The sequence below is a fragment of the Zingiber officinale genome, chromosome 2A (assembly GCF_018446385.1).
Source record: "Zingiber officinale cultivar Zhangliang chromosome 2A, Zo_v1.1, whole genome shotgun sequence".
NCBI lineage: Eukaryota > Viridiplantae > Streptophyta > Magnoliopsida > Zingiberales > Zingiberaceae > Zingiber > Zingiber officinale.
The window spans coordinates 148,575,284-148,647,372 of record NC_055988.1 but is presented as its reverse complement, the minus strand read 5'-3'; the positions used below and the strand labels follow the sequence as shown (position 1 = coordinate 148,647,372).

The following is a 72,089-nucleotide window of genomic DNA, read 5'->3' as shown; positions in this document are numbered from 1 at the left end:
GAATGAAGATGAACCTTGTGTCTACAAGAAGGTTGTAGGGGACATAGTTGTCTTCCTCATATTGTATGTGGATGACATACTACTCATTGGGAAGGAAATCCCTTTGCTTCAGTCTGTCAAGACCTGGCTAGGGAGTTGCTTCTCAATGAAGGACTTAGGTGAAGCATCTCGCATTCTAGGCATACAGATCTTTAGAGATAGATCTAAGAGATTGCTTGGCCTAAGTCAGAGTATATATATTGACAAGGTACTCCTTCGGTTTGCCATGCAGAACTCCAAGAAGGGATTTCTGCCGATGTCACATGGCGTGAGTCTTTCGAAGACTCAAAGTCCCTCTTCTAGAGAGGAGAGAAACTGCATGGATCAGATCCCTTATGCCTCAGCCATAGGATCTATCATGTACGTCATGCTATGTACTCGTCCTGATGTCTCGTATGCTTTGAGCATGACGAGTAGATACCAGTCAGATCCGGAAGTCATGGATAGCGGTCAAAATATTCTTAAGTACTTAAGAAGGACTAAAGAATATTTCTTGATATATGGAGGCAATGGTGAGCTAGTGAAGGGTTACAGATGATGCGGCTTCGACCGTCGAGATGATTATCGATCGCGATCGGTGGTTCATGTTTTGCATTAATGGTGGTCTTTGTGGTGGAAGAGTTCGAGCAGACACGATCGTTGATTCTGACGGAGGCCGAGTACATTCTTGTATCGAGGCGAAGGAGGCAGTTTGGATCCGCAAGTTCATCACTGAACTTGGGGTGGTTCCTAGTATCGCTGACCCTATTGAGCTCTATTGTGACAACAATGGAGCTATAGCATAGGTTAAGGAACCTCGCTCACACCAGCGGACCAAACACATACTACGGCGCTTCCATCTCATTCGAGAGATTATTGAGAGAGGAGATACGAAGATTTGCAGAGTACCTACAGAGGCTAACATCGCAGATCCCTTGACCAAGGCTTTGGCACAGAGGAAGCATGATGGTCACACTAGGTCATTTGGGCTTAGAGCCTACACTGATTGACACTAGTGCTAGTGGAAGATTGTTAGTTAGAGCCCTAGAGCCAATCATTTGATGATTGTATTATGAACTTGTTGTATCATATTCTTATATAAATAAAGGCATTTGTTTTGGTTATTATACTTACTTGTATTGGTGTCAAATAAACTAAGTATAATAGCGTCCTTGAGTAGAATGTTCTCACCTATATCAATCGGTTAGTTGAACCGATAGTGAGATGATATAGAGAACACTACTCTTAATAATTCCTAGTCGAGTATTAACATTCAAGGACAATGTTAATGCAATAAGACTAGCATGTAGGTCAACTCGATGACTTGATCTCACAAGTCATGGATATAGAGATATCAAGTTGACACATGGGTATGCATTGGAGAATGTATACTGAATGACCCGTCATGAGAAAGTATCATGGATCGTTATATGAGTGTCATACACTTTCTCATGTGACTATTAGTATGACTACTAGTCCTTGGACCTGAAGTCACCATGGATCCCTACATAAGGAGTTATGTACTTTAGTTTCGTCAAAATCACTCATAACTGGGTGGACTATAAAGGCGATTACTGGGTATGTAACGAATTATGCAGAGGTATGTGAGTGATGTAGATGGGATCTATCCCTCCTATATGACGGGAGCGACATCGATATTCTTGATAGAGTGAGACCACGAAGTGCATGGTCATGCCCAAATGAGTCAATATGAGATATTGAACTCATTTGATTTAGTGAGTTTACTTGGAGATCAAGATTTAGATTGGTCAGAGGATGACACGGTCTATGCCTCACATTGATCAATCTAGATGTCTAGGATAGAAGGACACTTGTCATATATTGTGAAGAGTCACAATTAGTAGTCACAAGGTGATGTTGGATCTCAACATTCTTGTAACTTGGGTAGTAATGATATGTTGCTAGATACTGCTCATTACTTATGCTCCTAAATGGGTTTAGGGGCATTGCCAACGTTACAAGAACCTATAGGGTCACACACTAAGGACAATTAGATAGAGATTAGGTTCATATGATGAACCAAGAGGATTAGATTCATGTGATGAATCAAATTGGATTAAGAGTAATCCTAATTGGGCTAATTGAGTTGGACTCAAGTTGATTCATGTGTTCAATGAGTCTAATTTAGATTATGACTCATTGAATCAATTTAATTAAATGAATTAGATTCATTATATTAAATTGGCTTGAATTAGATGGTTGGATTAGATCAACCATGAGAGAGATTAAGTCAAGTTTGACTTTGTTGGTGCAATATCCCTCAGGTCAAGGTTGACCTGGGTAACCAAGCTGAGTCTTGGTTTGGGTTTAGATGTTTGACAATAAGATATTGATTGAAGAAGAGTCAAGTAGGTCAAGGTTGACTGGATACTTGACTGGGAAGTCCTAACTAGGATGTTAGGCAAAATGAAAGTCCCGTGAGTGAAGCCAGAAGAAAAGTCCCGTGAGTGAAGCCGGGAGTGAATGAAGTCAGGTGGTGGAAGTCCTAGTGAGTGAAGCTAGGCGGATGGAAATCACTGGTGAGTGAAGCCGGTGAAAGTCCTAGTGGTGAAGCTAGGCGATGAAAACCCAGTGAGTGAAGCTGGGTGAAAGTCCCGTGAGTGAAGCCGGGCAAAATCCAGATGGATCGAGGATGATCGGACATCCGTGAGAGAAGTCAAGTAGGTTAAAGGATCGGATACTTGGCATGAAAGAAAAGTCCAAGTAGGTCGAAGGGATGATGGATACTTGGCATGAAAGAAAAGTCCAAGTAGGTCAAAGGTTGACCGGATCTTGGCACGAGAAAAGTCTAAGTGGGTCGAAGGATTGACCGGACACTTGGTAAGGGAGTCCTAGCGGTCAAGGGAGTGACTAGATGCTAGGCATGACATACCAACAGTCGAGGTTGACCGGATGTTGGTTTGGGAGGTTTAGGACTTGGTTTTGGACAAAACCAAGTCTTTGGATCGATCGATGGATCGATCCGGGCTCGATCGATCGGTGGATCGATCCGCACTCCCAATGACGCTTCGGATCGATCCGTGGATCGATCCAGAGGTCACAATCGATCGATGGATCGATTGGGGGCCCTCGATAGGCCGGATCGATCCGTGGATCGATCGAGCCGTGGCTGGCTCGATCCACGGATCGATCCGTGGATCGATCCAAGCCTCCCGATCGATTGGGAACATTCGAATCGATCGGGATCCGACCGTTAGCGTCGTTTATAGCCGCAGGCGTTCGATGGCTGCGGTAAGAACTTCACCGATTCATCCAGATTACCTCCTGCATCTCTAAAGATCAGGTCGCCAGTTCTTGAAGGATCTTGGAAGCTTTCCAAGTCAAGAGGCGGATCAACGGCAAGAAGAGAAGCTAGGGTTAGGGTTTTCTGTACTCATTGTAAGCTTTGCGCTTGTATTTTGTTTCCCTTTCCTTTCTTCTTGTACTGAGAGTCTTGTAGGGCTTCTCCGCCCTCGGTAGTTACCGAAAAGGAGTGTTTTCATAGTGGAGGGTGCGTGTGTGGTGTGGATCCTTGGACTAGTCACCTCTTGTGAGGTGGATACCAAGTAAACCAACCGTGTTAGCGTTGTTGCATTTGTTTCAGTATTTTCCACTGCATATTCTTGAAGAAACAAGCAACGCCAAGCAACGCCGAGCACCGAGAGAACGCGACGAGCTATTCACCCCTCTAGCTACTTTTGGTCCTAACAAGTGGTATCAGAGCGAGGCCGCTCTTCACCGGAATCATCGCCGGAAGGGTCAAGCATAACAAGAAAAGCTAGAGGGTGAAGAAGTTGGAGCAAATTCTTCAAGTTCAAGATTTTATCAAGCTCAACTTCAAGATGCAATTCCAAGATGGACTTGGATTTGACACAAGGGTGGCTCCACCATACACATCGGCAAGCTTCGATTCTTGGAGATCAAGAATTGAAAATTTCTTGATGATGGAGATAGAGCAATGGTTTGCTCTAATGGAAGGTTTCAAGGCTCCAAGAAATTCAAAGGGCAAAGTTCTAAAGAAAAGCAAATGGAGCCCGGAGCAAGTCCAAAGGTGCGAGGCAAATGACAATGTGACCAAGCTTTTGGTCAATTTATTGCCAAGCACCATTCTTTGCAAAATTGGAGAATTTGAAGATGCAAAGGAACTTTGGAGCAAATTGGCTAAGCTTCATGAAGAGATCCCCTCCACTGTACAAGATAATGAAGAATCCAGAGAGGGTGACTCTTTGGAGCAAGACCAAGAGGAGGACTCCGAGGTTGAGAGATACTCAACCTCCGAAGAAGAGGAAATCCAAGAAGCTTCATCCTCAAGGGAATGCAACGAAGGGAACAAGGAGGGAGCATACTCCTTGTTTCACATTCAAGATGATGAAGCCTCCACCTCTAGGATTGAGGGGGAGCAATCCTTGGTGACACCGGATCAAGAAGAAGAAGAAGCTTCTACATCCGGGTCAAGAGAAGAAGAGGAGGAAGAAGCTTCTACCTCCACAAGTCAAGAAAAATCAAATGGAGGAGAATCAAGGTCCGATCAAGAGGAAGCTTCTACCTCCGGATCCAAAGAAAAAGATGCCACCCCTGCAAGCAAAGGTATAAATATTTCAATTAATAATAAAAATCATATAATATGTTTTGAGTGTAGGGAACATGGGCACTAAAAGAGCAAGTGTCCCAACTTGGCCAAGAAGAAGGGCCAAATGGCACAAAAGGGCAAGGAGAAGCTCAAGGAGACCACCCCCGGGACAAAGAAGAGCAAGGAGCACATTGTGTGCTTCTTGTGTCAACAAAAAGGGCATTATCAAGTCAATTCCCCAAGGGGAAGAAGATGGTCAAGGCTCAAGGAGGCACTAGTCAAGGGGGAGCCTCCAAGGTAAAGAAGAAGGTAACATTCATTGAGCCTATTCCCTTGCAAAATGGTAAAAAGCATGCTAGGTCAAATTTTTATCATCTTAATGCGATTTATCATAAGAATAGGAAGCATGAGGGCTTTAAGGAAAAGCATGTGGCCCTACATGCCAAAACTACTATCCCAAAGGCTAGGAATGTAGGTAAAAACCTAGGCGATAACTCTAAGGATGTAAGATACAAGCCTAGAAACAAAAATGCTCATGGATCAAATGAAAAACCAAAAACTAAGGACTTAGTGATAGAAAATCAAGTCTTGAGATCAAGGCTTGATAAAATGGAAAAGATCCTAAAAAGGATGGAAAATATCCTATTAGGGCAAAATGAGCATAACCTAGGTTTAGGGAAACAAAGCCATCCAATGGCCATAAAGGTTTGGGATACAAACCAAAAGCCAAGAAGGATGTGCCTAGTTATCATAGGGTTCCATATAGTTATGGAACGAACCCTAAGTCTAGAGGTCAAGTCAAGGATACAAGGGAAGATATCCCTAGAAGTATCTTTACAACCAAAGTGACTAAGACTTCTAAGAAGTCTAAGAAAGTCACGAACAAGGTTACAAGGGAGGCTATCCCTAGAGTTGACCTAGAAAATGTGACCAAGGCCTCTAAGAAGCCCAACAAGGTCACTAGGAAGGTATCTAGGAAGTTATCCCTAGTGAGTACCTAGAGCATCCAAGGAGCACCAATAGGTGTTGGGTTCCTAGGAGCATCTTCTCTACCCCATAGATGGGTTAGAGAGTGTCAACTCCGATTAGAAGGGTAGTTAACCCAACTTTGAGGAAATTGACACTCAAGGAGCATTTTCAAGGTTTTAGTTAACTTTTGAAAATGAAATGGACCTATTGATTACTCCTTGAAAGAGTAAAATGTGCCTAATGGTGGAAGAATTGATTTTAATCTTAAATGACACATATTGGGAAATTCATAAGAACTATCAAGTTGGGATTTTGGTATGTTCTTAGGCAATTTAAGGCAATCCGGGCCTTAATTTAAAAGTGCTACTCTTGAGGAAAAATGGAATATGCCAACATTTGAGGACATGTTTATTTTCAATTGGCATACATTAAATCAAGGAAATTAGAAATGCCAAATTTAGGCTTTGGCATTCTCTTGTAGCACTTTAGGGCAATCTAGGGTTTAAGTTTTAGGATTAGCTAAGATTAATGATACTTAGATAGGCAATCTAGGTATATTTTATTTATGCTAAACCATGCCATGATTGTTTGCTCATAATATGCCATGACATCATATTTTATCTTATTTGGATTTTGCATTCATGACTTATCATGAAAAATACAAAAATACCATGTCATGCCATACATACATCATGTAGTTATAGAAATCTTTCTTTTGAAAGCTATTTTATTTTGATGTATGCCATAACATAATCATGCATTAAGTTTAATTCCTTGTAATTAAGGACGAATGACATTTAACGACACTTATTGACAAGTGACATCCTAGGTGGATGTCTAACATTTCTAAAATGCCTAGATAGATATGCATGATCCCTAGAATAGGGCAAAACCAAATTTTACATCTCACAAAGACCTCTAAGGTGACTTGTATGTGTTTTAGTGCATATTATATACAAGTGAGATGTTAGGATGATGAACAAAGCTCAAGATGTTGATTTAGTGCATTCCTTTGAGTTTTAAATTCATCAAAACACATAGTTATGTGTTTTCCCATCATTGGGAAAGCTAATGTACAAGTCATGTGCATTATGCCCAAGGAACATGATGGGATATTGGTTTTGAAAATGTTTTAAAATATTTTGAAAACCTTGGTGAAGGCTATCTTTTGATAGTAATCACCATTGAATAGTTAGACACAAACTTGAAGAAAAACACTAAAGTTTTTGCAAGTTTTCAAGTTTGTGTCAATCTTTGAAAATATGATGTATTTTCATAGAAAACTATTTTCCATGATTAAGTATGCCTAAATAATGTCTACACGAAATTTCATAATTTTGGATTTTGTAGAATTTTAGGGGTTTCGAATTGACTGAAATGGAATTTCAGCAACTATCGAGCTCGATCGATCCATGGATCGATTGAGTGCCGAATCGATCCATGGATCGATTCAACGGCAATTGCACAGCAGGCTGTTGGATCGATCAGCCGATCGATCCAGGGAGTCTGAATCGATCCGTGGATCGATTCAGAAAGGTTCAATCGATTGGAACCCAACTCCAATCGATCCAAGTTGCTGATTTTGGCTGGGAAGGCCTGATTTCAGCATCCTTGAACCTCTTTGAGTCTAGGTAACCATTCCAAACCCCTTAAATACATTTGTATACATACAAAGGGTGTTTTCATGTTGAAAACAAGGATGGATTGGTTAACGAAGACTAAGTAGAAGTTTAGGTTGAGGTTGTTTCAAAATTTTGAATATTTGAACCTCAAAACTTCTAAATTTGGGTTTCCTAAAGGTTTAGGGATTCCAAGTCATTGTTGGTGCAATGACAGAAGTTACCACCATGTCTTTAGGGGGAGGGACTCTTTAAAGACATGAAAATTATTTTTCATGAACCTTGGAAGGTGGTTAACCTTCTGTTGTGAACTTGCTCAAGGTTGAGCATTTAAACTTGAAATGGGGAGAAATGGGGAGTGGATATCCTCATTATTTCAAGTGGACACTCATGTGGTAGATAATGCTCAAGGTTGGGTAGTTGTCTACATTGAGGGAGAAGTTAAGGATAAATGAAGGGTATGGGACCTTCATTATCGTGTTGATCACAACGAGTGATGTTGTGAACAACGATGAGCAACTCTTCGGGGGAGAGTCTTAACAAATGGATTTGTTGAAGTGTGCCCTAATGGAGCATAGGTTGATGTGTGTCCAACGATGGGTTGATGTGTGCCAATAGGGGAGAATGTATGGTTAAGTTTAGTCCTTCATTACCTATGGGAAGGTCATGGGGGAGAATGAAAGGACTCATGAAAGGGAGTAAGTTAGGCTTTCATTACCTAGAGGAGTTTGCCCTCTTGGGGAGAATGAAGAGCTTAATTTATGCTTTCATTACCTAGTGGCATGAAGAAGGAGGCTATGAGATTAGCCTAACTTACATATGGGATTGTAAGTGTTGTTGTGGTATTGTCAAACATCAAAAGGGGAGATTGTTGGTGCAGTATCCCTCAGGTCAAGGTGGGTAACCAAGCCGAGTCTTGGTTTGGGTTTAGATGTTTGACAATAAGATATTGAAATTGAAGAAGAGTCAAGTAGGTCAAGGTTGACTAGATACTTGATCGGAAGTCCTAACCGGGATGTTAGGCAAAATGAAAGTCCTGGTGAGTGAAGCCAGGTAAGAAAGTCCCTGGTGAGTGAAGCCGGGCAGGAAGTCCGGTGAGTGAAGCCAGGCAGGAAGTCCTAGTGAGTGAAGCTAGGCGGATGGAAATCCTGGTGAGTGAGGCGGTGAAAGTCCTAGTGAGTGAAGCTGGCGGATGAAAACCCTAGTGAGTGAAGCTAGGTGAAAGTCCCGTGAGTGAAGCCGGGCAGGAAAATCCAGATGGATCGAGGATGATCGGACATCCGTGTCGAGAAGTCCAAGTAGGTCAAAGGATTGATGGATACTTGGCATGAAAGAAAAGTCCAAGTAGGTCAAAGGATTCGACGCATGCAGAGAAAAGTCCAAGTGGGTCAAAGGGATTGGCCGGACACTTGGTAAGGGAGTCCTAGCAGGTCAAGGGAGTGACTAGATAGTAGGCATGACATACCAACAGTCAAGGTTGACCGGATGTTGGTTTGGGAGGTTTAGGACTTGGTTTTGGACAAAACCAAGTCTTTGGATCGATCGATGGATCGATCAGGGCTCCAATCGATCGATGGATCGATCCAGCGAAGCTCGGATCGATCCGTGGATCGATCAGGTCCCAATCGATCGGTGGATCGATTGGGGCGATCGCGCGATAAGCGCCGGATCGATCCGTGGATCGATCCAGCGCTTTCGAGCACAGAGGCGCTCTGGATCGATTCGTGGATCGATCCAAAGCCTCCCGATCGATTGGGAACATTCGATCGATCGGGATCCGGCCGTTGGCGTCGTTTATAGCCGCAGTCGATGGCTGCGGTAAGAACTTCACCGATTCACTCCAGATACTCTCCTCCACAGCGCTCTCAAAGATCAGGTCGCCAGTTCTTGAAGGATCTTGGAAGCTTTCCAAGTCAAGAGGCGGATCAAAGGCAAGAAGAGAAGCTAGGGTTAGGGTTTTCTGTACTCATTGTAAGTTTTGCGCTTGTATTTTGTTTCCCTTTCCTTTCTTCTTGTACTGAGAGTCTTGTAGGGCTTCTCCGCCCTCGGTAGTTACCGAAAAGGAGTGTTTTCATAGTGGAGGGTGCGTGCGTGGTGTGGATCCTTGGACTAGTCACCTCTTGTGAGGTGGATACCAAGTAAACCAACCGTGTTAGCGTTGTTGCATTTGTTTCTGTATTTTCCGCTGCATATTCTTGAAGAAACAAGCAACGCCAAGCAACGCCGAGCACCGAGAGAACGCGACGAGCTATTCACCCCCCCTCTAGCTACTTTTGGTCCTAACAGACTTAACTTGAGAGGAAGAGGAAGAGTCAAGTTTGACTTAACTATTTGCCACCTCATTTGTGAGTTGACATTAAGTGGCCAATAATGGTGTTACACATCATCATGTTTAGCACATGTGTGTGCCACCTCATGGAGGTTACAAATCTCTTTAATGGCCATATTAAATGAGAATGGGGGTTTCAATTCCCATTGTGGCCGGCCACTTATGGTGTTGAATGAGATTGAATTTCATTCAAGGGCATTTTCATTCCATCTTCTTCCTTGCTCTCTCTTCTTGCTCTCCCTCTCCTCCTCTTGCCGTGACTAATCAAGGGTGCTAGCATAGCTTTGTTTAGTTTTTCTCCACCCATTTATTCGTGTGGATACTTCTAGAGGATCGTACGCTTGACGATCTCGAGATCCGGCACTTCCTTGGACGAGCGGGATTCGTAAAGGGCACGCATCAAGGGTAAAAGGTTTTCTCCTTGTAAATCTAGTTTAGAACTAAATCTAAGAAACTCGTACTCGTAAATTTTTGTTTTATTTTACTTCGCACGGATCCGGTGGCTGGGGGTTTCGGGGTTTCCGCGACACGAAAAAATGGTTTTCGCGGCCCGAAAAACCCAACACACGCCTCTTCCGTGCAAGCCTTTGGCCAAAGCAGCCAAGGCACCTTCAACAGCCCTGAAGGCGCCTCAAACAGTATTCATCAGAGCATTTCCTTGTGTATCTCCCTTCCTACAAGGCATATTAGTCCACAAATAAAATATATCTCATAAAACAAAGTTAGTACAATAAAATATGAATAATAAATTATTTGACAACCTCCAGACTGTCCTGTTCTAACTTTCAGATTTTCTAAAACCCCTAGGTCGAACCAACGTCTACTGTTCCCTCAATAGGAAACGCATCCTCACCTATTTCTCTCAGGAGAAAATACCTTTTTGCCAGATCGGTTCTCCAAACCGTCTAGACTTTTGCTCAATGTCTAAGATTTCAGGTCTTCATGTTGAACGTCCGCTTCATGACCTGTCCAGACTTCCACCTGGTCCGCGACCACCAGGATTTTCACCTAGAGTCCCCAACTCTAGGATTTCACCTAAAGTGCTCAACTCACCAAGACTTCATTGTCTAATCGCAACTAGGACTTTCCATAACCTAGGGTTATCACCCCTTAGGACCTAGGGTTACCTCCCCCTAGGACCTAGGGTTACCTCTCCTTAGGATTTTCTACCTGCCTAGAATCCACTAGGACTTTTTGCCTAAGAACACTTAAAACTTTCCTGCAATCTCAATCACACTTGTTAGACAACAGGTAATCTTAACATTGAACCCTTTGTCATAATCAAAACACAAGTTCGATCGTCTGGTGCTCCCTACACCAACAAGGACACATTCCTTTAAAGGGAACAGTAGATGTTGATCTGATCTAGAGTTTTAAGAAATCTAAAAGTCAAGACTGGACAATCTCAAAACTATAAAACTATTTTATGTCTGCTTTCATATTATGTTTGTGTGCTAACTCTGTGTTACAAAGATATACATAGATCTTCGAATTCTGCACGTGTGGCCACCGACAAAGCCTAATTCCGAGCCTTGAATCAAAAGTTATGGCCTTCGAAAGATTGTTATGTCAAACCAGTGGATTAGAAGAGCCTAGGAGGCTTGGAGGTGTTAGTGCAGTTACCACTAATGGTCAAACCTAAGTTTTGATGAATGACAAATAAATTAAAGTTAGGTGTAGTATGATCTAACCTTTTTACCAAGTGTGTATGACTTGATGGGTCTGGAAAACCTGACACTAGACAGAAATCTAACTAGGTTTATTGGATCTGATAGTTGGTGGGAAATTCAGATAGGTTAAGGAGTGACCCGATATCTGCAAGAAGTTTGACTGAGTCCGCGTGACCTGACAGCTGACCAAAGTCTAGTTGGGTCTGCGGACCTAATAACTGGCGGGAAAACCTAGTGGATTAAAAGATAGTCAAGCGATTCTGCATAGTAAGTAAGATAAATCACTGGAGGAGAGTGATCTATGTTGGAATGTATATTGAAAGCCTAAGCTTTGTAAACATTTATTATGAATAAAGAATCACATTTGGTCTAATTGTCTACATTTGTTTGTAGTTGTTCATTTAATTTATATTGTAGATAACATAGTATGTGGTGTCACATACAGAAGATGATGTTATCAGTACCTTATAAATTATAAACAGTAGCTCACGACCAAAATGGAAAAGGAACAAACCATTAGAAGGTCGTAGTGTAATTAGGTATTAGTTTATCTTGACTATATAATTACACTAGTACACTCAGAGTGTATTGAGTAGGACCATTTGAGGTCGTTTCTTTTATACTGACTTTATAAAGGAACAAAGACCTCAGTTATTATGGAAGTGTGTGCTCTTAATCCTAATATAATAACAAGCACATATATTTGATATTTATTTCTTTAATTTATCAATGGGTGAGATTTAGTTCGTTGAATCAATAAACCCGATAAGTTGGGAAATGGTATCACTTATAATGTGTGTTGTTGATTATAGAAGGAAACTGTGTCCTAGAAATACTAGGTTGATAATGTCCTCAAGAGGAGCTCATAAAGATTGTCATGTTAAACCCTGCAGGTGGACTTAGTCCGACATGACAATAAGGTTGAGTGGTACTAATCTTGGACTTAGATATTAATTAAATGAGTTGTCGTAACTCACTTAATTAGTGGACATTCGATATCTTAAACACGGGGAGACTAACACACTCATAATAAGAAGGAGCCCAAAATGTAATTTGGGATTGGTGCGTAGTTCAATGATAGTTCTCTAGTGGAATGAATTATCATTGATAAAATTAAGTTGTGTGTTAAGGGCGAACAGGATGCTTAATTTTATCGGAGACCAAAACCAATTCCTCCTCTCGGTCCCTATCGTAGCCTCTTATTTATAGAGTTCTATACCCACCTATACCCACCTTCTATACCCAATAGGGGCCGGCCAAGCTAGCTTGGGAACCAAGCTAGGGCCGGCCTAGGTATATTATTGGGTGGCCGGCCCTAGCTTGAACCCAAGCTAGTAGGGCCGGCCAAAATAAATTAAAAAAGAAATTTAATTTTAATTTTTATTATAATGTGGAAGATATAATTTAAAGAGAATTAGAATTAAAATATCTCTCTTGTAAAAGATTTACAAAAGATTAAAGAAAGAGATTAGATCTCTTTCCTTATTTGTAGATTGGAGAGATGTTTTATTTTCTCTTTAAAATTATTCACATGTTAATAAAATTAAAATTATAGATATTTCCTTTTATTAACCATGAAGAGATTTTAAAGAGAAATTTTATTTTTTAAAATTTCCGGAAACAAATTAGGAAGTTTTAATTGTTGATTAAAACTTGTCCAATTTCTCCAATGATGTGGCCAGCCATTGAAGATTGATTTGGAAAATTTATTTTATTTTTCTAAATTAAATCATGTCAAGGAAATTGAGGAAATTTTATTGTAATTAAATTTCCTAATTTGCCTAGGCCAAGGAATATAAAAGAAGGGGTGAGGGTGTCTTCATGAGACACAACCTCTATTGTTTTCTCTCCCTTTTTCCTTGGTGTTGTGGCCGGCCATTACCCTCTTCCTCTCTTCCTCTTGTGGTGGCCGAATACTTCATCTCTCTTGGAGTTCTTGTGGTGGCCGGATACTACTTGGAGAAGAAGAAGAAGAAGGAGAGAAAGTTAGCATCTCTTGGAGCTTGGTTAGTATTTTGATTTTCTTCTTTGGTAAAGTTCTTCCTTTGTGGCCGAACCTTGCTTGGAGGAGAAGAAGGTGGTTGGTGGTTTCTCATCTTGGTAGATCGTTGCCCACACAACGTCCGAGATTAGAAGAGGAATACGGTAGAAGATCAAGAGGTTTTTCTACAAGGTATAATTAGTAATTTTTATTTCCGCATCATGCTAGTTATTTGTGGAAATAATACCAAATACAAGAGGCTTATGATCTAGTATTTCGAATATGTTTTTCGATGTTGTGTTCTTTTGTTTTCTTTCTTTTCCTTGTGATTTGATTGTTCTCTTTGGTTAACCTAAAGTTATTTTAGGAAATTAAATATTAGCTTTCTATTAAAGGTTTTGTCTAGTCGGTGGTGGTTGCTCCCATATCCAAGAAGGCCATGTGCCTCGCCACGTCAGTACTGGGAACCTTTTATGGAAATTAGTATTTAATGAAATTAATAACTTAAGGAGACTTGGGTCGAACGTGTTAAGTTCCGCAGGAGATCCAAGTTAAAACCTAAAAGAACAAATAGATTAAGTTTTGGATCAAATGTGTTAAGTTCCGCAGGCGATCCAAAATTTAATTTAAAAGAACACATGGTAGCTAGGAAAAAGGTTCAGACCTTTGTACAAAATTTTTGTACAGTGGAACCTCTAGGTTTTCCGAGTAGCAACCAACAATTGGTATCAGAGCTAGGGTTTTGCCTCTGTGTATTTGGTATTTAGTTTAATTATGCACATGTCATACATAATTTAGGCAGGATAATAGTAGGATGTGCTAACTTTATGGATGCAGGATCCAACTATTATGGCTTTTAGTTAATTATGTGTGTGATTGGACCCTTGGACATGTCAAGGGCAATTTATATGTGTGTGCATGATTGTATTAAAATACAGCAGGAGTCGTATTTAGTTTTATTAGGATTTTATTTTGATCTAGATACATGTACATTCCTTTTATGGAATATAGGATCAAAATGTAAAATTCTATTTATGTCATGGATCGAATCTTGCAAAGCGTGGAACCTTCTAAGGACCAGAGGCGCAGCGGAACTAGGAGCAAGATGGATGCGACAGTGGCCAAATTTGGCGGCAGCTTGGGATGACAACACACGGAGGACAATTAGAGATAAAATCCATAATAGTTGAAAATTAAATTTTCTATTTATTGCTTTTATATTGTGTGCATGTTAGTTTACAAGTTTAAGTAGGCTAGCATAGTTAAAATTCTTCATTTATAAATAACTAAGTGGGAGAGGATTTTAAATAAATCCCATGGTCTCCATTCTTGGTTTGTAAGTGATGCAAACAAGCTTGCGTTGGCTCGAGTGCCTTCCTCCATAACGGATGAGCTTGTTTGCGGATCACTAGAATGACTTCCATTTTGGATGACTATAGGAAGTTAATTAAGGCGTGTGATCTTCCCCGCGGAAGGGGCATAATCTTATTAATGGACTTAGTGTCAAGTAATGGTATACACTTAGACACATCTAATAGTATCCTCCCTAACGGAGTCACTGCTATTATTTGTATGACCAAATGATACCAACTATTAATTTTATTTGTCAAAAAGTTAGGTTGACAAGATAATGAAATTAATGGGTTAAAACCCTCCTTTTACAAATGTTGAATTTGTATACGTCCACACTAACGTGGCATACAAAATTCACGGTGTTATGAGGTGTTGGTTAATTTAAAATAGTATTGTTTGAGGAATCAATATTATTCTAAATTTAGAGTTCTGACCAAAAGTTATTTGTGATTCTTAGGATGTCTTTCAACCCACTGCCCATCATACTTCAACAGAATAGACTTACTGGACCAAACTACATAGATTGGAAAAGAAACCTGGACATTGTTCTTACTGCTGAAAGCTATAAATATGTACTGACTGAGCAGTGCCCTGATGCACCTACTGGTGAATCTACCCAAGAGGAGATTGAATATCATAGAAAATGGGTAAAAGCAGATGAGATGGCGCGGTGTTACATTTTGGCTTCAATGTCAAATGTATTGCAACATCAGCATCAAGATTTACCAACGATTTATGATATAATCTCAATGAACTCTTTGGTCATCAGAGTAGGGCTTCAAGGCAAGAAGCCATGAGAAAGATAATGACAGCCACCATGCAAGAGGGTACTCCGTAAGGGATCATATCCTAAAGATGATGGCTTATCCGAGCGAGATACAGATCCTTGGAGGAGAAATTGATGGGAAACCCGGATCGATATGATCCTCCAAACGCTACCTAGAAGTTTTGAGCACCGAACTATAATATGAATAAGAGGGTTTATTCATTAGCGGAACTCGATGTAACTTCAAGCGAAGGATTATTTCACACAATGCTCAAATTCACTATCTTGAAAATGGTTCTACTTCTAAACCGAAAGGAAAGAAGAAGAAGAAACAAGTGGTTCAAGAAAGAAAGTGAATAAATCTCAGTGTACGGGATTTAAAGTTGGAATGAAGAAGCAAGGCAAGTGCTTCATCCGTAGCGGTGACATTGGAAGGCTGATCGTCTCGTAGGAACCAAAACAAAGGTATATCTCATACTCTAGTTGTTGAAACATGTTTAGCGATGTTATCTACCAGCACCTGGTGTGTAGATACGGGAGCCATGATCATGTCTGCAATTCCTTGCAGGAGTTCTGAAGGAGAAATTACCGTCTCATGGGCAATGCTACTAAGGTGGCGGTTGTTGCAATGGGAGGCGTCTACTTATCTTTTAGTAGAAATAGAATTTGGTTTTAAGAAATTGTCTTTATGTACCCGTTGTAGAAAGAATTTAATTTCAGTTTCTAAACTGTTTTTAGATGGATATTCAGTTTCTTTCAGTAACGATGTAGTTATTAAAAGAAATAAAGTGATTATCTGTTCTGGTGCATTAGTTGGCAATTTGTATATTTTAAATCCAATTTCTTCCACAAAGCAAAACATGGAAATTTATAACTCATCTTCTAATTCTAATAAGAGAAAAGAACCTTCAGAAATGAACCAAGCATATCTTTGGCATCTAAGACTTGGTCATATTAATTTAAGTAGGATTCAGAGGCTTATAGCCGATGGACTTTTGAGTTCATTAGAGTTGGAAAATTTTCCAACTTGTGAATCTTGCTTGGAAGGTAAAATGACCAAGAGGCCGTTCAAGGCCAAGGGGTATAGAGCCAAAGAAGTGTTAGAGTTGGTTCACTCTGATTTGTGTGGTCCTATGTCTGTCCAGGCAAGAGGAGGTTTTGAATATTTTGTCTCTTTCATAGACGATTATTCAAGATATGGATACATTTACCTAATGCGCAAGTCCGAGTGCTTTGATAAGTTCAAAGAATACAAGGTCGATGTGGAGAAACGACTAGGTAAAGTATCAAGACACTACGACGATCGTGGTGGCGAATACCTCTTAGAGAGTTTAGGAATTACTTATCGAGGGATTCAATCCCAATTGTTCGCACTGGAACACCCCAAGAATGGTGTGGCAGAAGGAATAGGACTCTTATGGAAATGGTTAGATCGATGATGAGTTATTCAGAATTACCAAATTCGTTTTGGGGATATGCTCTGGAAACAGCAGTATACGTTCTGAACTTAGTACCTTCTAAATCAGTTTCTTCTACTCCCATAGAATTGTGGAATGGGCGAAAACCCAGTCTAAGACATATTCGGATTTGGGGTAGTCCAGCACATGTGCTGAAACCAGATGCTGATAAGTTAGAATCTCGTACAGAAGTTCGCGTGTTTGTAGGATATCCCAAAGGAACGAAAGGTGGTTTATTTTATAGTCCTAAAGACCAGAAGGTCATTGTTAGCACCAATGCCCAGTTTTTAGAAGAAGACTATATAATGGATCACAAGCCCAGTAGTAAAGTTGTTTTAGAAGAACTTAGAGAGGACATGTCTACTTCAGTACCAACAGTACAAGATGAAGTACCACAAGAGACTGCAACACGTGTCACACATGATACACAACCACAGATAGTGCCTCGTCGTAGTGGGAGGGTTGTGAGGCACTGAAGATTCATGTTTTGGGAGAGTCTTGGACTTGATCCCTGGTAAACATGATCCCCGATCATATACGAAGCACTCCAAGATATAGATGTCTTGGCAAAAGGCAATGAATTCAAATAGAGTCCATGTACTCTAATAAGGTTTGGGAGCTTGTAGAACCACCGATGGTGTAAAAGCCGTTGGATGCAAGTGGATCTACAAGCGGAAAAGAGGGATGAAGGTAGAAACCTTCAAAGCTAGGCTTGTTGCAAGAGTACACTCAAAAGAGGGAATCGATTATGAGGAGACCTTTTCACCAATAGCATGCTTAAGTCTATCCGGATACTCTTATCCATCATATGGATTATGAGATTTGGCAAATGGATGTCAAGACGACTTTCCTTAATGTAAGTCTTGAAGAGAACATCCATATGAAGCAACCGAAGGGTTCATTGAAAAGGCAAAGAGCATTTAGTGCAAGCTCAATCGGTCCATTTATGGATCAAGCAAGCTTCAAGTCTTGGAACATCCGGTTTAATGAAGTAATCCATCATATGGATTTATTCAAAGTCAGGATGAGTCTTGTGTATATAAGAAGTGTAACGAAACGTGGTGGTATTTCTTGTACTATACGTAGATGATATTTTGTTAATTGGCAACAATGTCAAGGTATTATCAGACGTAAGGGTATGGTTGTCCAAATAATTTGATATGAAGGACTTAGGAGAATGTGCACACATTCTTGGGATCAAAGTTATAAGGGATCGTAAGAAAAGAATGTTGTGTCTATCCCAAGCTTCATATATAGATACAATCCTTGCTCGTTTTAGCATGCAGGATTCCAAGAAAGGTTTCTTACCTTTTAGACATGGAGTAGCTCTATCTAAAGAGATGTCTCCAAAGACATCAAAAGAGATAGAGGACATGAAAGCAGTTCCTTATGCTTCGGCTGTAGGAAGCCTAATGTATGCAATGCTATGTACGAGACCCGATATTGTTAGCATATATCAGAGTAACCCTGGACAAGGACATTGGACTGCTGTAAAGCATATATTGAAGTACCCGAGAAGGACTAGAGATTATATGCTAGTTTACCAAGCCGACGATTTGCTCCCTGTGAGTAACACGGATTCAGACTTCCAATCAGATAGGGACAATAGAAAGTCTACGTCAGGCTATGTGTTTACATTAGGTGGTGGAGCCATTGCATGGAGGAGTGTTAAACAGAAATGTGTATCTGACTCAACCATAGAAGCTGAGTATGTGACAGCCTTTGAGGCAGGCAAAGAAGCTGTATGGCTCAGGAACTTCCTAATGGACGTAGATGTGATTCCTGGTTTGCCTAAAATCATCACAATTTATTATGATAATAGCGGTGCAGTTGCAAACTCGAAGGAACCATGAGCCTATAAGGTAAGTAAACATATAGAGTGCAAGTACCACCTGATACGAGACATCGTCAAGCAAGAAGAAGTTGTCGTCGCCAAGATTTCATCAGCAGATAACCTTGCAGATCCTTTCACTAAGGTCCTTCTGGTGAAAGCTTTCGATCGGCATGTGGAGGAGATGGGAATCGGATGTATGGTAGAAGATATGGCAACAGTCATTAGTATAAGTGGGAGATTGTTGGAATGTATCTAAGCCTAAGCTTTGTAAACATTTATTATGAATAAAGAATCACATTTGGTCTAATTGTCTACATTTGTTTGTAGTTGTTCATTTAATTTATATTGTAGATAACATAGTATGTGGTGTCACATCTAGAAGATGATGTTATCGGTCCTTATAAATTATAAACAGTAGCTCACGACCAAAATGGAAAAGGAACAAACCATTAGAAGGTCGTAGTGTAATTAGGTATTAGTTTATCTTGACTATATAATTACACTAGTACACTCAGAGTGTATTGAGTAGGACCATTTGAGGTCGTTTCTTTTATACTGACTTTATAAAGGAACAAAGACCTCAGTTATTATGGAAGTGTGTGCTCTTAATCCTAATATAATAACAAGCACATATATTTGATATTTATTTCTTTAATTTATCAATGGGTGAGATTTAGTTCGTTGAATCAATAAACCCGATAAGTTGGGAAATGGTATCACTTATAATGTGTGTTGTTGATTATAGAAGGAAACTGTGTCCTAGAAATACTAGGTTGATAATGTCCTCAAGAGGAGCTCATAAAGATTGTCATGTTAAACCCTGCAGGTGGACTTAGTCCGACATGACAATAAGGTTGAGTGGTACTAATCTTGGACTTAGATATTAATTAAATGAGTTGTCAGTAACTCACTTAATTAGTGGACATTCGATATCTTAAACACAGGGAGACTAACACACTCATAATAAGAAGGAGCCCAAAAATGTAATTTGGGATTGGTGCGGTAGTTCAATGATAGTTCTCTAGTGGAATGAATTATCATTGATAAAATTAAGTTGTGTGTTCGGGGCGAACACGGGATGCTTAATTTTATCGGGAGACCAAAACCAATTCCTCCTCTCGGTCCCTATCGTAGCCTCTTATTTATAGAGTTCTATACCCACATATACCCACCTTCTATACCCACCCAATAGGGGCCGGCCAAGCTAGCTTGGGAACCGGCCTAGGTATATTATTGGGTGGCCGACCCTAGCTTGAACCCAAGCTAGTAGGGCCGGCCAAAATAAATTAAAAAAGAAATTTAATTTTAATTTTTATTATAATGTGGAAGATATAATTTAAAGAGAATTAGAATTAAAATATCTCTCTTGTAAAAGATTTACAAAAGATTAAAGAAAGAGATTAGATCTCTTTCCTTATTTGTAGATTGGAGAGATGTTTTATTTTCTCTTTAAAATTATTCACATGTTAATAAAATTAAAATTATAGATATTTCCTTTTATTAACCATGAAGAGATTTTAAAGAGAAATTTTATTTTTTAAAATTTCCGGAAACAAATTAGGAAGTTTTAATTGTTGATTAAAACTTGTCCAATTTCTCCAATGATGTGGCCAGCCATTGAAGATTGATTTGGAAAATTTATTTTATTTTTCTAAATTAAATCATGTCAAGGAAATTGAGGAAATTTTATTGTAATTAAATTTCCTAATTTGCCTAAACCAAGGAATATAAAAGAAGGGGTGAGGGTGCCTTCATGAGACACAACCTCTATTGTTTTCTCTCCCTTTTTCCTTGGTGTTGTGGCGGCCATTACCCTCTTCCTCTCTTCCTCTTGTGGTGGCCGAATACTTCATCTCTCTTGGAGTTCTTGTGGTGGCGGATACTACTTGGAGAAGAAGAAGAAGAAGAGAAAGTTAGCATCTCTTGGAGCTTGGTTAGTATTTTGATTTTCTTCTTTGGTAAAGTTCTTCCTTTGGGCCGAACCTTGCTTGGAGGAGAAGAAGGTGGTTGGTGGTTTCTCATCTTGGTAGATCGTTGCCCACACAACGTCCGAGATTAGAAGAGGAATACGTAGAAGATCAAGAGGCTTTTCTACAAGGTATAATTAGTAATTTTTATTTCCGCATCATGCTAGTTATTTGTGGAAATAATACCAAATACAAGAGGCTTATGATCTAGTATTTCGAATATGTTTTTCGATGTTGTGTTCTTTTGTTTTCTTTCTTTTCCTTGTGATTTGATTGTTCTCTTTGGTTAACCTAAAGTTATTTTAGGAAATTAAATATTAGCTTTCTATTAAAGGTTTTGTCTAGTCGGTGGTGGTTGCTCCCATATCCAAGAAGGCCATGTGCCTCGCCACGTCAGTACTGGGAACCTTTTATGGAAATTAGTATTTAATGGAATTAATAACTTAAGGAGACTTGGGTCGAACGTGTTAAGTTCCGCAGGAGATCCAAGTTAAAACCTAAAAGAACAAATAGATTAAGTTTTGGATCAAACGTGTTAAGTTCCGCAGGCGATCCAAAATTTAATTTAAAAGAACATATGGTAGCTAGGAAAAAGGTTCAGACCTTTGTATAAAATTTTTATACAGTGGAACCTCTAGGTTTTCCGAGTAGCAACCAACAATCTAGTGAGGACAAGTCTTAGTGGGACTATAGGTGTTGGTCCAACTTCGATTCATTTTAAAAATCTAGGTTAAGACCAAGACTAGATCCTGGATTTAGGAAAACAAGATCTAACTCATAAATACATATAAAATATTCATGCATATAGTTTTCTAACTCTGTATTATAGAGACAAACATAGATCTTCAAATTTTGTACGTGTGGCAACTGATAAAGCCTAATTTCGAGTCTGGAGTCAGAAGATATGGCCTCCGGATGGTTGCTATGTCAAACCAGCATATTGGAGGTGCCTCGAATAGATTGGAGGCGCTTTGGATTGGTTGGAGGCGTGGAGGCACCTCGAATGGATGAGAGGCGCCCCAGATCAAAGTTTTATCTCTTTTTCAACGGATAAGGCCTATTAGAGATGCCCTGGGTCATTGGAGGCACCTCTAATGCCCTATATATATATGAGGGATTCGGTCAGCTTTCAAGACACAACGCATATACAAGCTTCCTCGATCATTCTGTTGCGTCGTCCTCCTACTATTGCTCTACTACGATGCTATGACACTAACTCCAAGCTTTAACTTCCATTTACTATGAGTTGGTATATCTTAATTTAAATTGTCATTATCATTTATTTATTATTGAATAGAGGAAGTGTAGGATTGTTACACTTCCTCCTATTATTTGAATTCGGATTACTCTTTCGGCGGTTCCGGAAGAGAATTTAGTGGATTTTCTATCATACGGCCCGAGGAATCATGGGTCTTGGAGTAGGAGTCGCCAAAGGCTCCGAACCAAGTAATCATCTTGTTCTTAATTGTTTCTGTTTTTCTGTTGTGCACTTTTCACTCTCAAGTTTCTAAGAATAAAAATATTTTAAAAATACACATGATTCATCCTCCCTCTCATGTACCTCGATCCTACAGGAGACACCTCGAGAGGCTTGGAGGCGCCCCGGGATGCTTGGAAGTGCCACAGAACATCCAAAGCATCCTAGATCAGAAACATTATCAAGTTGATAACACAATATTGCATTGGATTGAATAAGCTTCATTGGAGGCATCCTGGGTTGATCTGAGGCGTCTCGGATGCCTTATATAAGTTGTATTTGTTGGAACACTTTGGATCTAGAGAGGGGTGAATAGCTTCTCTCACTTTGTCGATGATGATGTGCAGCGGATAAACTCGACGCAAAGCTTCCCAATGCTAACAAGATGGATTTACTTAGTATCCACCTCAAGAAGAGATGACTAATCCAAGGATCCGACCCTCATGAACAATCTCCACTATGAAACACTCCTTCTCGAAAACAATCCAGAGGTAGAGAAGCCTCGTACAAGCTCTCAATACAAAAATACAAGAAGAAAAACAAAAAAGGCTAATACAATAATAAATCTTACAAGATTTACAACATGAAATCCTAGCTTGCTTCTTCTTCTTGTTTAGCAACGCCTCTTGACTTTGGAAGTGTAGCAACACTTGTCTCCAAAGAGCCTCAAGAATCGGCGGTGATGTCTGCGTGAGCTTGGTGAAGAAGATCAGAGAGTAGTGCTGAGAATAGTGCACGCGAACGCCTTTTCTATTTATACAACGGTTAGTTTTTCAAGCGTAATCAATTGCCCTAATTGATTGATCATGCGTAATCGACTAGCCTAATCAATTAGCCATACTTCTGTTTGCTCGAGAAGGGCCTGTAAGCGATTAAACCTCCCTACTTGATCATGTTAGAACCTCAAGGTTGTTTTGGTGTGATCAACAAGTTAAGTTAGGTCCTGTGTATTTTTAACCTTGTGTCTAAGTATACAGGAGCTTAGGAGCACAAGTAGTCGAGCGGAAGACGCAGCTAGCGAGAAGGACGACACGCGGTGCGCCCGAGGGATGAGGCGCTGGGGAAGAGTACATCAGCGGACGAGAAGGAAGCGTGCAGTGGTTCCGAGGGACAAGAAGCCAAAGCGGAAGATTGCTCGAGGAGCAAGAGACACAGTTAGCGAGAAGGTCGGCACGGGGTGCGACCGAGGGATGAAGAATGCGGATGAGTACACTGGAGAACGAGAAGAAAACACGCGGCGATTCTGAGGGACGAGAAGCCAGAGCGGAAGCCTGTTCGAGAAGATCGGAAGTTGGGTTCGGGTGAGCCCTATTCCGGATGGTAGAGATCACCCAAGCGAGCGAAAGACTCGGTCTGAGGCAAATGGAGCTAGAGCGGAAGACCCAGGCTGGAAAAAGTCAATGGGGTTAACTTTTCCCTCCGGGGCGTCCGGAAGGCCCGGAAGGGCCCTGAATAGTCCGGGGCGCCCGGAACCCTTCCGGGCGGCCGAAGTTGACTTTTTGACCAGATCACGTCAAAACACGATCTGAACGTTGAGGGATAAAATTTTATCCCCCCAGGGCACCCCGACCAAGGCTATAAATACAACCTTGGTCCAGAAGCTTCAAATCATCTCAACAACTCAAGCAATTCACTTCCAACACTTGTATGCTCAATTTCTAATTAGCTTCTTTATTCTGCGCTTCATCATTGTAAGAGGCTTCTCCGCCTGAAGGAGTTTTTAATTCGATCATCTTCCTTGGATTAACAGCCTTCCCGGTTGTAACTAAGTCAAATCCGATGTCTCTTCCTTTTGTTATTTTCTATTTAACTAATTTATGCAAGTGTTATTTTAAGAAAGTTTGAGAAAGGGTTGTTGTAACTCCCGAAAATTTTTCAAATAAATTTTAGAAATATTCTATTATTTTCTGGAATTTTAGAATATTTTTATGGAATTTTTGGAGTAGCAGAAGTAGCAAAATTAAATAAAAACATAAAATAGCCTAAGCGGAAATTGAACCCGCGACCTATTAGACCCTACAATTTATACAAGACTTTAGTAACCAGGTGGCCCCAACAGGGGTGTGCTAAAAGAAGAGGAGAGGAATTATATTTATGATCAAGTTGGATTGTATTGATCCCTTAATATAAATAAGGAATTTAAATGGGAGTTTATTATTCTTGAACGACAACTCTCCCTCAAACCCTCACCGCCGCCCCTCCCTCTTCCTCACCCTCTCGGCACACCAAGCCCAAGAAAACCTAGGGTTCCATCCCTAGGGTCGTAGGAGCACCTTCCGGCGATGTCTCCGATACGAGGACGCTCCTCTCCTCGAGAAGAACGCGTAGACGTAAGAAGATCGCCGAAGAGATGTTCTTCTCCAGAAACCTAGCGATCAGAATTGTAAGAAACCTAGCGCAGGAAGTAAGTAACCCCTCACCTACAGTATAAGTAGTTAATCGTGCATTTTTATGCTTTTAGTTCAGCCATATGCATGATTATTATTTCGAGGAGAGTTAGAGCACACCAAGTGCTCGATAAAATGACTAGTACAGTTAAATGCTACAGTAGGCATTTTAATAGCTCAGTTAAATGTCATAGAAGCATTTTAAATAGCATGTTTAGTCTTGCTTCAGTTTATATGGGACTACGGTCCAATGGGTGGGCTCCCATAGTCACCTCTAGGTTCAGATAACCTAGCTCTAGGTTCAAATAACCTAGTAAGAGCAAGATAAGATAAATTAAATTATGAATCAGTATTTTACTTTATCAGTGGCACTATACTGGACTCTTAGTTGTCCTTGGGTTGGGCTCCCATAGTCGTCCTAGGTTTAGATAACCTAGTAAACCCTGCTAGATTCGGGACTAGCTACCTCGGGTATAGTTAAGGATGCGCGCATAGCAAGTACAGTTGTCGGGCCCATCAGTAGCATGTTTATTATTTTTACCTATTATGAAAAATAGTTTTCAAAACTTCACAATTCAGTTATGTGAATGCAGTTCAGATTTAATCTTAGTCTAACATCAGTTTAGCCCAGCTTATGTATCAGTTTAGCTTTTCTCATTGACAAAACAAGTTAGTTCTATGAACCATATTTAATTGCCATGACTTACATATCTGTATGCCATATTTTAGTATTTTCAGCACGATTATCAGCATGCATTCTAACTAGCATCTTTTGAGAGCATGATTTCATCGAATGCATGTTTTTGCGAGGTAGATGGTTCTTACTAAGCTCCCAAGCTTATAGTTTCTTTTTCCTTATACTGCAGATAAGGGTAAAGGGAAGATGGATTAGCGGAGGCTGGAGGGCAATACGACAAGATGTGTGTGAGAAGGAACTTGGAATAAAGACTCTTGGGAACTAGCCAATCTAAAAACTTAGTATTTCTGATTTTGTTACTACTCTGCACACTTTTAGGATGTTTAAGTGTCATGAATTGTGAAAGTATGCACTATGTTATGCTTAGATTACTAGTTGTCTTGATATTAGATAGCAAACTATGAGTAATAACATGCCTAGTAGTGTTGTTTCATGCTTTTAGTTGATTTATGTGAGTTCGGTACGAAATTGTGTGGAGTTTCTGTGAAATCAGAAACCCAATCGATTGAGGAGTCCTCAATCGATCAACCGATCGATTAGAAAGAAATTCCCCGCGTACAAAGAGTTGCTGAATCGATCAGCTAATCGATTGAGGAGTCCTCGATCGATCAGCCGATCGATTGAGACGCGACTTCTGCGTACAGAGAGCTGTTGAATCGATTGGCCATGGATCGATCAGCCGATCAATTGGGGAGCTCATTTCTACGAATAGAGAGCTGCTGGATCGATCAACTGATCGATTGGCTAGACTGGATCGATCAGCCGATCGATTCAGACGGGATTTCCGTGCACAGAAGCACGTTGAATCGATCAGTGGATCGATTGATATGTTTCAATCGATTGAGTCCCGACCCAATCGATTGGGGAAGTCTGATTTCGGCTGGGAACATCTGATTTCAGCTCCTTGACCATATGGAACGTTGGGGGTACTTAGAAACTTCCAAATCATGTTGAAATTCATAGAAACAAGTATTAAATAGCTTAGAATAGTGTTCTATGGTATGATATAACATGGAAAGTTTAGATTCCAGATTTTACAGCAAATAGCAGAGAGTTTTAATTAGTTTAGCTTTTACGCACCTTAATATTCAGTGATAGCCCCAGAATAGTTTAGCATAATGTAACCCCCGACCTTACAGCCTAGTCAGTAGAAGGTGGGGTGTTACAGTTGTGCTTTTTTATTTTCAGACTATTCAACCCCCCTTCTAGTCGGCCACCGCGATCCAACAAGTGGTATCAGAGTCAAGGCTCTTCAGAAGGACTAATCACCATTCGAAGCAAAGATAACGACCGAACCAAGCATCTACCTACTGAAGTTCGAAGGGGAATTCGCTAGCTGGAAAAAGTGAATGCAGGTATTCTTTAAAATTGATTTCGATTTAATGTTAATTATGGAATTCGGTTTTACAGCACCGGAAGGTAAGGAGAAACACCATTGGACGAAAAAGGAGCAGGCCGACTACGTGGCAAACGGCAAAGCTGACTATCATCTACTAACCGTTCTTCCGCCACAAGAAGTCAACCGGATCGGCAACTACGACTCTGCGAAGGAACTTTGGGAGAAGTTCCTTGAGCTGCATGAAGGAATGTCTAAAGCAAAGCTTGCAAAACGAGATCTACTCCGCAACCAGCTAACCAGCCTGCGACTTGTGGAAGACGAGACAGTTGCGCATCTGCACTCAAGGATAAAGGAAATCATCACCGGACTTTCGAATCTCGGAGAGACGGTAAGTAATCGAGATTCGCTAAGGTACGCGTTAAATTCTTTTTTGAGAAATTCAAAATGGGCGTCACTAGTAGATGCCTTTTATATTTCAAAAGACTTAGAAACCATTTCATTAGAAGAATTCTTTTCTACATTTGAAGTACACGAATCAAAATGTGTAGGTACGAAGGAGCCCAAGAACAGCGTCGCCCTCAAAGCATCGAGAGACGAACCTGAGTCGGAGTCTTCTCTCGACGACGAGGAAATGGTAATGATGGTAAGACGATTTAAGAATCTTTGTAAATATAGGAAATCTAACCATTCGCAGGGGAAAAAGGAAAGGACCATCCACTGCTACCACTGCGACGAAGAAGGGCACATCAAGGACAACTGCCCCAAGCTAAAGAACAAGGACAATGATAAAGGTAAGAAGCCTGTCCAAAAGCGCAAGGCCCTAAAGGCGACGTGGGACGATACGTCGTCCGAAACGAAAGTCGAGGCGTTCTCCGGGCTTGCATTAATGGCGAGTCATCAAGACGACGACTATGATTTAAGCTCTTCCGAAATGAGCATCGAGAGCATGGATGAAGGGGGAGCTACGTTGGAAGAAAGCAGCACTTCAGGGGGAGACACGGACAACGAGATCGATAAGGTAAGTCAGGTACGATCTCTTCCTCCCGATAAACTCTTTAAATTTGTTAAATTATTAACAAAAGATTGCTGCAAATTAGAAAAAGAAAATAAAAGTTTAAAAGTAATACTAGCTAAATCTTGCCCTCTAGAAGATTTAGACAAATCAAAATTAGAAAATGAAAAATTGAAATCAGAAAATGAAAATATGAAAATTCAAGTAGATAACTTGAAAAACCATGCATGTTCATCTAATACAAATTTTAGAAGATTTAATAATTTAAATTGGTATTTTCGATATCATAAGGGGCAGATTAGAAATATTTCAAAGAAATATATCGCTAAGAAATTTTTAGTCAATCCAGTAGGCTGGAACCTATATTGGGTTTCAAAGTCCTGTCTGACTTGAACTTGAATTAATTAGATTTAGAGCTTTAGCGAAAAAATTAGATATTAAAATATCTTTATGAGTCTTTGTCTAAGGAAGTGGTTGTTGCTTCAATAACCAAGAAGGCCTAGTGCCTCGCCACGACCTGGAAGCCAAAATATTGAAATAAATTGTTTAATTAACTTTCTGATAAAACCATTAAGTTGGAAATTTAATAATGCTTTAAAAAACTTTTTAAATATTTTTTAAAATTCTCAATTTTTTTTACTTAGAATTTTTTTTTCATAAAACTTTTACATAAAAGTTAAAAGTTTTTCTGAAATTTCTGCTTAAAATCTTTACTTAGAAAAATTTTCAAAAATTTTTACAAAATTTCTTAAGTCAGAATTTTTTTTTAAAAATTATCTTACTTAAAGCTTTGCTTAGAAATTTTTTCTTAGAAACTTTTCTTACCTAAAAAGTTTTACTTAGAAATTATTTAACTTAGATTTTATTTTTGCTGAAAATTATTGCAAATTCTCTAACTTAGAATTTTTGTTAAGAAAGTTAGAAATTTTTTAACCCTTAGATTGTTTTTGGAACCCCATTTTTTATGTGATCAAAGGGGAAGAAGGAAAAGTATAAGTCTAGGGAGAGGTAGATTAAATTTTTCTATCTTTTTGCACTTAATTGTAAATTTAGTTAGTTTATTTTTTATGTCTATTTTCCCTAGCTTAACTTGAGTTGCTCACATCAAAAATGGGGAGATTGTTGGAACCCCAATGTTGTTTTGGTGTGATCAACAAGTTAAATTAGGTCCTGTGTGTTTTTAACCTTGTGTCTAAGTGTACAAGAGCTTAGGAGCACATGTAGTCGAGCGGAAGACGCAGCTAGCGAGAAGTATGGCACGCGGTGCGTCCGAGGGACGAGGTGTTGCGGAAGAGTACACCAACGGACGAGAAGGAAACATGCGGTGGTTCCGAAGGACGAGAAGCCGGAGCGGAAGACTGCTCGAGGAGCAAGAGACGCAGCTAACGAGAAGATCGGCACGGGGTGAGACCGAGGGACGAAGACTGCGAATGAGTACGCTGGCAAACGAGAAGGAAACACGCGGCGATTCCGAGGGACGAGAAGATGGAGCGGAAGCCTGCTCGAGAAGACCAGAAGTTGGATTCGGGTGAGCCCTATTCCGGATGGCAGAGATCACCCAAGCGAGCGGAAGACTCGGTCTGAGGCAAACGGAGCCGGAGCAGAAGACCTGGGCTGGAAAAAGTCAACAGGGTTGACTTTCCCTTCGGGGCGCCCGGAACCCTTCCGGGCGCACGGAGTTGACTTTTTAACTAGATCGCGTCAAACACGATCTGAATATTGGGGGATAAAGTTTTATCCCCCCCAGGGCACCCGGAACCCTTTGAGGCGCCCCGACCAAGGCTATAAATACAGTCTTGGTCCAAAAGCTTCAAATCATCTCAACAACTCAAGCAATTCACTTCCACCACTTGTACGCTCAATTTCTAGTTAACTTCTTTATTCTACGCTTCATCGTTGTAAGAGGCTTCTCCGCCTGAAAGAGTTTTTAGTGCGATCATCTTCCTTGGATTAACAACCTTCCCGGTTGTATCCAAGTCAAATCCGGTGTATCTTCCTTTTGTTATTTTCTATTTAGCTAATTTATGCAAGTGTTATTTTAAGAAAGTCTGAGAAAGGGTTGTGCTTTTTTATTTTCAGGCTATTCAACCCCCCTTCTAGTCGGTCGCCGCGATCCAACAGATCGCTTACCAACCATTTTATGTCTTTGTGAAAATCAGCTTAAGCGATCACTCTAATCGCTTAAGAAAGTCGTAATCGATTACAGTCCTTTTTGTTTCTCGCGACAAACACCTTAATCGTTTGTCATAATCAATTAAGAATATCGTAATCGATTATCCTAATTGATTATAACCCTTTCTGTTTCAAATAGAAAGTTCCTTAAGCGATTAAGGAAAATGCTTAATCGCTTAACACACGGTGTAATCGATTATCCTAATCGATTACTGAAATCTAACTTCCAAAACTAAGTCTCGGGTTCCTCGCCCACCATCCAACCAACCATGACCTATTGGGATTTCAGAATGCCTAGCATCCGGTCAATGTTGACGTGCTGAGACTTCTTCACCAAGTGTTTGGTCAATCCTTTGACTCATTTAGACTTTTCTCCTTATGCCAAGTATCTAGTAAATCCATTAACCTACTTGGACTTCCAATCACCAAGTGTTCGGTCAACCTTGACCCACCTGGATTTCCACATGCATGTCTGACTTCATTCACCAGGACTTCTCACTGCCTAGTTTCACTCACTAGGACTTTCACTTGGCTTCACTCATCAGGATTTTTTTTTCTGCCTAGTTTCACTCACTAGGGTTTTTTCACCTGACTTCACTTACTAGGTTTTTTTCTTCTGCCTAGCTTTACTCACTAAGGTTTTTCACTTAGCTTCACTCACTAGGATTTTTCTTCTACCTAGCTTCACTCACTAGGATTTTTCACATGACTTCATTCACCAGGACTTTCCACACTAAATGTCGAGTCAACATTGACTCATTTGGATTTTCTTCTTCCGTCAACCTTCCAGTTGGACTTGCTCTTACCTAACTTTCAGTTAAAACTTTTTCAATCAAGTATCCGGTCAACCTTGATCTACTTGACTCTTCTTCTCATCAAACTAGTCAAACCTTGATCAGAGAAGAATTGCACTAATAATCTCCCCGCATAGACAATTGCAACTGCAATCTTCATGCATTGTCAAACATCAAAACTCAAGAATCAAGACTCAAACTTGAACCAACTTAAACTTAATCAAACTGATCAACTTTGATCAAAATTGTACTAACAGTATTCGACCAAAGCAAATAAACAACAATTTCATAAGCTTCTTTCAAGTGATGCACACTTTAGAAACGTCATTATGATGTCGAAACGTTGCTCCAAAACTTTGGGTCTTGTTTTCGTGTCAATATGATTTTATTATTGTATTCGTCTTTTTCGTACGTATTTTACAAGGACGGTAAATTTGTTACCGCTCCTAATCTTTTATAAATTATAAATTGATAGTAGATTATTTATCGAAAGTGATCAATAATTACTGACGTTATAAGAGTAGTGATCACTAGATTGTGAACCAAATAAAAAAAATATGTTAATATTATTTTTCAAAAAATATGACAAATGAAATACGTTATTCACCACTCCGTCTCCCTCTTGTACTTCTTCGATCCTACGTTTGGATGGCAACTTGCAGTGAATATTGAGTTGATTATTTTAGAAAACTAAATAAAGATCCATATTTGACTTTTTCATCATTATTTTGTAAATAACTAAAGTTTTTTTTTTTTTTGGCTCAGATAAAATTTTCAACTTCACTTGCTTTTTTATCTATTATTTTTTAGGTAATCACGATGTCAGCATGACCGACTTTATTCTATTATTATTATATTATATATAGTATTATATTATATTTATAAAATAGACAATATATCTTCAATTAATTAATTAATTTATACACATGTACGGACAGAATAGCACGAGAATGCCATCTAATGCGACAAATTTGAATGGCTTTTATAACGTAACGTACGCTACGTTGCACAGCATAGAGCTGGTCCCCATTCTTTATTTCCTAAATTAATTTTTATTTTTAAATGCCGAGAATTATTATTATTATACGATCCAAACATGAGCAATAAATTATCCAGAGGCCCCTGCCAATGCCAAAGTAAAGGGAAACTTATGGTACCTTAAAAAGATTTTTTTTTCACCAAATTCCAAGGACTAAATTAATAATTTAGTCACATGGTAAATTCCTGCAAAACAAAATAAAAATTAGAAGAAAAAAATACAGATTTTTGAATATTTGAAATTTTGTCACGTGACAAATTCCTCCATTGAGATATATATTTTTTGAATATATAAATAAAATAAATATTTAAATTTCAAAAAACCTTTTAAAATTTTGTCTTTATGTATTTATTCCCAACGATGCGAGTTGTAGCCGCTCTTTCGCCGCCGCCGCTTCTTCTTCTTCTTCTTCCTCTGATTTTATTAATTCCCCCCGCAAAATTTTAACTAATTACAGTGGAGTCCTCGTAGATGGAAAAGAAGCAAGGATTCTTCACGGCGATGAGGGAGGAGTTGGCGAAGGCGTGGAGGTGCGTGTCGTCGGATCTCTCTCGGCGGCCACTTCCTCCGATGGCGGAGCACCTCCTCCTCCTCTCGCGGCGGTGGAAACGTCTCGGGGCCGTGGAGGATCCGGCGCTTCTGAGGTTGGGCGGCCTGGCGCCGCTGATGGAGGGGCCGGATACCGGGGAGGAGGCGGAGTGGGACAGCGCGCGGAAGGAATGTGGGTGGGGGCAGTGGGCGTGGGTCCGACTGCCATGGCCACCTTCTGGATCCGGCTCCGGCCGCCGGTCGGATCTACTGCTCATGCTCGGAGTCATTGCGTCGCCTCTCGGCCCCGTCCATGTTTCCTACGCCGAGATGCCTCCTCACCTTGGCATCAAGGATACCCCAATTGTGAGGATCCTCTCCGTTGAATGTTTGCTTTTGTGTTTGACGAAATCCCTGACATATTCCTATGAAATGCATGTGCATATCAACAAGGGTGTCTCTGTTGTACTCATGTCGCCATAAATTCATACTTCCTAGTGATTGAGACAAAGATGACTCCGCTTTTCCTTGCCATGCGAATGACTCATTCTTTTGATGCCCTAGGAAACCTCTTCGGCACAGTACATATTGCAGCAGTACACAGCTGCATCAGGAGGTTTCAAGTTGTTGAGCTCGATCAAGAATTCTTATGTGATGGGGAAGGTGAGGATGGTAGCAACTGAGTTAGAGACAGCTACCCGAGTCATCAGGTATAGGAATTCTTCTAGAGATGCTGTATCTGGTGGCTTTGTGCTATGGCAGATGGTGCCTGAAATGTGGTACATGGAGCTCTCTGTCAGCGGCAGTAAGATTCATGCCGGTTGCAATGGCAAACTCGTTTGGCACCACTCGCCATGGGTCGGTGCCCATGCAGCCAAGGGCCCTGTTCGACCACTACGTCGAGCTCTTCAGGTATAGAACCAATTCATGGAGCATGATTCTGTTAGATCAGATGGTTATTAAATTTGAATTTTTTTTTTATTTGCACCACGTTTTGTGGTAGCTTAATTCAGATGGTTCAGTTTTTGTATGCATTAGGGTCTTGATCCATTGACCACAGCAACCATGTTCACCAATGCGCCATGCATTGGGGAGAAGAATGTTAATGGGGAAGATTGCTTCATCCTCAAGCTATGTGCAGATCCACAAATTCTCAAGGTAAAGAGTGAAGGACATGTTGAAGTTATTAGACATGTCTTATTTGGTTACTTCAGTCAGAGATCTGGGCTTCTCATCCATATGGAGGATTCACGTCTCACTCGAATCCATGCAAATATTGGTGGCGATTCTGTGTATTGGGAAACTTCAATCAACTCCTCCATCAATGATTACCGGCCAGTTGAGGGGATTATGATTGCTCACTCTGGTCATTCAGTCATCACCCTTTTCCAGTTTGGGGAAGTAGCCTTGAGTCACACCAAAACCAGAATAGAGGAGGCTTGGACTGTTGATGAGGCGGCCTTTAATGTCCCTGGGCTTTCTGTGGATTGTTTCATACCTCCAGCTGATAATAAGTTTGGGTCTTAGTGAAGCTTGCGATCTGCCCCAAGGAGATGAGGGGAAAAAACATAATGGTTGGTACTTGGTTGGACTAAGGTTGCTGCCCTAGAGAGGTCACTCTGATGAAACATCATGTGGAGGGTGGAAGTTTAATTCTAGTGGCATTTGATCTATTTAGTTCTTCGTAACAGAGGATGACCATGATGCTCTCTAATATGGAAGAATAGAGTTTAGCACTCTTAAATTTGACAGCATATATCTCCAGTTCTAGAGAACATTGGCTTTTGAGCATTATGCTTTTTAGTTTTCTCATTGGCTGTTTTGCTTGTCTATTACCAAGGAAGTTGTCAAGGTGTATGTATATGAAAGTGTGGGCATGGATTTTACCTAATCTACTTCATCCATCTGATATTTATGCTTTGATATTCACATCTATCTCAGGCTTTAGTCATCATGAATGCTTTGATATTTATGCTCTTCTTTTGCTTATGGCATATAACACCAACTTTGTGGAGTGATGGAGCTCTGGGTCCTGGTTCATGCTGGAGTTAAGGTAATAAATTTGACAGCATATCTTGGTGAAATTAATTTATTTCTATTAATGCTGCTTTGGCAGAAGAAAGCAGTGGTAGATAGCTTGGGCCTCACTGACTCCACTCAGCAGCAACAAATGTGGAATTATCATTACCAGAATAAATTGATTTGGAAGCCCCATGTGATAATTTCAGCCGTTGAGCAACAAGTGTCCCATCTATCAGAATTTTTAACTTGCTCATGATTGCATCGCCATCAAGCTGTTCTCTTTGCTGAGCACTCTCATCTTCTCCCTCATGGGCCGGTGTGTGCTCCTGATGGGAAGTGTGCCATGTGGATCACATGATTCAAAGAGGCCAGTGTGTACTTGTGACTAATCAATACGTTTTAATAATCTTCCAAGGACAAGTAAGTAGATGCAAAACATTTAGGAATAGTAATTGTACTCTGCTGAAATTATTATGGTTATAAACTTGAATTTTAGGAGTTGAATTTAGGTTTAATGCTGGTTTAATCTATGTGATTGTGATCACTATTGCTCTACATACGCATTTGAAAAGAGTTGGTAACTTGTAACTCTTCATTCATGCCAATGCATCCTTTAATAATAAATTATCATTTTTATTATTTACTCCTGTTGCAGAGATATTTCTTTTGGTAGGCAATTTAATGAATTTCCAACAGAATTAATGTTGTAGGCTCGTAGGTCCCCAACCTCTTGCTAGATTCCGTATCTTTGTTCTTTTTTATACTTTTTAAAACAACATTTTAAACAATTGAAATATAATTGTATTTTGGAGCGTAACTTGTTTTTTTAACATTCCGGATCAATATTTAAGGAAACTGGTATTTTCACTCATCAAATTATCAATTACGTAATATTTAATTTTTTTTGTCAATTTTATGATTATTAAAATTTTGGAAGATCATATTTGTCATATATTGATAGTTTTTAATAAGAATTATTTAAATTATATCAAAATTAATTCCCTTTTTTTAAAAAAAAAATGTTTAAAATTACGATGTGATGTTTATTTACCGGGCCATTTTTCCTTCTCTTTAATTCATTGAATTAAATTTTCTCATTCCTTTTATCACGTGTAGTCTATTGACCTTGTCGAACAGTAAAAATTCATATATTCCCTCTCTACTGTGTTAACGATCTACACGGTTGGTATTTATACAAGTATTTAATCTTGGTAAATATTAAAATTAATTTTTAATGGGAATAAAATATTTAATGTGTTTAATTTTTTTATATAAAAAGTTATTGTACTATAATAAAATACTCTCTACAATTTACTTGTATGGAGTCGATGGTCAATGGTCAAGTTGATGATATTAAATTTAATTATTAGGCTGAATATCACTTTTTTACTGCTTCCGTATATTTCCTCTTATTTATTTTTATTGTGTGTCCTATTAATGTTTGTTAAGGTCTCTTATTTTTTTTATAAATAATATTTAGATGTCTAAAAGGATCTTTGAAACATCCTAAAAATAAGTCATGTGAAAATTGTGTTAAAAAATTCAACATCACCCATTGACTTGAATTTTAGCATTTCAATTTTTTAATCGATAAAGTAAATTTTATAGATTTCGAAACTAAAGATCCTCCGAGCTAAAAGAATGGAAAAGAGTTTTTTTTAAGACTAGTTTGAGATTTTAAAAATCACAATTTTTAAAGTAATAAAAAAGTTCATCATTATCATGGTTATTCATATTTACAACTTTATATTTAATATTGACTTTAGGAATAACTCATTTTTCTCTCATCCAATTATGTTAATATTACTTTTAATTATTATTTTTATTTTAAACTTTTAATGATTTCATATATCTACATTTGCACCTACCCATTTAAAAACATTTAACTGCTTTTTTTTCCTCTATAATTCGGAATTTCATTTTAATCAAATTACATCATATCAACTAATATCTAATGCAATTTCTATTTTTTAAAATTAAAGCCATCAATTTAGATGGAGAGATTAATCTACCTCATTAAATAATTTAAATAAATTAAATTAAAACTTTATCAATTCATTTAAAGATAGACTTAAATGATCAATCACGTGTAAATTGTGGGTCCAAGTGATTCGACACGAGTTCAAATGGACCCACGAATTGGGAAGAAAAATAATTCTAAAACTTAAAATAAAAATAAAAAACTTAATGGACTGGATGGTCTAATTCGAACCCAGATCCTCTAGATCACTTTTTACGATCTAAGAGATGATGCCTAAGTATATATTGATGGAATACATGCCCTCACTTATAAAATAGGTGAGGATCAATCATCCCCATCAATACATATCTAGGGATCATCCTTAGACCGTAAAAAATGATCCAGAGGATTTGCCCTTATCTAATTCATCATTCAAATTTCAAATTTTTAATATTTTCTATTTTATTTATTTTTAAGTAATTTGTGAACGGATCGCATAATCTAAACCCAACTTAAATTAGAGATTTCCCAATCGATCTATTTTTTTTAATGTAAATTGTGAACGGGTTAGCATAATCTGAAACCCATTTAGATTGGAGATTTCCTAACCTATCTGATGTAGCGATAAAGAGGGTCAATTAAATATAGTTCAAGGAAAGAAATAGTAGTCAACATAGAATTTAAAGTCAAGATTGTTAACATCAAAGAACCAACAGACTCACTCAAAGCGGGTCGAGCGGAAGTCGACTTCAATTACCGATCGAATCTGAAGGGTCCGATCGGTTAGAAAGCTCATCGAAGTAGATCGCTTGTCCGGCTAGGGTCAGTACAAAAAGAATATCAGAGATTCACAATTGACCAAGTGAGTGCCAGACCAATCGGAGCTCATGTCTGGTCAAGCAAGAAATAATCTGTCGAACAGAAGTACTACGAAGAAAAACAGCTGAAATTGATCGGACAGGAAGTTCTGGTCGAGTGGCTACCCCGCTCAGTCAAACAGTAAGACCCCCTCCCATATCTCTTAATATCTCTCTGGGAGGTAATGCCACTGACAACAAGGCATGATCAATAAGTAAATCGTACGACGAAAATTTCTATTATCGTATCAGATATTTACATTCACTATTAAGGTATGGTGTCAGAAATATTTTTCTAACATGTCTTTTCATAGGACGGTTGGAAAAACGTGCTTGTTCCTTGAGGAAAGTGCATATCGTCTATTTGAGCACTATATAAAAAAGATTCATACACCAACAGAAATATGTGACATCTGTTATTTGTGCTTGTACTCTTATTACTACTGTATTACTCCACCTTTCTACTACTTTGATAAACATCAAATGACCAATATCCAAGACTCATTCTCAGATCGAAATCAACTAAATCTTAACTGGAGATTCAATTGCTAAGTTGATCTGACCTTTGTTACTGATTTATAAATCGCAACAGGACAATCAAACAGCTATTTCCTTGAAATTTTTGCCGGTTTTTTTTTCTTCCGTTTTTCCAAAGGCACACTCTCATAATCACATGATATACAAGTATATGAACCCCGCGGATCATCCGAGTTGGTATGTGATGAGTATTACCACAATGAGATCGCAGGGTCGATTCTCGGTACAGCTGGAAAATAAATCCCCTATCTCCGTATTACATCCTGTTCGTCACATGCTCGCTCGAATGCTATCCATTACGATTTACCTTCCTCATGATGACCTTGGGTCGGGTACGACGGAGGCGCTGGGCCGAGCGTTTCGCCTTTTTGCCACAATGATATACAAGTATATGACTAACTCGCATCGCATTTGTGTCGCAGGATTGTCTCAGATACAATCAATTAGGTCCGCAATGGCCCAAAGAGGAAAAAACTCTTGCAATGCAGTATTTGCTCAAACAATGGCCCGAAGAGGGTCTTCTGATTCATCCGAATTGAAGGAAAAGATGTCACGAGGTGCACTGGTGCAGTCGGAGGGCAAATTGCCATTGAACTTGTCATGGCCGCCTCGATGGTGCTGGTGATCGAGGTACAGCACGATGACTGTGATGTCGTCGTGGAAGTGGCGTCTCACTCCTCTATCAATCTTCCTAATATCTTCGTACCTCATCTCTCTTTTTCTTGCCGCCTCATCTTGTGCAGCTCTAACCAAGCGCTTTGCGATACCCTTAAAGATCACATTTAAGATAGTGTAAGAAATAACCAGTTGCTTGGTTGCTTAACCAAATGTTAGAATTTAGGATCATAGGAATCTTACTGCTCTTGGGTGTTTGAACACCAAGTCAACTGCAGCTTCATCACTCAACTGCTCCCAGAGTCCATCTGATGCAAAGATCAAAAACAAGTCTTGTGGTTTAAGCTTCTGAGTCCGAATAGTTGGCTCAGCGGTGATGACCGCACGCTTCAAGGGAATGGGGGAAACAAAGTGCTGAAATAAAGGATCGACGCTGAAGTCGGGTTTTTTCAGGTATATATCCCCAATAGACCTGGAAACCTGCTTATTGAAAAAGCAAAGTTCGTGAAGGATACAAGATGAGATAAATGCATAACAGAAACAAATGGCCAGCAGTTTTTGGATGCCAAACTATGATATCATGCAGCTGAATAACAAATAAATAAGATCAGAGAGGGATTTAAACAAGATAAATGTTCCTCAATGAAAGTTCAAATTTCATTCTGTATTACGATCAACAGCTTGGAATGTTGAAGTCAAAGTTAAAACCTAAGAATCAGTTTTATTTGTGGCCCTTGATTATGAACATATTAAATGAAAGAAACACAAATTTCCCAGCACGGTTAGCTTAAAAAGTTAAGCAGAAACAGGATAAATATGAAGAAAAAGCAATCCAAATACAGCGCTCCTACTTTGCAACCCAAAGATGCATAACTGAGATAAAAGATCAAGCCCAAGATGCAACACCAAATGAAGGCTATCTGTACCTAAGTGAGATTACAAATGGATGTATTTGAAATAATTTATTAGTTTAAATATCTGACCCTATAGCTAATTAAAGGACAAGTATCAATTACAAAGCACGTCAATATCTCAGAAGGAAATTTAACAATGCTACTCAAGAATCTGGACTAGGAGGATAGCAACCAGTAGCATCCGACATTATTTGGAATGTTTCTTTTGCCTATTAACAACTATCCATCAGGATTATGATTCGATCTCTTGATAATTAGGAGAATATGCTTCCATGAATAAGAAATCAACAACTTGTTAAACGTACTCAAGGAGGAATATAAAGTATTATAGAAGCACATGTTTACTTTTGAAAAGGAAGATTGCATTATACACAATACCCCAAGTACAGAATATAGAACTTGTTAGAAGCATGCGGGTTATCCTGAGAGGGAAAAAAAGAGAGAGAAAAAGACACCGTCAAACTTTTAGGCATCTTGTTCCAGGGTCCCATGTTCGCTGACAAAACACAAGCATTGGTATTACAATATATCTCAGTGATTTGTTAGGAAAAGCAGTTAAGAGCAACATGCATCTTCTTTAGCTAACATATTGACCAATACCACTACAGCTAACTTTTGGGAGATGGAAGCATTAGCCCCATAACCAAGAAACAAGTAGGCAAGTAAGCAAAATTTATTTATATATATATATATATATATATATATATGAATGGTACAACTAAGTTGTCTTGTTTTAAGGAGCATGCAAAATATTTGTATTGTTTCCACAAGAAAATATATATTCATTGTGGAGGCTAATTACCCAAACCATTCAAAAGAAAAAAGAAAAAAGAAAAAAATCTTCACATTTTTGTCATTTTTATTGAAAAGTTTGCAGAAATCACAAAATCGTAAGATCCACTTAGAACAAAAGGATGTCATGCCAATAGTCGATGCGCTGAGCAACAACATATTGTTGGACAACCAACTTTGCAAATTCATCAACATGAATCCAACAATTACATTGAAATACTAGAAGAATGAGTTAATACAAAGAAAGAAGGAAACTCAAAAGAAAGGAAAAAAATCACATTAATATAAAATATGGCGATCATTCAGCATAATGCTTGATAACACCATCATTTTTGAATGTTAACTATTCTTTAGAAAAAATGTTGAGCCAAAATACTAGTCGCAGAGAAGCAGAAACTGAACAGAACCAATGGAAATAAACAAAGAATTGACCCACTGGTATCTCAGAAGGAATATTGTTAGTTCATCATCAACCAAATTCTTAGTAAAAATTAGGCAGCATTTTGAATCATGGAATCCTAGCTCTAGCTTATTACTTGGCACTATATATATAAAAATCAAAGATGGATGAAAAAAAAAAAGATGGAAGATAGAAACACATGAATCTACAAAATCAATATCAAGTATTGCAGAATGTGTTCTCCGACTAAGAAGAATATTTCCAAACTTCATGACTGATTGCGCTTCTTTGTTCAGAACTTCGAAGAAAAATAGAAATGTTATTGGAAGTATGCTTAGTACCATGAAATCAGCTTTGCTAGAAGTGACGATATTGAGTTTGATTTTCTTGTTGAACAGAGAGATTTACAGATTTTAGGGCGAAAAAAAAAAAAGAATCCTAAACATGTAGTCATGCAAATAACTATGTAATAGAACAGTTAATAATGGGAAAGGCTAACCTGAATGATTCCCTTAACCCGCCACACCCCTCGAGTATAGACAACGATGTGGGAGTCATCCGGGTGCAGCTCGGCTAGCTCCTTCCTAACCTCTTCGACCGCGACGTTATGGTCTGTCGACAACCGCTCCGCCACCACGGACCTCCCGTCGACACCACGGCGTCCAAGCACCGCTCTCGAGTCCCCCAAATTGGCCACGTAGAGAGTGTCGTCGGTGATCGCTCCCACGAGGCAGCACGAACCCACCGAGGCGATCTGCGGCCGCGACAACCACGATCGCTTCACTAGATGAAGGAACTCTTCCTCCGTCGCGCTGAATGCCTTCTTTATCACGTCCGCCGACAAGCCCCCCTGCTCGGAAGCGAACCCTGAAGCAAGATTCAAGAAGTGGGGGGAGGGGCAAAAAAAAATCAAAAATCAAAACTGCGATCCAATTAAGAAGTCCAATTTGTGATAGCGGAGTGAAAGAAGGGGGAGGTACGATTGAGGTACGGGAAGAGGCGGGTGTTGACAAATCGGGAAGCCTCGGGCCCGCCGTGGCCATCGTAGACGCCGACGTAGGTTGCGGAGGGAGAAGTGAGAACCTGGCCCTGATCCTCGAGCGAGTGGTTGGCCTGGACGACGGCAAAGGAGAAGTCGCCGGAGGCGTGGGGCTTGAGGTCCATGTGCCAGAGCAGGCCGTCTCCGCCACCGAACCGGCCGAAACACCGCTCCAGCGGCCGGAAGCACTGACGCAGCATCACGGAGGCGCCGCCGCGAAGGAGGAGTAAGAGGAAGAATTGGCGGGGGAGGGCGGAAGTAGTCAAACGTCGAGAAGCTTCGTCGCCGCGGCGGCAGAGCTGTAGTACGGCCAGATAATAACGGGCTAAAAACGCATGAAAGGCAACGAGGAAGGGGGGAGTATTTACTTTTATTTTTATTTATTTTTTAAGTTGGCAACGTATCGAACTATTAAAAAAAAATCATGTCGAAATTAAAAAGACTTCTGCAGCACCGGGACAAGTATTCACTTCCTTCAGTGTGAACGCATTTACATTGTAAATAATATCTATAAATAACATCCATAAATGAAGTTATGAATTCTCTACATTTTAAACGTCTATATATATTTAAAATAAAATTTTAGGTAATGATTTAAATATGTTCATTGTATTTTAATTTTATTTATATTTTAATACACCTAAGTAAAACCTTTATAATTTTATTTTTATATTTTTTAAACACTTAAAATAAATCATGATTTGCACAAAATATAATTGTATATGATCTAAGACTCAGCAATGACTTTCAATATTTAACCATAATTTTACCTCACTAATTTAATATTTAATACTTTAATATATTTTCTCCTTTTCATCTTATTAAACTTTTCAAAAGCATTTTTACTCAAAGAATCGATCCCTCATTATTTTTGAAATAAAATAAAATTAAAAAAAAAACTTTTCTAGACATTTTCTGAACTGTCATTTGTGGAGGCATATATTTGTCTTCCAACATTCAATCTATGCTTCAACGAGGTATCTAAAATATTGGTGTAATGCTGGATCCCCATGTTAAGAATCACCATACTTCCTCCATTTATTTGATGGACGGAATAGATCAGACAATCCATCTTGAAATTAATCAGCTCAAAAGCCGATTATATAAATAAAAAAAAACCTGAACTATCTTAAAGTTAGACAAAATTGTACCACAAGATAAAACTTGAACTAGTTATTTCAATCGTCCAATAAGAGATAACTTAGACAAAGAATACTCCTAAAAATCTAGTGCACACTATATGCTATCATCCAGCATTGTTGACATCCTCTTTTAAATCTTTATGATTAAACCTTTAAATCCTTAAAAATAGTAACACTTGTAAGAAGTGACTCCTTTTTATCCTAGACATACATACTATCACTCATTGAACTCAAAACATGATATTTTATAAAATGAGTTGAGGACCCATCATTTTGACAATTATATTAGTAAGCTTTAGACCTACGCATTCGAGTCTTTGCTATGATATTCCTTGCAAGTTCCTTCTATCTAACCAAGCCAATGATAATAACACCATTTTGAACTAATTTTTTTTTTTTTATGTCTTAGTTGAAGTAGTTTGCATTAAAAACATATAAGCTAGTTATATTTTATCTTAATGTTACTACTTTGACCATTCGATCAATTCATAAACAAAAGATAGTCAAAAATTTGAAATGACATATTCAAGTCTCACGTAGAGACCAAGGATGCTTCAAGCCTAGAACTTGTTAAAGACTCAATACTTCTTTGTGTTCACATTTTTTTTCGTACTTGAATTATTTATCAATTTATATGGAACATCAGTCTCAAATAGTGTTATTTCAAAGCCTAGTTGACCATTCTTTTGAACAAGAGTTCATGAAAGCTGGTTTACACTGACCTCGCCGCCAAAAAGTCAACAAATTCTAGGCGTCTTGAATAAGATTCAAGACTATTAAGTGGCATATTGTATTCATTCATAGCTTCACGAGTCGAAGACTATTCTTGAATGGCTTCATTTTACCTTATATAGCATAAAGTGAATAACTCTGGTTTTAATATTATGTAAAAGCAATAAAAAAATCCTTATTTTACTCCCCTTTGAATAGTTGTCTTCCATGATTGAATAGATTTCAGAAGGTGACTTTTCTAGTCTTTGAATCTCCATCTCACATGAAAATTGTGTGGCTTAACATCTCCTTGAATTGGGCTTCATCTGACTAAAACCTATATTAAATCGCACAAGTCATAATCAACATAAATAGTCAAATATCCAATTATTATTCTACAGATACATACAAACAATACGACTAGAAAAAGGATTTCAACCAAACAGTGGCACATTGGAAGATAAACCAACTTATACTGTTATTAAACTAATTAATAGAATTAATTCAAGCATGCTATTATTTCTTAGCCAAAAGTATCAAGATTCCACATTTTAACTTGTTACATCCATATAATGGGTAGTTAGGAGACTGATTTAGCTACGAGTGATGACAACATCAAATGTTGGTTTTCCTTTTAAAAAAATAAAATAAAATTTAGACAAAAAATTTCAAATGTTGGGAAATGATTAAACACTATGAGGAAGGTCTTTGTGCCTCAAGACCTCCCTTAATCCGCATCTCTTGTTGCTACAGCCAAATTTTTTATAGCAATATTGTGTAGTCGATGTGGCTCAAAAAAAGCCCTTTACGTTCACACAATATCATAAACAAACAAATTTGATTATCCACATGTACCCTCTAACGTAGCTAGTTTGATGTCAACTATCTAAATTGTAGTTATATCCAATTAGCACGCAAGGGTATCCAATAAATGTATGAATACAGACATATAGAGTAGTACAGTTACTGTCGGGACGATAGTTTCAGTGCCTAGTCATTGGTGAATGTACAAACTACTATGGCTAACTGGCAATCTAGGCCTGACCAAGTTGTATCTGCACAAATGATATACAACTAAATGGTGGCTTTTGGGTGGCAATTTGGTTGAGTTAAGCAACCTTGAGCACACTCAACACAGTGTGAATCACATATCATATTTTAACATGGGAATCCAGGGAATGAAGTACTAACATTAAGTGTAACTTCTGCTGCTCTCTGCAGCTCTAACTTGAAGGAAATATGGGTGTGCCTGTAAATCATACAAGAGTCATATTAGCAGTCAGGAAAGCGGCACAAGAGCTAAAACATATTCATTACATGTGGGAGACTCGTTGGAGATTGCATTGGTCTTCACCATCATACACAATTAATAGTGATCTGAATAAGCAAGTCTGTCTATGACATAAGAGTTGGAACTGTTCAGACTATGGCAACAGGTTTGGTCAATATCTGAGGTTTTGACGATAGATGAATTGGAAAAGTATTCGAGTTTATTGATAGCATTGAGTTTGAGTGAGCCATCACTAAGTTATGATGATGAGTGAGCAGTGGGGAAAAATATATTTAGAAAGCTCAAAAGTCAGTTTAAGCGTCACCAGAGTGATGTCATGTATTTCAGCTTCATTTTTAAATTATTGGCCATCCTTGCAACTCTACACTATGAAGGGCATGGAGAGATCTAATCCACACAAGACAAACTTATTCTTTGGCATACTGATCGACAACAAGGCCAAAAAAATCATAAGTATGCACCTGATGATACACTATAAATTTTTCATAATTCATGAAAATTATGAACTCAACCTTAGATCAGTAGGTCAAAAATGTTCTGAAACTGTCAAAGTAGCGCATACTAAAAATTGTTTAAAATCAGTCTAGCAGACAAGTGGATGAATGCAGAATTTAGATGGAAGCATCTGAATTCTCAAGATGACAGAATAAACAGATGATATTTCAGAAATATTAGCCCAACTCAATTGCAGCATAAGGATATGATGATTAAAGCTGAATATTGAGGACGCGGTAGTAAAAATAATAGCTTGCACAGGCTAAAATTAGATTGGATAACTTTTAAAAAACTGGACAATAACATAAACTAAGATACCATAGCTTCCCTTGCTGTGAGCCTATCTTGGTGGTCATATCGAAGAAGCTTATCAAGAAAATCAATCGCCTGTATGTCAGATACATAAGTAGAATATTTTAATCAAACTAAAACTTAAAAGTATTGAAAATATATTTATGGGATAAGCTTTGGCAACAGTATCACCACCTCTGGTGAAACTAGATGTTCGTTGTCTGCATTAATGAATTTAGTCCAAGGCTTCCTGTTATGCCTGCATATTGTAAGAGTAGGGGAAAATACTAGTATAGGTTACACAGAGCTAATAAACTTTAGAGTAGAATTTACAGTTTTTCAAATAGATCATTTAACTAAATAATCATATCAGTTGCATCAGCAACACAAAACACCAAGTTAACATGCATGCGGGGAGAACACATTTTCAAAATTAACCTTCCAACAAGAGCTTCAAGCTGTGGATCAAGCTCTAGCTGGTACTTGTTTAAGTAAGCATTTAATTCATCTGTTCCAAGCACCTGAAATAAATTACCAGCACAAAATATAAAAATTTTTAATGTCAGTATATCATCCAATCACATTATCAAAATGAAAGACAACCACAAGCCATAATAACAGAAACATTTAGCAAAATATCAAAGAAATGGGAGAAAAAAACAGAGTTCACAAGCATTAGTTTTATAGTTGTGAAAGAAAAGCCTGGCACCCAATCAACGGCTATGAATTAATTAATATTTATATTATATCTACCTTCCGATTAACAACTAAGGTAAAATATGAAAAGAGGGAATGGGTGAAGCAAATGAACTGAAACACTTAAAACAAGAAGATTAAATCGAATCAATTGATTACTACCTTGGCAATTTTCACAAGTTGGTCATGATTGTCACGCCCATAAAAGAAAGGCTCCTTGCGAAATATCTGCAATCACATGGACTGCAGTATTTACAATCACAACAGATTCGAGAAAGCATCAATTAGACATAGAAGAACCCCTGTCAGCAATTAACATGCAGTTCTTGAAACTAGATGTATGAAAGAACCTACCATTCCAGCAAACATACATCCAAGACTCCACATATCCAAGGAATAGTCATAATCCTGTAAATCAACAAGAAGTTCTGGTCCCTTAAAGTACCTAATGTGCCAAGATAACAAACATCCAAATTTCAAAGTATTCTGATAAACAGAAATTTAAAATATAATACTCATGGAATGATAAACAATGTAGAGGGCTAGGAAAAGAGTTAGTTGATCATTGTGTGAACACAACAGCATGAATATAGTGTAACCTGAACCACCACTGCTGCACTGCATAAACTCAGACAAACCTTGATGCCACACGAACATTATACTCCTTGCCTGGATGATAGAACTCAGCAAGCCCCCAATCTATCAACCGAAGCTTCCGAAGCTCATGATCGATCATAACATTGTGAGGCTTGACATCCCGATGCATAATACCTTCTGAATGACAGTAATCTAATGCCTGAAACAATCAAGGAGAAAACACTAGCACTAGCATCAACAATACCTGACAAAGTAAAACTGGCATACACCAAGATAGGGTGGGAATTAACTGATGAACTAATATTTATAAAATCTGATTAAGCAAACCATCAAGTTTAGCTTATTTTTCTAGATGAAATATGATAATGCTTGATTTGTAATCTAGAAGATAGTTGTGTTGTTAAAATAAGACATGTGACAGCTAGACCAGAAAGGAGAGATTAGTAGAGAGAACCTTGAGAAGTTCATAGATATAGTAGCGAATATCGTAGTCAGACAATGTAGAGTATAGCACTTTGAAGTCTGTGCTGTTGACATATTCAAATATCAAGCTAGGGGTCTTAGAATGTTCATCCCTCACAATGTCAAGAAGTTTAACAATATTCGGACCGCCACATAGGTTTTGAAGAATCTTTATCTCCCTTTTAATCTGCAACAGTATGAAAAACCAAGAAATTTGTAGTTAAAATATACATCATGTCTCCATAGATCTGAAGCAATCAAAATAAAGCATAGTCAACACTATTCGCATTGGCACAAGAAAATGAACACACATTTATTGATGGCTACATCTTGACCCATAGATCTAAAGCAATCAAAATAAAACACAGAAACATTTTTGCAATGGCAGATGAGAATGAACACACAAAATAAATGGCATTATAAACCAAATGACGGGACGAGGGGCATATATAGATGACCTGAAAGAGTTGGGACTCATGGGTTGTTTCATATGTGTAATAATTAATGCTTTTATTAACAGTAAATTTGTTAACAATAAACATAAGAAGTACAGGCCATTTGCAAGTGACAAGTAAAAGCATTATCTAGAATTTTTTCCTACAAACCTAGAACTTGTAGGATCGATGCGCTAGAGGGGGAGTGAATAGAGCTCATGGCTTTCACGTTTGTTTAAAAACGTTCGAGTAAAACACAGAGAAAAGAAATAAAGAAAGAAAACAGAGCAATCGCTAATAAGTTTCTTTTACTTGGTTCGAAGCTTGTGACGACTCCTACTCCAAGGTCCGCGATCGTCGATCGCTTTTGTTGGACAATTTACTATCAATTCCGAATAAGTACAAGTATGAAATTACAATATCAAAACAACTGTAAAATAAAGAATACCGACAACTACAGATCTGAAGATTCTTGTTCTAGGTCGTCGGTGCAGTGTTTGGGCGTCGAGGAGGTGCTTTCTAAGCAGCACGCAAGAACAGAAGTCGTTCGGAATGTTGTTGTCTTAACTCTTGGTCGAACTCTGCTTATATAGGTTGTTCCGGGCGCCTGGAACCCCTCCGGGCACCTAGACCACGTGGCTCGGCCAATCAACACGCTCCACATCAACTTATGGATGACTTTTGTGGTTCGGATGGCTAGACTGACTCCGGGCGCCCGGATCGCCAAGACACCCCAAGCCCGCCCGAGGCGAGGCTGGTCAGTGCGCCCGAACCAACTTTTTCAGCCTCCTTTTTCCCTTCAAAACAAAGTCAAGGCAATAAACAATATATATAATATGAATTTGGCAGCCTCTGACTGTTCAATTATGACTTTGAGTTTCGCTGAAACTCTTCCCTCTTTGGTGGACGCGTCCTCATCTACTCCTCTCAGGAGAGTTTACCTTTTGCCAAACTGGTCATCCACGACCATACACTTCAGGTCTTCATGCTGAACGTCCGCTCTACAACCCGACTTCCATCTGGTTCGCCACCAGGATTTTCACCTAGAGTCCCCGACTCTAGGATTTCGCCCAAAGTGCTCGACCCGTCAAGACTTCGCCTTGCCTAACCGCAGTTAGGACTTTCCATTGGCTAAGGTTACCACCCCCTAGGACCTAGGGTTACCTCCCCTAGGGTTTTCCACTTGCCTAAAATCCACTAGGACTTTTGCCTTAGAACACTTAGGACTTTCCTGCAAGCTCATTCATACTTGTTAGACAACAAGTCATCTTAACTTTGGACCCTTTGCCATAATCAAACTTAGGTTCGATTATCTGGTACTCCCTGCACCAACAGAACTCCTATTCTTTGCTACATTGAATATCAACTAAGTAGTATCATTCTCAATATTACCATCACCCATATTTAAGTATAAGAAAGTTTTTGATAAGAAAGGCCTTTAAGTTTTTACTTTCCAACATAGCCTAGAAACATATACACAACTAGCACTTAAATGATTTGCACATCCAATGGTTTCATGGAGCTATAGCAATAGAAAATATGTTATTTCACCCAAGGTCCAACATTCAGAAGTCTGTTCTTTAAGTTGAACATCAAGCACTTGTAAAAATGTTATTCATGAAATAATATTATTTCATCCAAGATTCAACATTTTTTTGTGCATTATAGAGTCATTAGAAGATTATAAAATTACACAAGTGAATAGATTTAGAAAGATTCGAAATAAGCTGGATAACAAGCAAAAGCATGAATTACATATCTCCCTCCGCTTTTCTCACATTTGACATGATTACACTTTGACTAAAGTACCACACACTGTTTTCTAAGTTTCAACCTTTATTTAACAAGGAGTCAAATTGGATCCTTTGATTAAGAACCTAAACAATGAACAAAATTACTAAACAAAATAACTCATGTCATCTTTTAGAAATACAGAAATTTTGATTTCAGTTTGAAGTTTGAACACCAAGTAATAGGGAATTCTTGAAATGAACTTCTAGTCTTTACCAGTGGAGACTACAGTGGAATATCTAAAGACATTTAATTCTAATATCATATAATAAATTACCAATGACATTGGTACCTTCTTTTTCTTGACAGGCTTGAGGATCTTAATAATGCAACTCTTATTGTTGAAAACATTTACGCCCTCAAAAACCTCACTATATTTTCCTCTGCCAACCTTGTGAACGACGTCATAGTCATCCTGGTTTCTGAGATGAAGTACATACAAAAGGTTAGTAAAGACTCAAAGAACTGCACAAATTGCATGATTCTTACTAACCAGTGGCATCATGAAAGTTAGCATCTACTCACATATGCAAACACAACAATACTATTCTTGGTTACAATTAATTGAACCACCAGGTTAAGATTATATTAAGAATAAAAGGAAAACAGATTTTCACATATGGAGGAAATAACAAAATATTGCTGTGAGGTGTTATATGTATTTTACAACTTTTAGAAGCCCAAAGAGTTTTGACTTTTGTATTTGTCAGCCCCTCCTCTAATGCATACTGTGTATTTAGCTTTTACAAGTTTGGCTTGATAAAAACTTATTTTACAGATCCTTTTATTTAGAAGAATTAGTTTATTAAGTTAATTTTTGATCGGGTGACTATCCTGTTTAGAAGATAGGAGATTTTTCTCCGAATCCGATCCAAGTCTTTTTAGGTATAGGATTATTTATTTTTAGAAATACTTTTTTCGTAGTTTCAATTTTTTGGGGGGATTGGAGTCTGACCTCAATCACACATCTTAATCAATTTAATAATATTCCTCTTAATGATTTTTTTTATCTGTATGAGATTGTGGTTCCTTGTGTTGCACCACCTTCACCAAGCTTTCCTGCTTTGCACTATGGCAAAAGAACATAGTGAATTCTGATGTTGATATTAAGCACAATTGTCATGAAGATGTCAATGTTGTTGATGTATTTGTGTTCAAATATCTTTGTTGTCAACCAGTTCTTCACTAAAAAACCTTCAAATTTGGTGTTACATTTATGTCTTGTGTGAAAATAGATAAGCGAATTCCCTCTGGCCTTGACTACCTTCCTTTTTCTAAATAATGATTTTTTAGGAGAACTTTCACATAGCTTACAGTTAGACCACATGTAATCTTATAATATTTTACTTCTACCTAGCATCCCAAATAAGCTAACATTTCTTTCACTTTAATCCATGCTTAAAGAATTTAAAGTCATTTGTCGTGTCCTGAAAAGAGACATTAGCTCAGGTATTACCATTTAGCTTTTTCCTACCAGTTAATTATATTTAAGGAGTACATGGAAGAGCTCAAATACAAGTCCCTGTACCAGACCCATGAACGTATGTTACTGAAAAGCACTCACTGCTTACAGTATCTTGCAATTGGTTTTATCCTGCAACCAAATTTGCAGACTTCAGACCTATTATCTAGCCAATATGCTATGAACACTAACTTGTTTGGATTTAGTTCATATGTACTAAATTATATGCGTGTTTACCCTCAACCAAAGCATTACGAATGAATTCAATCATATTCACATGGCAGTACATTCCAAATCTATCTTGTACAACTCCCAATACTTGACAAATTCATTTAACTGTAGATCCTAGCAACTCTAAAAAAATGGTTGCAAAGAAGAAATAGATTGATCAAGATAAGTAAACAAAATTTGTCCATGTGGGAAATCTTAGAGGGGTAATGAAATGATAATCATGACGAACAAAAAACGGCCAGTGGCCGATGAAAATAATTCAAACAACAACTTTCACATCTCAATGAATAGGCATTGGGAACCAACAGATGAATAAGTGAAGATAATTCACCTAAGCTAGAAACATCCAAGAAAAAAAACTAATTACTCGTAAAGTGACAGCCTACGATTGGCTATATGTGACGCCAAAAAATATATATAAACGACCAGCAATCAACTATAGGGAAAAACGTGAAACATGATGGCGCGAGGGATTTAAGAAACAACCAATAATCACGACGAGGTAAAGAACTTTCTATATTGATAGATATAGAGTATATCAAATAGGTTCAAAAAGGTGTTAAAGAAACTTATTAGGACAAAAATGATTATTTATCGTCGTCGCATCCGTGGCTCGAGGCCTGGCTTACCCCCACTGCACGGTAAGAGACTCGTAGTCCCAGTACTCCTTGGGCCGTTGGACGTTGACATCGGCGTAGACCCTTGCCTTGGACATTGCTGTGCAGTCACCGACCTCGCTGATGCCGATCGGGCACCGCGGTGAAGGCGGAGAGCGCGCAGGAGGTGCAGGGAGAGCTACGAGAGAAATGGAAGCGGCGACGGATACGGCGACGGCGAGGAGGATCCGGCGATTAGGAGTATCTCTCATTCACTCGCCCTCATCTCCCTCGCCTCGCCTCCCCGCTCCGCTCAATTTTCGTAGCTTGCAAATTAAGTAACGGACTCGGAGGCTCTGACTTGGAATTTTACAAATAAATACGCGCAGTCTCTAAATTTCATAAACACCCTCCGAGAAAATTTCTTTTTAATTTCCGCTCATATATAAACCGTAAGCTCTGAACAAAATTCACCTACCGATTTAACCGATGATAAAATTCTGTAAAACTGAATCAGTCATCTCTAAAACTAGTTAATAAGATTAAATGGATTTATTATATTCTCAAGAATATCATTGGGTAGTAATGTGATTCGCGATTCCATATTTATGAAGTTGGCGGAGGAGAAGAAGATCATCTGTCTTCAGAATTAATCGAGTCTAAAGGCTGGAGTTTCTCAATTATCAAACAATCTTTTTGTGTCAATTAAAATCAAAATAAATATAAAATTAGTTATTAATTAAAAAAATCAAATAAAGATAGAAGCTTGGATTTAAAAGAAGCCTCTTAAAAAATTACAGATTGAATTAATATAAAACTAGGATTTATAAGTATTTTCTTATATATTTTTTTAATTTTAGTGGACTATTTAAATATTTTTCAATTACTAATATTAAAAATAGTAGATAAATAGAAATATGGAAGCTTGGATTGAAAATGCAAAACTTAGCACCAGGTTGTTATTTGTATTTGTGCATCTCTTGATTAACGGTCTCTTTGAACAGATGATTAAAGAGATTCAATGATCCCCACCTACTAAATAGATGGGGATCATTAATCTCTCCAATCATTATAGTGATCCACTAAATGCAAATTAAAAATAATTTTCACTTATTTAACAGATGGGGATCCTTAAATCTCACTAATCACTACCAAGATCTGATCAACTAAACACGGAGCAAAAGATTGATGCTCTCTTATTAAGAAATACAATTATGATCAAAGTCTTCAATCTTGAACTATTTCAGTTCAATCAATTTAAATCATCCATTTCTTGCCAAAGCCCTAATGGAAATTGATTTAAAAAATACTAGATTGATAAATTATCCGTTGTAAATACTTTTTAATTTATGCTAATGATCGATGAACAATTTTTATGAAACCGAACCAATCACCCTAAATTAATCAACGCAAACTAAATACCGGATGCAAATAATAAAAGATGATTTTATACCAAGAAAGCTTGATATACCTCTTCCATATAAATGAGACAATAGATCTCGGCAGAAAGATAAGACAAGTGAAACATAAATATTATCAACAGTGAAGCCAAAAAAAAAAAAAAACAGTGAAGCCAATGAAAGCTATCTTAAGTTAAAGAATTAACTGCACATTTAAATATCTTATAACCTAAGATTCCCCAATTTTCAAAGGTGACATCTGCACCTCTAAATTTAGAGGTAGAATAAAGAACTGGAAGATGTTTAAGTACATTAATAAATAACACAAAATAAATTTGAAAAAAGAAAAAACAACACCAAGATCCAGTCTCTCTTCCGTATGTACTTGTCGTGATCAGATGCTCCGGCTCTAGCAATAAGGAGCTGATTGTTTCCTCGGGATGCAATGGCAATACACCATCAAGTATAGTGGGAAGAACTACCTTTAGCATGGAAAATACTGATTGCTACTATCTTACAGAACGAATAGAGTTGTGTTACTAGAGTTGCAGTTGATAGATCAGAAGCTGTGAGACATCGGCCCTGTTTCGACTGCACAACTATGGAGCCATGTTCTTGGTTTACCAAGTGGTGGTTCATCGGATACTGAGTGAAAAATAGGAATCACTGCAGATTTTTAGCTTCCAACCATTATTGAGGATCCAAGATATGACAGTTCCTTATGAAGTCATTGGAATAGTTTACATGCCTCGTCCAAAAGGACTGTAGGTGCTTATATCCAATCTCTAGCCATGGTTTGCACTGCCCATTGTAGTGGATCACAGCAGCCTTCCTCACACTATCAAGGTTTGTCTTCTCCTGATAGCCCAGACCTAACAAATGCCATGATGATTCTATGGGATGCACATAACCTCTAAATGCAATTAAGGCCGGTGGCAATGTTCCCAGTTTCCATAGGGTCAGATTAGACTTCAAATTCTGCATTGGCATAGAAAAACAAAAGGAGAAAGATTTAGGCATACATGCTTAGTTAGGAAAAGAAAGCAACTTCTGTTGAGGCATCTCCAAATACATGAAAATAAAATATACATATAAATAAAGAGGTCTATCACAGGTTGCATTTTACTTTTGTCAGCCGGAATAAGGTACAGTAAATTCAAGCATTTATCATGTAACACAAAAGACTAAAGGTGATATATGCTTAACATGGGCCTAGAGTTGGCAGGCAATCACAATAAATCTCAGGTGAAAACATATGCAACCACCTCTAAGACTATTATTAAAATTTGGTATTTTAACAATCATTGTACACTACTGATTTTACTTTTTTTTACTGAATCACACCCAAAGCATAAATTTTACCCAGATTTCCCATGGCTTTCAAGTTCCTACAAAAAAACAAAATCTATGTTGATTTGCAAATCAATTTGCAGGATTTCTAAACAAAAATTAGATGTTTGAGTTCCTTCAAATCTAAGATGGGCATTAAGAGGTCTCCCACACTTCAATTTTGCATAAATTTGAAAAGAATGTATTGCAAGACAATTTACAAATCAAGCTTGTGGCACATGACTTCTAGACAAAATTTAGCCATTTGAGTTCCTTCCAACATAAGATGGTTAATAAGGTTTTCTAACACCTTAATTTAGCATAAACTTGTGATTTTTTACTTGCAAAATGAGCTCCTATGTTGGAAGATGCAAAATGGTTTGCAAGCAGAGCTACAAATCAGCTTAACATGATTTATGGAGAAAACTAGATATTTGAATTTCTTCCACCGTAAGATGGTTATTTTGGATTATCCCACACCTTAATTTTGCATATAGTTGAGGTTTTGATCCCACAAGATGATTTTAAATGTTGTCATTTTTCACCATACAATTTGAAGGGAGCCATCGTAGGATGGAAGGAATTCTAAGAATTCAAATGTTTAATATTTGCTCAAACATCATGTCAAAAGCTAATTTACAAAACAACTTACATTGAGATAGTTGAAACCAAGGGTAATATGTGAAAAATTTATAACTGGGGCATGATTTGGTAAGAAAAAAAAAAATCAGCACCAAGGCATGACTTAGTAAAGTGGCCTTCGAATTTTAACAGCATCCATAAAATTTTACAAAGACTATCCATGATATGTCATTAATGGAGTGGGACAAAATGATATATCAGCACTAGAGGTTTTTTGAGCGTGCTCTCTTGGAATTGGTTCTATTTTGTTTTAACGGCTCCACTAGATAAGGGGCAAAGTAAGATTTGTTTTCTTCTGCAGTCTACAAAAAGAAACAACATGCCCCCAACTATTTGGGTTTCATCTAATTGAAGTTTTTACTCCATAGAGCTGGATACAAGATCATTCAATAGTTAGCCGTAGTCATTTAAAACTCTTGATTATGTTATCCTCAGTGTCCCTTGAAACCTCGCACCTCGAACTCAATCAACTTCTCTAATCATGGAATCTATCAGTCCCTTTTCTGTATGCACATACCAATCTTAACGTCTATCAATTAATTATCTATCAGGACTATAAGAAAAATAATATTGCCTTCTCTCTCCTTGTAGACTCAAAAATCCATCTCTCCTAATTTTTGTGTCAAAACCCCATACACCATGGTTGGGTCGTACAGATATAGTACTTTCTTTTAAGGGATAATGTAACATGATAACACATGAGTTCAGAACTCATTTCCATTCAATCTCAAAGCATTTATCCTTGAAGGTTTGTCTATTGCAAAGGTAATTAATTCAACTTTCACCTCCAAATACAGTGATTGAGAATTGAGATTCTATCCCTATTTCTACAAACATGAAACTGGAACATTTAGACTGATAATGACTTGTGAAATGGAGGAAATTTTGAAATCCAATCACACTATTGTGAAACATCATAAAGGAATGGAAATACTTTTATTTATAGCTTCTCTTGCTTCATAAACATGCTGTCAATTACACTCTTAAGGAGTGCAAGAAATGTTGGTAGTATAAAAGACAAGCAAACCATATTCGTCTCCTAAGAGAGATTACATGAACAAAGTGTAGAAGACAGCTCCAACCAAATCCCAATAACAATGATAAAACCAAAATAGATTGTTAGAAATGCATGATGTGTCTGTGTATTGTTATGACAACATAATGAATTCAAATTTGAAGCCAATTAAATATAGAGTTGATATCATATTTATAATCAGAGTGAAGAACAATCCATTTAAATTGATTATGAAAATGCTAAAGTATACAAATTCAAATGAATTTCAGAATTGATTTCACATTTAAAATCAGAGTGAAGAAGCATCCATTTAAACTGACCATGAAATGAATTATAGAAATATTAGAGCCAAACCAATAGGCCAAAATATACGAATTCAGATAAATTTCTTTACAAAGGAAAACTCAATTGCATTATTAAATAATTTAACCTTGCAAATTGAATTCACAAGCAAGTTGGAAAGGTTAAACAAAGAGTGAATGAAAGAAAATCTACTTCTTTCCGGAAGGAAAATTCATGGCATTAGATAGGAAAAAAAAGATGTTAATGAGGTTATTACCTCCTTCACCCAGTAATGAAATGACTCCCTAATATTTGTCTTCCTCCAAGCATTCAAATCAAAAATATTCATCCCATATGCCCATGCACATTCATCAGGGTCCAATTTATTGGCTATGAGGGGATGTGAGAAGTTGAAATATGTCCTTAACCGTTTCCCCATAACCCATGAATCTTCACCTGTGCAAGTTTCGACAGCACCGTTTACTTTACCAAAAAGATCAATTTCCCATAATGGTGACAAGTCACGCTGAACAACAATATCATCATCAAGAAACACCACCTTGTTGAGGTTGGGAAATAGCTGTTCAGAAACAGTAGCACGAGCATTATCACGACTTTTCAGGAAATCATCTCTGAAGAGAACTCATCATTAAATGTGAACTATGACATTATGTTATTAGTGGCTCAAGGTATTTGAATATTGACATTCCTGATCATGGTCATCTATGGAACTGAAAACATAAATATTATAAAATGCAGACAACACACTGTAGCAATCAGGAAAGGACATAATACATTAAAGGAAACAAGCAAGGATAATTTATTTCTTGTTAATTGCTGACAATCTTTTACACTGAGGCAATGTTGCTTTTGTCTTTCATGATCATTATACATGTGCTACAAACCTATATACAGAAGTTGGCAGGAATTTCCTCAACCTCACATGTTGAAAATCTAAGTTTATGCATCTTAGCATATACAGCATGTGAAATCCTTGTCTAGGCATAGCAGATATCTTTGATTACTGTATTATGGTTATGGACTAATGATAATACGTACTGTATGTGATTGCATGGTCGTTATGGATATATAAAGAAGATATATTTGTCCTAACATGGTTTCCACTATCAATGCTTCGCATGTAAGCCAGCTTTTCAGGCCGATATATCTGACATTGGGTAAGCAAAATTCTGTTTTAATTACTTCTGCACATTTTCCCTCCCCTTGATTCATGTTTTAAGCAAATCATGTTCCATCTATGACAAGGTGATCCACTAATGCCATAAAGCTTTCACTCCTATGTTTTAATTAGAACTTGATGAATTCAAAAGGTACCTACCACCTGTCCATACAACTACATTGGTTGCCATGTGACTAACTCTAGAAATAATTTTTTTGTAGTAAATTGTTAATATATGTGTGAAAGAGAATACAAGTAATGAAAGCCATGGTCTTGGGGAAATTTAATGTTCTAATATCCATATACAAGGCGATGCCTGTCTGGAGCTTATACAAAAAGAAAAGTGTTCTATCAATCCAATTGTTGATTAACATATCATTAAATTATACCCTGTGACATAAGGCTCTCTCCACATTTTCCACCTTTATTTTTTCAGAGAGGCATAAACTAGAAAGAGGAGGATCTTCTGAAAATTTCACTTTGAAATGGCATTGTTTCTGTGCAATCAATTTTGTAATAGTAGAGATGGTAACATGAAGCAAAAGGATCATAATGGCTAATTTACCTCGGGTAGGTATATGCGCAGATGGTTGAGCAAAGAAATATACTTAGGACTCCTTGCCTGCAATTTTGAAGCAAAAATCCTTGGATTGTCAGCATCATTGGTTCCCAAACTATGCTTCCCATGGTAGTGGTTTCTGACACCATGGTGATTTTCAATAGCTTCAAGAACAGGCACATTTTCTCTAGTTAACCAGTCAAACTGGTGAACACCTTTCACCTCAATTATAGCAGAGGGAAGAGGATTCAAGGCAAACCATGAATGCATTCCGGGATAGGTCTTCTTGTCAGTTATGACATGGAAGACTACCTTTTCTGGCTTTAGTGAAGATCTTACAACAGAAGTAGCCACGACAGAGGCTGCAAGAATGTTATCAGTGGCGAGAACAAAATGGTGATAAGAATTATCAGAGAGCAAAGGTAGCGACTCAGGTGGTGGCAACTGTTTACGTGCTTGGGCATTGGATGAATACTCATCAGTCAACCGTAATGAGAGACAATGTAATCCTTTTGGAATAGATGTTGCTGCATAATGTTTGTGCAGTTGCTCTGCTAGCTTAGATCTTTTTATTTCTCTATGCATGATTTCCATCTGAGAAAAAAATAATAAACCTCTATAAATATTCACTATTTTTTTTCCAATAATTGGTTTAAGTCACACATTATGTAAAATTTAAAAGAAATCATATTTAATCAGCCAGAATAACTGATGATATAAAGGAAGAAAACAAAAGTTTCTACAAAGAGTTTTTTTGCTTAATACATTACCTGTCTTTCTTCAACTATATGGATGATCCTTTTAGGATGTCAAGCGAATATAAATTAGATATTGGTAAACATAGAATAATTTATTGATATTCATTATCAAGTTATATAAAAGGCTATTTTAATTTTGTTCACTTATTTATCTTATACCCGAGTGGTGATTACAATATGGAGAATCAACATCAAATTTAAAAAAGATTGTAGTATCAATTCTCTTACCGACGGCTTCATGTAAAATCTTCTCTCTTATCGTCACTTGAAGAAATGATTTTTGTTCATTATAATATGCATTTTCAATTAAGGGTCATAATAAAAGAGAAGGAAAAAAACGATAAAGATCCGTTTGATATTGGTTTCGTCTATCGATATTGGATTCATCATGAATGAAGACTGTCCAATGATAGATCCACTAAGACCATCTCAATCCTTTAAAAGAGCTAGATGAGATGTTGGTGAGGAAGATGATGATGATGCAATGAAACTTTCAATTAGGAATTTCTATAATCTCGGTCTCGACCCAAACTTTCAGCTAGGAGCACCGTGTCATGCCATGTAACTCCAATTGAAATTTTCATTTAGTGACTAAATTTGATGCTAAACTAAATAGATGATTCATGATTATATCAAAATCACAAATATTTGAAATTCAATAAAAAATAACATATACATATATGTGTGTATATAGTTCAATTAAAGAAGCATGTTATTGTTAGTATCCCCATGGTTGTTTTGATGTGGTCAACCAAGTTAAGTTAGGTCCTGTGTATTTGATCTTTATATCTAAGTGTGCAGGAGCTTAGGAACACAAGAAGTCGAGCGGAAGGCATAGCTAGCGAAAAGGATGGCACAGAAAAAAGAGCCAACGGATTCGGTGCATCCGAGGGACGAGATGTTGTGAAAGAATACACCGGTGGACGAGAAGGGTATGCACACCGTTTGAGGGATGAGAAGCCAGGGAGGAAGCCTGCTCGAGGAGAAGGCCGAAAGATGGGTCCGGATGAGCCCAATTCAAGATGGACGAAATCACCCAGGCGATCGGAGCAGCGGAAGAGCAAATGGGGAATTGCGAAGCTGTTGGAGGCGCCTCCAATGATGTTGGAGGCACCCCCCCCGCCTTTCTGTGGGAGGTGCCTCCAACATGGTTGGAGGCACCCTCGTGCATTTTTGGTGGAAGGCGCCTTCAACCCATTGGAAGCGCCTTAGACCGTTAGCGAAGATAAAGTTTTATCTTCACACGGATAAAACTTATCTGATGGAAGGCGTCTTGGGCCATCTTAGAGGCGCCTTTCAGCCTCGGATAGAATTTTACAGGGACTATAAAAAGTCCCCTGGACCTAGGAAATATTCAACGACTTCTGTATTAACTTTCCTAGTCATTTCTGAGTTGTCTTCAACGAAGGAGATCACTAGTGCTTTTCAAACGCCTTGGATTAACACCCACCTAGGTTGTAACCAAGTAAAACTTTGGCCTTTCACCTACTCTCTTTAACTTGTTATTTCTTTTATTATTGTTATTTTTATTGTGCTACTAATCAAATCAAAAGAACGAGAAGGGATTATTTTTTTTGTAGGCAAATCACCCCCTCTTGCCGGCCCCACTGCGCCAACAGTTGTTGGACTCATGAGTGTATGGTGACACAAGGAATAACCTTTTCCTTTCTTGACTGCCAACTGAAGGGCAGACATTAAAAATCATCATGATTCATGAATGAAGATACTAAGAAACAGTTTCATAATTCATAAAAGCCAAGTCTATCTCACTAAGGAATTTCAACTCATAAGGACAAAAGAGGATAATAGTGACATGGTGGAAACATAAAACACTGAACTTCCATAGTGCAGTTTTTTGGTGAGCATAAAAGATTAGTAATTCTCATACCGTTGCCTTCAACCTTAGAGCAAATGTCTTGGCATCATACTGGTTGTTCTTCATGTCTGAAAGAAACTCATTGAAAGACTCTGGCAATTTCAAGCCATCTGGAATTTCCTCAGAATTTACTTGCTCGAGTAACTTGGATAAATCTTTAACAACCTTCTGAAATATGCATTCATTTGATTCAAAGTAAGTTTGCATTTTCATAAAAGAAACTATTATATACTAATGATGATTAAGTAGAAAATAACAGAAAATATTACCTCAGATCCATCACCACTCCGTCCAAGAAACTTTGGACCTAATCGTCTACCCAGACAATCTGAAGCAAATAAATCTCTAATTGATGTTATTTGGAAAAGTATAACTGTGCACAGAAGTTATGCCTTCTCAAAAATAACTACAAGCAGAAAAGTAGATCTACTTTGTCATTCATTCACTTCAAAAAACATGCGGCAGACTCCAGAAAAATCAACATGAAAATAGTGTAGGTGTTTCCAATACTGAATCAAAGGGAAACTGATAACCAAATAATGAGAGATCAGAAATAACAACTAAATAGTTTAGTGTAAAAGTACAAGCATTTAGAATTAAAAGACAAATCATGAATCCAATGCAGCTATTAGTTTAATAATTTGCAATGGCATGCTTGACTAAAAGCATGAACATATGATTTGGCCTGTGGATTCTCAGAAAAGTAAGTTTGCAAGCATTACTTGTAATATAATCTTGCATTGAGCTTAGCAAAGTATAATATGAATATCCATATAACTGATCCAAAATAGATGGGACTGACATGGCTTGAGGATGATGATGACAATGAGTAAGCCTTCAACCAAATGCTTGACAAAGAGGATGTGGCTGAAGGAAATCCGAAGAAAACTTGTAGACAATACAAATAACTTAAAAACATATGAAATGACAGACAACTAAATCTGCCAAAATCCACATGCTTAGGTCATGCCACCTGAACATCATTATCCAAAAACAATTCACTGCTAACAAGTTTTCATCAGAGTCACCGAGATGGAATATTGCGTCAAGAAACATTAAAGAAAGACCTTATAAAGAAGCAACATTTCAAACAAAAGATGGTATGCAGTTGTTGAATGATTAAGACGAGGTCAGTACTAGACCAGAAAAGATCTTAAGATCATAAAATATCAGTGAAATCCAAATGCAGTTGGAAGTTACCCTAACATGATTCCTAAGAAGAAAAGAAGAATGGGAAACATAACTAAAATATAACTTAAAACCACAGTGACTAGGAGCATAGTATCAAGTTAGTTAATCAAAAAAAGAGTCAGTAACAGAAATGTCATAAAATACTAGAGCCAAGTCGATATAAGCATGAAATTGTGCAAGTAATATCAAAAAACAAATGAGCTTATTTCCAAGGTTCCAATTAACCCAACAAATTAAAGAAAGAGGAAAGATAGATATGGCATATCTTCACTCAACACAATTCGGAAAAAGCACATATACCAAATTAGAAAGGAAGACAACATATGTATATGTATATATGTGTCACAAATGCGAAAAAAGTAGCGTAAACTAGATAGATTCCAGAGAGTAGGAACACATATAGCTAACTTAAAATTTTGTTTAGTCCCTTGATGAGAAAGGACAATAGATCCCAATCAAATTTAGATAGAGAGATCAGGTTCAGAAAAGCCAAAAAGTTTCATCCAATTGCCATAATATTCAACCTCAAAAAATAGGCATGCAGCACCGCCAAAAGTAGAACTATATTGAATCCTGGATCCAAGATAAAGAGATGCGATAGCTACTTCGTCAAACCACAAATTGAGAGAAAGATGCACCAGACAGCCGAATTTAACCGCAGAAATTGGACAACAAAAGCAATAAAACGCCATAAACGAATCACACATATTGAACAACTGCAAGTTTAGACCCACGGAATCAGCCGGTTTAATATTTCAAAGCAAAAGATCAAATCTTGTCATCGGTAAAATCACGACTACAATTTGGTCAAACATAAAAAGGTAATTCGAGATCCAGAAACTGTTGTTCCTCTAACATACCTAAAGAAGAGCACTTGTTGACGCCCTCGAGGGTGACGACGGCGGTGAGAATGAAGACGAAGGGCAAAAGGAAGGCGAGGATGAGGATGGTGTGGAAGAGGGTCCGGTAGGAGAAGTGACGGGCGGCGACCTTCACCTTCATCGAGTCCATAAACCCATTGCTGCTCGATATCGTTATGCTTCTCATGCTAGGCGACAATCTAATCTGCATCGTGGCCACTGCGCCAGCTGCTGCTCGCCGCCGGCCCTCACCACTGCCGCCGTCGCCGTGGCGGCACCCGAGCGCCTCTAAGCAAAAGGGCCCGCTGCCAGATCCAAAGGGCGGCAGGCGAACGCATAAACAGCGGGTCGGGAGGCCGAGATCAGGTGCCGGCAGCTGAAAAAATCTGGATTTGGAAGGTTGTCACGGCCAAGCATTCAGTTCGCGATCGGAATCGAGAAGAAAGATTAAGATTCGGCGGCGTCCTCGGATTCGATCGCTCATAACAAACTCAAATGTGGGCAAATCTCGAGCAACCAGATCTTCCCCTCCACGGAAGAGGAAAACGAGACACGAAGAGAGAGAAAATGCATTTAGGTTCTTAAAACAAATGCATGATTAGTGTTTTCGGAATTCATTTATCCAAATAATTCATTTCAAAAAAAAATAAACTGGTCAAATATAAATTAATTGCTCAAATTATGTAAATCATAAAAAAAACTTTTTTCAAAAAATAAAAAAAATCAAAAGGCCATAAAAAAAAATATTTTAGAGGCTGCCTCATGATGACCACCTAATGACAATTTAGATATTTATTTATTTTTGATGATATTCATGTAGCGTTTCATTATCCATTCCAACTTAAATTATAATTTAATGAGATGATGAATACAAAAAAAATCATAATTAATTATGATCAAATAATAATTATAATCATATTATAATTATAAATAGTTCATCTTCTTATTTGTCTTTTTATGGACCAAGATATTGATCTCCATTGAATTTGAGATCTTTTAAAACTAAAATTTGTTATGAGTTTTAGCTAATTAATTTTTTCCCTAATGAAAAAAATAATTTACGTAAACAGTTGAAATAGTTTTTAAAAAGAAAAAAATGAATATAATACCTTTTCATTGACTTGGAATTTTGGTACAAAATTATAATATTTTTTTAATCAAATTTGTGAATAATATGTCGGCCATCATGTGACCTCTCCGTAATCAAATCAAGCGGCTTGTCTACTTTTTATATCTTTAAGATTGTTAATTTTCATTTAGCCCCAAATTTTGTTCTTTTTCACTAACGAATTCCAAGATTCAAAATTTTATCCATTCACTCCAAAATATTAGCATTGCTAAATAACTAGACGAATTAATAATGTTAAACAGGATGAAGGGTAATTTGATCGACCATGTTTTAATTTCTTCTAAAAAGTTTACTCTCTCTATTATATATATGAAACCATAGATATCTAATTCCGGGTTGTGAATTGCACTCCCGAGTGCTTGAGCTTTGAATGCTTGAATGGTCGAGTGGCTGAGAACTTGAGTGCTTGAGTGTCGTGTCTCTAAGTGGTTAAGCATTTCAATATTGAGTACTAAGTGTCAAGTGTTAGAATTGTAATACATTATATATGAATTAATGGACGTATCTATAATAGAATCTTACTATCGTCAATCTCTAAAGTGCAATAGAAAATCGAAGCAATAGCTAATACAAGCTTACTTGAATTCATCGCAAAGCTATCGTCTCTTACTTGCCATCGGTGTTCATGCTAGCATGGAATAGTCTTTTACAAGAGTGGGCGACGACAATCCTTACTTCTTTCTCAATGAAGAAGAAAGGAGGTTGAAGAAAGCTTTAGAACCTGTCATAATTCATGAGTCTCTTCCTTTATATACTAAGCACATCCTATAGAGACTATCCACCTTGAAGCTCATCCATCATTAACAACTCATCCATGTTAATGAACCGGATTATTGGATCTACATATTAAATCCATATTTATTTAATCTAAACTCTCTTTATATGCATAGAAACATTAAATCACTTAATTGGATTTAGCTACTTTAATGGCAATTAGTTGTTTGTGTTGATCAAATGTAAACCCATCTTATAGAGATTAAGTTCACTCATGTGGACTCAATTGGATTTAGTCTACTCATGTGGACTTAATCCCGCAAGCTCTCACTTGGGCTATACTTGATTCCTTATATACCATACAACCCCTAAGTTGAGTTCAACATGTCAAACTTTATAGGTTAAATACCCCATTAAACAATCTCATCCATTAAATCAATTAGTATAGGACTAAAGAAGTGATAACTACTATAACTGTAACAAGACCCAACAGTAATCAGAATACTAATATCATTAACGACATAGATCAAATGTGGATGTGTAGTACAAGAATGACATGAAATATAATCTATAAGTGTTCATTCTTAATAAGTCCTCTTTATGACCCAAATCGGGTCAAAATCATATTTACCAAAACCTTATCGTAAATTACAATGGTAAATCATGATTTAACTTTATGACTCTCGATAGAGTCCACATCATATTTACAATAACCAAATGTAAAACCGTAACAGTAAATGTGATATCCAAATGTCAATGAAAGTCAAAAATCATGCACACATAAAGAAAAATTATAGTATATACAATGAATCAAAATATATGTTCATGACCATCGAGCATCACACAAAATCAAATTCTTACATAATGGGTACTTCATCAAAAGAAAGAACCCCCCATATTCAGCACATTCTAGTGAAACACCTTGGGTGACAAACCCTTGGTGAATAGATCCGATAACATGGAATCTGTTCTTACATGCTCCATCATTATTGGACCATTCTGAACTCTTTCTTTAACCGCCAAAAATTTTATGTTGATATGTTTAGACTTCGACGAACTGTAATTATTCTTGTAATACAATTCTACAACTTTGTTATCACAGTTGATCCTGTTGGTTGACACTTGGAATATCGTACCGGTTCCCCTCTGTACAAAAATTTTGTACAAGTCCTGAACCATTCCTAACAACCTATTGTGTTCTTTAGAAATTAAATTAGGAATCGCAAGCGGAACTTAACATTATTGATTCCAAATTTAACTTATCTGTTCTTAGAGGTTTAGACTTGGATCGCAAACGATACTTAACATTATTGATCCAAATCCACCCATGTTACAAATTTAATTAAATATTAATTTCAGAGATTGGCTTCCAGGTTAAACATGGCGAGACACTAGACCTTCTTGGGTATGGGAGCATCCACCACTTCCTAGACAAAGCTTTTCAACGAAATTTAATATTTAATTCCCTTATAGTAACCCTAGGTTTAACCAAAAAGAACAATCGAATCACAAGTTTGAAAAAACAAAAAAAAAACACAAACTCGAATCACAAATTCGAAACCTAGAATCATATGCCTCTTGTGTTTGGTATTTCAAAATCTATACAAAGAAAACTAGTATGATGCGGAATAGAATTACTAGTTATACCTTTCTTTGTAAGCAACAACCTCTTGATCTTCTATCGTATTCCTCTTCTTATCTTGGACGTCGTGTGAAAGACAATCTATCAAGACGAGAACCACCACCACCTTCCTCCTTGCAAGTTTCGGCCACCAATCTTCAAGCTCCAAGGGATGCTAGAACAAAGTCTCCTTTCTCTCCTTCTTCTCCAAGCAAAATCCGGCCACCACAAGAGCTCCAAGAGAGGGTGCCACCGGCCACTAAAGAAGAAGAGAAAAGGAAGACTAGGGGCCGGCTACACCAAGGAAGAGAAGAGAGGGAATAATAGATGTTAGGTTATGAGGTGAGGCACCTCTACCCTCTCTTTTATATTCCTTAGTCTTGGCATATAAGGAAAGTTTTAATAAAACTTCCTTATTCACCTTGCCAACAAAAGGAAATTTTAAACAACAATTCCTTTTTAAATTTCAATGGTCGGCCACCACCTTGAGCTCCAAACAAGGAAAGTTTTAAATACAAAATTAAAACTTCCTAATTTGTTTCCGAAAATTTTTAAAATAAAATTTCTCTTTAAAAATTTCCTTCATGGTTGGTTATAAAAGGAAACTTTTATAAATTAAAATCTCTCTATTAAAATATGTGAATGATTACAAAAAGGAAAGTTTCTCCAAAATTAAAATCTTTCTTTCAATCTACAAATAAGGAAAGATATCAAATCTTTTGTAGAAAGCTATGAAAGGAAATATTTATAATTTTTAAAACTCTCTTTTAAATCATGAGCATGGTTAAAAAGGGAAAGTTTTATCAAAAATTAAAATCTTCCTTTTAACTACAAATAAGGAAAGATATCAAACTTTTCTCTTAATCCTTTATAGAAAAATATAAAAGGAAAGATTTAAATTTTAAATTCTCTCTTAAAATATGTTTCCACATAAGAAAAGATTTTAAAATAAAATCCTTTTATTTTTAATTGTGGTCGGCCACCACCTTAGCTTGGGTTCAAGCTAGGGCCGACCACCTAAGCAAACCAACTCACCTTGGTTTAGCCGGCCCTAGCATGGGCTCCAAGCTAGGCTTGGCCGACCACCTTAAGGTGGGTAAGAAGGTGTTGGACCCCGTGGTAGTTTTGATGTGATCAACCAAGTTGGTTAGGTCCTGTTGTGTTTGATCCCTGTGTCTGAGTGTGCAGGAGCTTAGGAGCACAGGAAGTCGAGCGGAAGACGCAGCTAGCGAGAAGGACAGCACGGGAAGAGAGCCGACGGGCTCAGTGCGTCCGAAGGACGAGAGAGCTGCGGAAGAGTACTCCGGTGGGCGTGAAGAGCGTGCGCGGCGTTCGAGGGACGTTAAGCCGGGACGGAAGGCTGCTCGAGGAGAAGGCCGGGAATTGGGTTCGGGTGAGCCCTATTCCGGTTGGCCGTAATCACCCAAAAGAACGGAGGTTCGGAAGCCAAAGCGAATAAGAAAAGGAGTCAAAAGAAGCTGGAAATTACTGTAGCAGGAACCTTATCCAACTGAAGGCGCCTTCAAGCTGCTCCAAGGCGCCTTTGGGCTGCTGGATAAAGTTTTATCCAGATCGAGTTGGAGGTGCCTTGAACCTGATGAGGCGCTTGGACTCTCTGGATAAGATTTCCAAGGCCTATATAAAGACCCCAGAGCTAGGAATTAAACAACAACTCAAGCATTCAATATGTAGTGTTTCCTAGCAATATCGAGCTTTTAAAGTGTAAAGGCTTCTCCGCCTTCAAAGAAGGAGAGTTTCTTTTAGTGCGCTTCTACTGCCCTGGATTAACAACCTCTTTGGTTGTAACCAGGTTAATTCTTCTGTGTCTTTCTTTTACTGTTTTATTATTTTGTTAACTATTGCACTAACTGAGTTGAAAGTACGAGGAGGGTATAGTTACTTCTTGTTTTCAGCAATTCACCCCCCTCTTGCCGGTCTCCGCTGCACCAACAAGTGGTATCAGAGCCAGACCGCTCAGAAGGACTAACCGCCGACTGACGCACAACGATCAAAACGATAGCCGGAGATAGTGACTACCCACCTGCATTCGAGGGAGAGTTTGCTTCATGGAAGCAAAAGATGGAGGTATACCTTAACTCTGATTTTTCTATTTATTTAATAATGAAATCGGGTTATGAAGCACCAAAGAAAGCAAACGGAGAAGAGCTCGAGAAATACCTCTGGAACGAGAAGCAACGTAACGAGTTTATGGCAAATGCACGAGCTGAATTTCATCTTCTAACCACAATACCAAATGAAGATCTCGACAAAGTCGGAGAGTACAATAGCGCAAAAGAACTTTGGGAAAAGTTCTTAAAGATCTATGAAGAGTCTGAATCCAAGGTAAATGCCGCAACAACCCCAACAGCCGAATTCCATCCTGAAGCCACAGAAAGCTCATCCCAGATGAGCATCGATGAAGGGGAAGAGACTTCGGAAGAAAGCAACTCGATAGGGGGAGAATCAACAGCTGACAAGGTAAGTCAGGTATGGTCTCCACCTTCTGAACAATTAATTACATTAATCGAGAAGGTACCTGAAAATTTTTGCGAAATAAAAATTAAATCTTCGAAAGAATTTTCTAGATTAGAAAAAATTTTGTCGAACAAATCTTACCAATTAAAAACACCGTCGAAATATTTTTTACCAACTATTTTGTTGAAAGAATTTCTGAAACTAAAAATATTGCCAAAAAATTCTTGTGAGTTACAAAATAATTTGTCGAACGAATTATCAAAAGATCTTTTATCAATTATTTTGTCAAAACAATTTTTCACATACTTAATATTGTTTTCCTTAAATCTAAAAAATTATGATAAACTAAAGTGGAAATTAAGATATCATAATAAGGTTAGAGAAATGACAATAACTTGAGAATGAATTTTTGTTTTAATAATAATAAAAAAAAATAATTCGTCTAAGTTAAAAGCGTTTTCTATAATTCTAAAAAGTAATTTAACTTAGAATTTCTTTTAAATATTCTTCTGAAAAATTCAAAAATTCATTTTACTAAAAATTTTTGGAAATTTTTTTTTAACTTGAAAAATTTTTTTGTGGAAACTTTTTGACTTGCAAAATTTTACCTAGAAAATTTTTCAAACTTTCATTCTTACTTGGAATATTTTTTGAACCATTTATTTTACCTAACATATTGTTGGATAATTCTCTCTATTTTTATTAATCCATTTTTGCTGTGATCAAAGGGGGAGAGAAAAGTACAAGTTCAGGGGGAGTTAGAAAAATTTTAAATTTAAATTTTTTTTCTATTTTTTGTTGTAATTTTACTAATTGTAAAAATTATACTTAACTTGTTAGTTTAGTAATTTTTCTTTAAAATTACTGTTTTTTGTCTATTTTTAACCCTAACTTGAACTTGGGTTGATGCACATCAAAAAGGGGGAGATTGTTGGACCCCGTGGTAGTTTTGATGTGATCAACCAAGTTGGTTAGGTCCTGCTGTGTTTGATCCCTGTGTCTGAGTGTGCAGGAGCTTAGGAGCACAGGAAGTCGAGCGGAAGACGCAGCTAGCGAGAAGGACGGCACGGGAAGGGAGCCGACGGGCTCGGTGCGTCCGAAGGACGAGAGAGCTGCGGAAGAGTACTCCGGTGGGCGTGAAGAGCGTGCGCGGCGTTCGAGGGACGTTAAGCCGGGACGGAAGGCTGCTCGAGGAGAAGGCCGGGAATTGGGTTCGGGTGAGCCCTATTCCGGTTGGCCGCAATCACCCAAAAGAACGGAGCTTCGGAAGCCAAAGCGAAGAAGAAAAGGAGTCAAAAGTAGCAGAAGTTACTGTAGCTTAAAGGTGCCTTAAACAAGCTTGAAGGCGCCTTCAAGCCTGTTCAAGGCGCCTTGAGCAGGCCAGTTTGACCGTTTGCGCTGCGGATAAAGTTTTATTCGCAGATCGAGTTGGAGGCACCTTGAACCCTGTTGGAGGCGCCTTGGACTCTCGGGATAAGATTTCCAAGGCCTATATAAAGACCCCTGGAGCTAGGAATTAAACAACAACTCAAGCATTCAATCTGTAGTGTTTCCTAGCAATAGTTCTGAGCTTTTGAAAGTGTAAAAGGCTTCTCCGCCTTCAGCAAAGGAGAGTTTCTTTTAGTGCGCTTCTACTGCCCTGGATTAACAACCTCCTTGGTTGTAACCAGGTTAATTCTTCTGTGTCTTTCTTTTACTGTTTTATTATTTTGTTAACTATTGCACTAACTGAGTTGAAAGTACGAGGAGGGTATAGTTACTTCTTGTTTTCAGCAATTCACCCCCCTCTTGCCGGTCTCCGCTGCACCAACAGAAGGTGGGTATAATACTTTATAAATAAGAGGCTACGATAGGAGCCGAGAGGAGGAATTGGTTTTGGTCTCCCAATGAAAGTAAGCTTCCCGTGTTCGCCGAGAACACCCAACTTAATTTCATCAATAATAATTCATACCACTAAGGAATTATTATTAAACTACCGCATCAATCCCAAATTACATTTTGGCTCCTTCTTATCATGAGTGTGTTAGTCTCTCTGTGTTTAAGATATAGAATGCCCACCAATTAAATGAGTTACTGACAACTCACTTAATTTATATCTAGCTTCAAGAATAGTATTAGTATCACTCAACCTTATCGTTATGTCGGAGTAAGTCCACCTGCAGGGTTTACATGACAATCCTTATGAGCTCCTCTTGGAGACATCATCAACCTAGATTACTAGGACACAGTTTCCTTCTATAATCAACAATACACACTATAAATAATATCATTTCCCAACTTATCGGGCCTCTTGATTTATCGAACAAAATCTCACCCATTGATAAGTCAAAGAAATAAATACGAGATATATGTGTTTATTATTATATTAGGATTAAGAGCACACACTTCCATAATAACAAAGGTCTTGTTCTTTTATTCAGTCGGTATAAAAAGAACTTACCTTAAATAGTCCGGCTCAATACACTCTGAGTGTACTAGTGTAATTTTATAGTCAAGATAAACTAATACCAAATTACACTACGACTATTCCAATGGTTTGTTCCTATCCATCTTAGTTGTAAGCAACTGTTTATAATTTATAAAGAACTGATAGCATTATCTTCTGTGTGAGACACCACACACCATGTTATCCACAATATAAATTAATTGAACAACTACACTTAGCATATAAATGTAGACATTTAACCAATGTGATTCTTTATTTCAAAAATAAATGTTTACAAAAAGCTAGGCTTTTAGTATACACTCTAACAGATCCTCTATGGCATGCCAATATCCTCAATGATATGTAACCTTGTGATAAGATTCTATATCCATATCCCGTGGTTGAAAGCTTCATAGCAGGCTATAAACTTTGCGTTCATAGTGGAAGTTGTTATTAGTGTCTGTTTGACCATTTCCCATGATATAGCCCCTTCCGCCAATATGAAGGCATAACCTTATGTGAACCTCCTGCTATCTAAGCATTTAGCAAAATTAGAGTATGAGTATCCAATGATCTCCAGATGACCTAATCTCCTATATATAAGCATGTAATTCTTCGTTCTTTACAAATACCGCATAACTCTCTTTACGATTTTCCAATGCTCCAGTCTAGTGTTACTCAAATATCTGCCCGACACTCCCATAATATACGCAAGATCCGGACGTGTACGTACCTGAGCATACATCAACTCCCTACTATTGATGTATAGGAGCATTGTTGTATTTTGTTGATCTCAAATTCATGACGTAGACATTGTTGCAAGCTAAGTCCATCACCCTTTGCCACAGGAGTGTCGTTGGGAGAACAATTTTATATGTCATACAGAATGAACACCTTTTCTATATAGGCCTTTTGTGATAGTCCAAGTGTATACCTTGAATGATCACAAACAATCTATATGTCTAAGATAAAAATACTTCACTAAGATCTTTCATTTCAAATTCACTGGATAGAAATAACTTGGTTTCCAGCAGCAGATTCATATTACTTCTTGCCAACAATATACCATTCACATATAGAATAAGTATAATAAACTTACTCCCACTGAACTCGATATACAAACATTGATCAATCGGGTTCTCCTTGAAACTATATGAAGAAATTACTTGATCAAACTTCCAGTACCATTGACGAGATGTCTGCTTTAAGCCATAAATGAACTTCCTTAATTTACATACTAGGTGCTTTGAATCATCTGAGTCATAGTTCTCCAATTGTACTGTGTATATAGTTTCTTCAATGTTTACATTAAGAAACACA

General features: G+C 37.9%; 3 protein-coding genes and 1 pseudogene across 4 annotated transcripts; 1 reads left to right on the top strand and 3 right to left on the bottom strand.

Annotated features, from left to right (window-relative positions):
- Window positions 1–31,822: 31,822 nt before the first annotated feature.
- On the top strand, window positions 31,823–34,643 carry LOC122042614 (annotated as a pseudogene).
- A 3,103-nt stretch (window positions 34,644–37,746) lies between these two features.
- On the bottom strand, window positions 37,747–41,474 carry LOC122042615 (probable protein phosphatase 2C 78). The gene is made up of 4 exons (XM_042602809.1): window positions 41,056–41,474; window positions 40,575–40,942; window positions 38,213–38,449; window positions 37,747–38,122 (listed from the first exon to the last, which is right to left on the bottom strand). The coding sequence occupies exons 1-4, from the start codon at window positions 41,312–41,314 to the stop codon at window positions 37,850–37,852; spliced, it is 1,137 nt and encodes a 378-aa protein (XP_042458743.1). The 5' UTR covers window positions 41,315–41,474; the 3' UTR covers window positions 37,747–37,849.
- Window positions 41,475–42,826: 1,352 nt separating this feature from the next.
- Window positions 42,827–51,667, bottom strand: LOC122042613 (casein kinase II subunit alpha-2-like). 2 transcript variants are annotated; one of them, XM_042602807.1, is made up of 11 exons: window positions 51,347–51,667; window positions 49,317–49,446; window positions 46,792–46,986; window positions 46,379–46,536; window positions 46,095–46,185; window positions 45,903–45,968; window positions 45,483–45,565; window positions 45,240–45,303; window positions 45,072–45,140; window positions 44,159–44,216; window positions 42,827–43,304 (listed from the first exon to the last, which is right to left on the bottom strand). In XM_042602807.1, exons 1-10 carry the CDS (start codon window positions 51,583–51,585, stop codon window positions 44,160–44,162), a joined length of 1,152 nt encoding a protein of 383 aa, XP_042458741.1. In that variant the 5' UTR covers window positions 51,586–51,667; the 3' UTR covers window positions 42,827–43,304; window position 44,159. The 2 variants fall into 2 exon arrangements, with proteins under 2 accessions (XP_042458741.1, XP_042458742.1); XM_042602808.1 differs by lacking the exon at window positions 44,159–44,216.
- Window positions 51,668–52,881: 1,214 nt separating this feature from the next.
- On the bottom strand, window positions 52,882–62,987 carry LOC122042612 (probable galacturonosyltransferase 13). The gene is made up of 6 exons (XM_042602806.1): window positions 62,406–62,987; window positions 60,624–60,682; window positions 60,367–60,522; window positions 57,727–58,314; window positions 56,259–56,561; window positions 52,882–53,691 (listed from the first exon to the last, which is right to left on the bottom strand). The coding sequence occupies exons 1-6, from the start codon at window positions 62,614–62,616 to the stop codon at window positions 53,404–53,406; spliced, it is 1,605 nt and encodes a 534-aa protein (XP_042458740.1). The 5' UTR covers window positions 62,617–62,987; the 3' UTR covers window positions 52,882–53,403.
- Window positions 62,988–72,089: the final 9,102 nt, after the last annotated feature.

What these genes read in the sequence shown, in the direction of transcription:
- LOC122042615 (XM_042602809.1), bottom strand. Translation starts at nt 41,314, where the DNA reads ATGCTGCGTCAGTGCTTCCGGCCGCTGGAGCGGTGTTTCGGCCGGTTC. An exon ending in CCTCTTCCCGTACCTCAATC is followed by an intron (nt 40,943 to 41,055) that starts GTACCTCCCCCT and finishes ATCTTGCTTCAG; the next exon opens with GGTTCGCTTCCGAGCAGGGG. An exon ending in TGTTCAAACACCCAAGAGCA is followed by an intron (nt 38,123 to 38,212) that starts GTAAGATTCCTA and finishes GTGATCTTTAAG; the next exon opens with GGTATCGCAAAGCGCTTGGT.
- LOC122042612 (XM_042602806.1), bottom strand. Translation starts at nt 62,616, where the DNA reads ATGCAGATTAGATTGTCGCCTAGCATGAGAAGCATAACGATATCGAGC. An exon ending in CAACAAGTGCTCTTCTTTAG is followed by an intron (nt 60,683 to 62,405) that starts GTATGTTAGAGG and finishes TATTTGCTTCAG; the next exon opens with ATTGTCTGGGTAGACGATTA. An exon ending in GGAGTGGTGATGGATCTGAG is followed by an intron (nt 60,523 to 60,623) that starts GTAATATTTTCT and finishes TGCATATTTCAG; the next exon opens with AAGGTTGTTAAAGATTTATC.
- LOC122042613 (XM_042602807.1), bottom strand. Translation starts at nt 51,585, where the DNA reads ATGAGAGATACTCCTAATCGCCGGATCCTCCTCGCCGTCGCCGTATCC. An exon ending in ATATCTATGAACTTCTCAAG is followed by an intron (nt 46,537 to 46,791) that starts GTTCTCTCTACT and finishes TGATTGTTTCAG; the next exon opens with GCATTAGATTACTGTCATTC. An exon ending in TCACAGCAAGGGAAGCTATG is followed by an intron (nt 44,217 to 45,071) that starts GTATCTTAGTTT and finishes TATGATTTACAG; the next exon opens with GCACACCCATATTTCCTTCA.